At 34.0% G+C, this 72,089-nt stretch overlaps 3 protein-coding genes across 4 annotated transcripts; 2 read left to right on the forward strand and 1 right to left on the reverse strand.

Annotated features, from left to right (window-relative positions):
- The first annotated feature begins 6,486 nt into the window (after nucleotides 1-6,486).
- On the forward strand, nucleotides 6,487-12,655 carry LOC132311620 (probable protein phosphatase 2C 33). Its single transcript, XM_059809619.1, has 5 exons — nucleotides 6,487-7,770; nucleotides 9,335-9,724; nucleotides 9,816-9,933; nucleotides 11,550-11,773; nucleotides 11,868-12,655. The coding sequence occupies exons 1-5, from the start codon at nucleotides 7,525-7,527 to the stop codon at nucleotides 12,312-12,314; spliced, it is 1,425 nt and encodes a 474-aa protein (XP_059665602.1). The 5' UTR covers nucleotides 6,487-7,524; the 3' UTR covers nucleotides 12,315-12,655.
- Nucleotides 12,656-14,916: 2,261 nt separating this feature from the next.
- Nucleotides 14,917-23,447, forward strand: LOC132311621 (uncharacterized). Its single transcript, XM_059809621.1, has 5 exons — nucleotides 14,917-15,114; nucleotides 17,267-17,493; nucleotides 18,389-18,469; nucleotides 19,025-19,375; nucleotides 23,224-23,447. The coding sequence occupies exons 1-5, from the start codon at nucleotides 14,952-14,954 to the stop codon at nucleotides 23,323-23,325; spliced, it is 924 nt and encodes a 307-aa protein (XP_059665604.1). The 5' UTR covers nucleotides 14,917-14,951; the 3' UTR covers nucleotides 23,326-23,447.
- A 9,330-nt stretch (nucleotides 23,448-32,777) lies between these two features.
- LOC132311622 (aspartic proteinase 36-like) lies at nucleotides 32,778-52,933 on the reverse strand. 2 transcript variants are annotated; one of them, XM_059809622.1, is made up of 10 exons: nucleotides 52,517-52,931; nucleotides 51,662-51,791; nucleotides 50,895-51,145; nucleotides 49,648-49,872; nucleotides 45,320-45,479; nucleotides 45,161-45,234; nucleotides 44,809-44,899; nucleotides 39,791-39,872; nucleotides 38,108-38,179; nucleotides 32,778-33,345 (listed from the first exon to the last, which is right to left on the reverse strand). In XM_059809622.1, exons 1-10 carry the CDS (start codon nucleotides 52,744-52,746, stop codon nucleotides 33,197-33,199), a joined length of 1,464 nt encoding a protein of 487 aa, XP_059665605.1. In that variant the 5' UTR covers nucleotides 52,747-52,931; the 3' UTR covers nucleotides 32,778-33,196. The 2 variants fall into 2 exon arrangements, with proteins under 2 accessions (XP_059665605.1, XP_059665606.1); XM_059809623.1 differs by lacking the exon at nucleotides 32,778-33,345 and adding an exon at nucleotides 34,558-37,686 and having other exon boundaries at nucleotides 52,517-52,933.
- Between the last annotated feature and the right edge of the window lie 19,156 nt (nucleotides 52,934-72,089).

The raw sequence follows: 72,089 nt of genomic DNA on the forward strand, positions 1-72,089 counted from the left end.
ATTAATCTTTCAATGCAAATTGATTGAAAGAGCACTGTCATCAAAATTTTTGTTATAATTAAATAACAACAAAGTCAATCACTTTTCTTTAATATCCATAAAAATAATGTTATTATAAGGGCGATTCGTAAACTTCAAAAGAAATACCGTGAGTTGTCTTTGTCTATTTATCGTAATCATGTATAAATATTGAGACATGCATTAATCATTTGAGAGAGTTATATAAGAATTATACTATAATTTTATTGTTTTGCCAAAATTCATTTACAGTTAGATCACATGAATTACTAATATGTCTAGTGTCTACATTATCTTCTTCTTTTTTTCTTTTTTTTTATTTCATTTGACCAAAATAAATTAAAGTAATGTTATTAAGAGATCTCTTGTGACAAAGGTCATGAAGTCTATGTTTAATTATTGGATTGATACATTTTTTTGAGTTATTTATATATATTTTTTCTTTTTTATTTGCAATGAGATCACTTTAATATTGGTCACATGACAAGTACAATTTGTGCATTATTATTATTATTATTATTATTATGTCTAAAATGTGTTAATTTAGAAAAGAGTTCTTGAAGTTGACCTTACTAGTATTACTGAAATTGTTATCATATATAATTAACAATTATTTATGATTTCCGAGCATATATGGTCACCTTTGAAGAAAATCTAAGAGGTCTTAATTTTCTGCATTTTAATTTTAAACTGTGGATAAAATAGTTGTGCTGAAGTATAGGTTCATTTTTCTATTATATGTTGTCTAAATCAATAAGTTGCAGTATTTGATTATTTATGGCTATAGATAGACCTGACTTGAGGCTTGGGTAGTTGGGTTTGGCTTGTGAGGACCGTATATTGAATATTATGGCTTGTGTTCGACTCGCAAGCTATAGTTGAGCCCATTATGGGCTCAGAGCGAGCCGAGCTTGTTTCAACTCAATTCTTTGAGGTACCGTGTTCGGGCTTTCAAAATTACGTATCAAAATAGAGAAATAACAAAACTGGTTTACTTTATTTTTTTTTTTAAATTACTACTCTCTCCATTCCAAAATATTTATTCATCTTTTTATTTTTGAATGTCTAAAAAAATATATCACATTTGTTAGACCAATTTAAAATCTAGAATATAATAAATTCAAATTGAATCCTTCAAAATGCTCCTCTCAACAAATAAATTAAATTAACAAAAGGACAATCTTCTATATATATATATATATATATATATATATTTTAACACTTCTTGCCTTGAAAAAATAAAAATCTTGTATAATTTTTTTAAAGAAATGGTGGCGGCAGTGGAAGGCGGTGATGGTGGTGGTGGTGGTGGAAGACCAGCAATGGTGTAGGTGGTGGTGATGGAAGGTGGTGGTGGTGATGGAAGTAGTGGTGGTGGTGGAAGGCGGGAATGGCAGAGGTGGTGTTGGTGGTGATAGCAACAGTGGTGTAAGTGAAAGGCAACAATAATGGTGGAGGTACATGGTGATAATAATGGTGGCAGTGGTAGTGGTCGAAAGCAATAGAGGCATTGGTAGTGAAAAAAGATGGCGGCGGCGGTGGCGGTGGTGGTGGATGGCAGTGGTCGTGGTGGTTATTTTTTTAGACTTAGAACATGGTTGTTTTTTGGGAAGTTGATTTTTTAAGGGAGAAAAAAAAAATTAGAAATGGGATGGTCATCCAATAAGTTTAGTTGTGAAATAAAAAACATTAAAGGGTTACTTGAAATGAAATAAAATTTTAAATAACAGACATAAAATTTTAAAAAATATATTAAAAAAATATATAAAAAAATATTTATTTTTTAATTATCACTTAAAAAATTTATATTGACATTCCACAACTGACACGTGACACTCCACTTTTTAAATATAGCATTTGAAATAACTATTTTGTCTTCAATTTGTTCCATCTTTTCAAATAAATCTAGTAAACTTCATTTAAAAAATGTAAGGTAAACATGTCATTTCAATTATTAAAATTAGAAAGTGGAGTACATGTAGTCAATTGTGATGTGCCACTGTAAGCTGGGCTCTCATGTACAAATTGAAGCTCATGTGTATTAATTGACACTGTGCGCAACATTCGATGCCTTAAAACCCCTTAGACTAAATAAATGGGCTTGAGAAATAAACCTGACGTTGGATTTGGGAGCAAAATGGTGCTTTAAATTTAAAATTGAAAGAAAATTTAGTTTAAAATTTTAAATAAATTTTTTTCAATTTTAAATCTAAGTCTCCAATTCGATTATTATCTACTTATTTTTTTTGGTGATAAGAGTTTAATCCTTTTCCCTAGCATGATTTTGGTGGGATTATACTAAATCTCTAATAAAGATGTATAAAGAGTTATTTTATTTTATTTTTGGTGGCCTGGCAATGGATTAGAGGTTAAATGTTAAGGAAGGATAGATGGCTTGAACCGAGTATTACGAGTACTACGCTTACACCAATGTGTGTAATGTGAACTTGGAAATGTCCAAATCCGTTACAGAAGGCTCCCACACCAATAATAAAGCTTGTCCATAAACCGGCAACAAAGCACGCCTAATTGACACATTCCCACAATTATTTTGATTAATTTATTAATATTGATGACTTTTAGAGGTCAAGAAGGAAACAAGTAACCTACTTGGAGTAGTTGGGAAGTCACTGTGGGCTAGGCTAAGAATGAGGATTATATTCTTTGACTTGCATGTATTTAGTTACATCTTCAACATAAATGTGCTGAAATGCTGTAATGGGAAATTGTTGTGGGTTATATAGACCAAAATGTCCTTGCAATAATGAGGGTAGATGTCTTGGTATGGTTCAGTATGCCCCCACCATATATTTTTGTTTGTTGGTCTAAAAGTCGACCAAGTTTAATGTTCAATGGGGTTCATAAATTAGCTACCAAGGCACACAACAACAACGGGGTTCATAAATTAGCTAACAACAACAACAATATTTAAAATAATAATTTGTTGAATAATTTGTTTATATATTTCTAAAAGATGTGATTAGTTGAAAAACTAATCAGACTATTGTTATTGTAATTAATTTTTCAATCGATCAGGAAAGGCAAATGCCGAGTCACAACTCCGTTAGTTTTTGTCACACCCCTCGCACCTTATTAAGTCATTTTTCTGTTTTTACTTTTGAGCTTTGCTAACAACGATTGTCTGTCTCATTTAGCGATTGTCTCATTACTTTCTTCTTATTTTTTTTAATTTATTTATATTTTTATTTGTAAATTTCATGTGTTGTTTGGAAATTGGAGAGACCCACGGATGAGTCACCCACTGAGCTGGGCGACTATCTCACTAGGTAGTAGCTGCACCTATTACGCAAAGAAAAATTGTAACAGGGTCCAATTGAATGAAAATAATTCTTTTTCGAACAGGGGCTTTAAAATTGGTTATATAACACAATTATTTTGAGAATGTATTTCTTTCTCTACTTAGTTAATTGCAATATAACAAAATCTACTTTTAGCTGCAGTCAGAACCGCATGCGGTAGCTTATAACAACAGTGATAACCGTGGCTAAAAGTTATAATATACCAGCCAAAAATTACAATCAATTGTCAATTTATATCACTAACCACAAGGTTAACTTATATCATGCTGGATAGGTGATATAAGATCAAGTTATATCATGCTTGAAAGGTGACAATAACATTTTCACTTTAATATCACCAAGTGTAACTTTCCTTCTTTGTCTAATTAGAAAAAGAAAACTTAAAGCACAAAATCAATCCACCACTCATCTTATAACCTCTCTTTCTACCAAAACTACAATCAGTAGTCAATGTGAGGATACCATCTCACCAAATCAGGAGAAAGTATTAAATACTCTGGGATATGATACCTAAGTGTCATTTTAGTCCTTGAATGTGGTGAGGCCTACCACCACATTCATGATCCAGGGATTGTCATTGCCTGGGGAAACATACTCCCTGGGATATTTAACACTTTCTCACCTAACCGGGTCATTTTTTTTGATGTAAACGAGGAACTTTCTTATTTGTAAACACATTCTTTTAGATAGAACACAAAATTTCATTTTTACTAGGAAGCATAGATATGGATAAGACATAATACGGGTCTGGTGACAAGGTAAATTTCAAATAAACATAGTACGGGTAAGATGCGACAGTACAAAAATAATAAATCATATTTATATATTTAAAAAAATTAACTTTTGGTCAATTTTTAAAAATATTATGAATCCAAATACAATCATTAATATAAGATACTCTTTCGTTTCACAAAACATAATACAAGTATACCTAATCATATATTTTGAACTTCTCTTAACAATTATATTATCATATTACTGTTGAAAAAGTTACATTTTAAGCTCAAAAATTGTTTAAAATGTGTTTTGAATTATTTGAAAAGTACTTCCTCCATCCCAAGAACAGTATCAAATACGTGGTCGAAGTATATGAGAAGTATCGGTTATGTGTTAAAAATAAAAATATACTACATATAATTTAAAATTATAAATACGTTTAAAAAGTATCAGATACGTATCTGCGAGTATTCGAATAGTGTCGGTATTCGATACAAATACGATATAAGTAATCAGACTTTGTAGAAGTGTCCGTACTCCCTAACTTATTTACGAATGCAAGGATGCCAAAGGTTTTTCCAACCGATCTTAAAGTAAAAAATATAAAAAGTCCACACTTTTGAAATTACCTTTTTTTTAAAAATTAAAAAATGTTAAAAACAAATACATATTCATTATTCATTAATTATTCACTCTATGTCCCTGCTCGAACTCTTTACCTCCTCCATTTTAAAGAGGCCAGATCATATGATTAAACTAGGGGCCTTTGGTCATCTTTGGGAAAAGTTGAATTGTGCTAACTTGGCCATCTTTGACACCAATATAGATAGTAAAAACAGTTCTTTAATAGTAACTTGGAACACTTTCATTGATAATCCTAGTTGAATAGGGTCAACTAAGCATCAAACCTTTGAAGATAGTTTTCTTATCACTCGATCTAATGGTAAGGTGTGATTTGTCATTTCAATATAGAAGATGGAGGCTCTATAAAATGTTGTGTGAATTTATTGACAAATATAATTATCAATATTGAATTGTTAAAAACAATTTAAAACTGTCATGCTTTAGAGTCTTTTGAGAATGAAGCCAACGGAAATTGTGGCACAAAACATGTAATTCTTATTTAATGAAATTGTTAAGAAAATGACAAGAAATCTTGAATTTTGCATCCCAGCTGTCATTTTCAATTCACATTGAAAACTCTTTACCTAAAGTATTTACAAAATTATGACGGTATAGATTCAAGCTTGTAAACAAAAAGATAACAGCGACACATATTGACAAAAAATTAATGACATAGTATTAGGGGTTGCGAATTCGATCCGATCCAATCCAATCCAGTTTTATATGTATAAATTCAATTGTTACACAAAAATAGGTGGCGAATTGAATCAATTAAATTTGTAACTCACGGATAAGACTGTTTAAAATTCGATTCGTGATATATATATATATATATATATATATATCTATTTAAAAAATATAAATAATTAATTGATGATTATTTAATGGACTTTATAAATATATTAGTTAAATATAAAAATTAATGGTAACAAATATAAATTTTATCTATTGGGTTATGGTTAAAAAATAAATAATATTGGACTGTATAAAAAAAACTTTAGTTCGCAAATTCAATTCGATTCGATTTGTCATTTAATAGATCCGATCTGTGGGATAACATATCGATGGCGAATTTGAAACTTTTCAATCCGATATATATATATATATATATATATATATATATAAGTAAACTCTTTGCAGTGATTTTGTTGTCAGTTCTAAGATAAAAGAGAAAAATAAAAATGTATGCAGTCTTATCCATTTTCGGATTAGGTTGTTTCAAGTGCATAAGGCTCCACACACACACACACACACACACACACATATATATAAAATCCTAATTTAAGTTTTTAGACAACTTATAATTAACTGCTATCCTCTTTTGGCAATGTATTCACAATATGAATAATTCAGGATTCGATTATCTAATAATTGTCCTCTAATATATATATATATATATATATAATTTACCACACACAATTAAAATAAAAAATTATTATGAGAAAATTATAAAAGACAATTTAATTTCAAAATAAGAATTTTTTAACAAAATACTATACTCACTTTTATTTTTCAATACTATAAAAATATAAATTTGTTTTTCAAGGAAGAGCAATGTTGAAAGGGACGCAAATGGAAGAAGAGAGAGAGAACTGTGGTGAGGGTAAAGAGAGTGAAACTTACCAGAAAAGGATGAAAATGGAAGAAGAGAGAAAATAAATCAAAATCAAAAGGGACAAAAAAAGGAGTAATAGAATCACAATCATCCACACCATCAGGTCAAGTCAAGCTCAAAGCCCTTCAAAGCTACAGCCTTCTCATCCACTTCTCATACGTATATATATATACACACACACACACACACACACACTTGCATATATAATAGTATATATATTCATTTCAATCCTACGTAATTTATAGGGTTTCCTTTTTTTGTTTTCTGGTTAATCTTGCGAAGATAATAGCAATAATCTGTTAGTATTTGTTATATAGTTGTTGCTATTAGGATCTCAAATTTTGAAAGAGACGGGCATGGTCTAGGACGATTCAATTCAATTCACACAAAACAGGGAGAGAAAGAAGCTGCCTTTCTCTGCCACTTTATCTCTCTACTTTCTCTCTCTAAAAACTCCCCTGTACTCCATCGCCGCGTTTCCCTCGCTCGATCTCAGCCTTTCTTTTCTACTAGGGTATGTGCATATTTCGATACGATTGTGTGTTGTTTTGTGGATTGATTCGAGTTGGATCTGGTGCTCTGGTTTCATTTTGAAGTTTTATTTGTCGAATTTGACGAAGAATTTGGGATTTTGTGTGAGTTTGCAAATTAAGTTCGAGTGATTGATTATGCGTGCAAGCAAAGGGAGGGTTTGCTTAAAGGTTCGTTGATTCCGTGGTTTTTGAGGTTTGGTATTCTCATTTCGGTTTGCGTCCATTGAAGGGGATTTTCGCAAGTGGGAAGAGAGAGACAAAGCAATTGGATTCTGCAATTACAAAATAGAAAAGGCAGAGTTTCAATAGACATATATGTGTGTGTGTGTGTGTATGCTCTTTATGCTCTGTGTCTTTTTGACTTTATAATATCGTTGTGATTATTGAACTGAAAAGGGCAAAAAAGTTGGTGGTGATTGGAATAATTATGTAGTGTGTGTTTCAATCCTTGTCAGGCTATTAAAATTGTTCTGGGTTGAATGATTTGGGGATTGAGTTCAGGCGTGTGTAACTAGATCATTTCAGAATCTGTTTATTTGATTGAATTGGTGTTCTATTTGACAATTAGGCTGTGAAATTCAAAGGGTTTATAAAGGATTTTGTTGGCATTGTTGCGACGGCTCCCTCTACTGAAATTAGAGGGTGTGATTGTGTGGCTGGTCTGGATTGCCTACTGAATATTATCAGGGCCCTCAGGATGGGGTCCTGCTTGTCTGCTGAAGGCAGGAGTCCTCTCCCCAGTTCTCCTGCCCTGGGGCTGAAGAAGAGGAAGAGCTCAAGGAAAAGACCGGGGTCTCGAAGTTCTTCATTTGACCATAGGAGGGAAGAACAGCTGCATAGAATTCAGGGCCGATTGTTCTTGAATGGGTCTAGCGAAGTCGCGTCACTCTTTACTCAGCAAGGCAGAAAAGGGACCAATCAAGATGCTATGATTGTTTGGGAGGTTAGCTTTTTGTCACCCCTTCTTATTATGCATGATTTTATCCAAATGGTGATTCTTGATGATTGCTAGATTTACATATACTGTGCTGCTTGGGTGTGAGAGATTAAATTTTCTTTGCAATTGGTGCGGCCTACACAGAACTTGAGGGACTAACCTTGTCTAGGATTTTTATTCTTTTGTTACGAAGCATTTTAGAATTTTCCATGGTGTTAATATTACTGACCACAAAGTTTCATACCTGTCTTTACCCCAAAATTACTGTTATGTTGACTAATGGCTTGCAATTATTTGTAGCTTTTGATGTCAGTTTACTGATATTTCAAATCTAATTCAATCTCTTATCAACCTTTGCAAGTATTCAAGCAACATACTATCTTATTCTTTTATCTTTTTTTCTTATACAGTTGTATCATCAAGAATTTTTTTTTTTTTAAATTAGTTGCACTTATTGTCTTATTTTTCTTTCAGGATACTATCTATTTTTTCGAGGAATTATTACACGGCCCCGTGACCATTGATCCCGACCAATCACTAGTTTACATGCATGCAAAAAGGTGAATAAAGTTGACACAAAACTAACACATTTGCTTGCGTGTCGGCTAGTGATTGGCCCGGGACATGTAATAATTTCTCCTATTTTTTTCAGTTGTTTTGCCAAATATGCCTTCAAAGTGCAAAATTGAACTTCAATTTTGTGTCTATCCTATTTTTTTGCTCATATGTTTGTGTCTGAGCAAAGAAAGAATCGGCCCACCTTCATCATCATATAACTCAAGGTTCTATAATCACAAAGTTATTGTTGTTAATTTTTACGAGTGTTCAAAACATTCCTTTTTGTTGAGTTGCGCTGAGTTATATAATGGCACATCAACTTGGATTGTGCATTAAAGATATGTAGAAATATTGGAAGCCTTATAGATGAATAAGTTTCAAAGATGAATAATGCCCTTTTTTCTTTTCTTTTTTCTTCTTTTTTTTTTTTTTTTTTTTTTTTTTTTTTTTTTTTTGTGTGTAAAAAAACTTATAGGAATGTAGACTAAAAAGATGTAGAGTTGATTAAATTCTACTAAAGGGAAATGTCAGATAAATTATTATTATTATTATTATTATTTGTAAATCCTCAGTCTCATTAGTTTGTGCACATTTTTGAAGCTGGATGTTCACAAAAGCTGTCTTTATCTTCACAATTTCTTGGACACACAGTTAACACCAACGAAGTATTCTCTTTTCTTTTTTTAGCTGCTCTAGCTAATTGTCCTCCCTTTCCAAAGTGATTTCTATGTTATGATATTCTCCAACATATGGCCGTGCCTAAGGGCATGTAGGTTGAAGTAGATTCTTCTTTTTGATCAATCAAAACCCCTTCCCAAACTGTACAAGCTTCTTCCAAAGCATACGGCTTTCTGGATGTAGATGATGATATCTATACAGAATTACAGATGAATGTGTGCTTGTCTCACCATCTTGTCCTACTTCTTTTTTCTCCTTAGTTCCAGTATTACTATTCGCTCATCTTGCTTGCAAGATAAAGTTTTATTTTCTAATTGTGAAAATTGGATTTCAGAATTTTGGTTCAAGGACAGACAGTATCTTTTGTGGTGTTTTTGATGGCCACGGTCCCTATGGTCATATGGTTGCAAAGAGAGTGAGAGATTCTCTGCCCTTGAAATTAAGTGCACACTGGGAAGTTAATATAAAGAGCGATGATGTCCTCAAAAAGATCAACCTTAATAACACAGGTAGCATGAACTCTGAAGGTACTTCCTTTGTATCTTCTGATGCGGAATCCAAGGCCTCCATTGATGTTGAAGAAAAAGAAAAGCACCCGGAGATATTTCAGACACTGAAAGAGTCATTTCTGAAAGCTTTTAAAGTTATGGACAAGGAACTGAGAATGTACACGAATATTGATTGCTTCTGCAGTGGGACTACAGCAGTAATACTGGTGAAACAGGTATTTTGACTGATAAAAATTAAAATTTGATTCCAATATGATGTTATGATATTTTCTTCTGAACCATGAAAGTATTGACTCTGTTGTACAGGGTCAGGATGTTGTGATTGGAAATGTTGGTGACTCTAGAGCTGTATTGGGTACGAGAGATAAAGATGATTCTCTTGTGGCAGTTCAGTTGACGGTGGATCTAAAACCAAATCTTCCAGGTATCTCTCCTATCTGTATATGTATGTGTGTATATATATCACACATGTCATATTTTTCCTAGCTTCTTCTCTGGATCTTAATTATATGATGAAGTTACATTTATGCAACTTCATATTTACATATGTGAACCTAGACTTGTATGACCGGAAACACTTAGCAGCGGATGTACATTGTTGAGAATATATAAATACAAATGTACAAGCACACTGTCTAATGCATGATTATGTGCTTTCTGAAGTATGGACCGGTGTTTGCCTTGTCAAATTTTTTTATATTAGATATGAAGACCACCCAGACACCATTCTTCAAGTTATTCTTGTCATTGTTTTGCTTGCAATTTTTAGCCTTCTGAATCCAGATTAAAAAGAGAGCTCTCCTAAGATAGACTATAACAGGAAAACCATGGAATCCTTCAATTGTTTCAGGGTCTGCCTTGGCATCACCTTGGTCAGTTGCTTTGCATAACCTTGGCATATAGTCACAATTGCACTTTACTGATGAGAACAAATACCAGAAATTTTGTTTACACACTTATATTTGTATATCTTGTAGGTTCAATTTGTCATTGATTGGCAAGATTCTGAATGTTATTTTTTACTTTTTGTCCTTTCAGATATCATTAAATCTCTTTAACATTGTCCTTATCCCATTTTCATTCTGTACTATATTGTGAATGGCTTGGTGTGGAAACAGAGCTCAGTGTGGTGTAACTGAGACAAGACAACCTATCAAACTAGACTAACTAGTCAGTGGATGCTTATGTCGGCTAATATTTCTCCTGCATGTTATTTGGCATTACAAAATTTGTAAGTTGATTAAAATAATTGTAAACAACAACAGGTTAGCTGTGATTATTGAATCTGAAGTAGGAAGATTAATGAAGGCATTTAAAATTAAATATGGATGATTATATTGTAGCAGAAGGGGTGGCACGATAACAACAATTAAAATAAAGAATTAATACGATTGAAGAGTAGCTCGAGTAGGTGATAACATTAGGAAAACCATGCAATTGTGGTGAGGCTTGGCATGTTAAAGAAGTCAAAATAAAAAATCACAGAAAACCGGAGACTATATTAAGCACGTGACAGCATAAGGGAAGCCAAGTAAAATTGTTTTGGTTGTCTTGCAATATGTTCACAAGGGAAATTGTACATTGTACAGACTTCAGATTAAAACTTTGGTTTATAAACGAGGAAAAGGGCTTAGGGGGGCAATTTTGGAAATGTTGTAAGGTGATTGTATGTGTAAGGCTCATGAATTTTATAGATGATATATTTTAGTTGATTTGGACTGGAAAACAGGAGTCTTGAAGTTGGCTATAAGCAGTTGGCATGGTACTTATATGGTGCCGGTGACAATGATGACGAACATGGACAAGATTCTAGAGAAATTAGGTTATGCTGTCTTATTAAAATTAATGTCAATTATTAACTACCACAAACTGGTGCCAAATATTGCTTTAAGTGATGGTTTCTTAGTGTGAAATGTTTTTCCTTGATCCTCAATCCTAAATGAGGAATGCGAAACAAAGATTTTTGTAATCAAACTTGGGCTTGAACTTTTCTTCATACTCTATCTACTTATTAACTTCTTCCTTCTTGTAACCTTGTAGCGGAAGCGGAGAGGATCCGAAAATGTAAAGGGCGTGTTTTTTCCCTTCGGGATGAACCTGAAGTTTCTCGAATTTGGCTGCCGAACTACGACTCCCCTGGTCTTGCCATGGCCCGTGCTTTTGGAGATTTTTGTCTCAAGGATTTTGGTCTCATCTCTGTGCCTGAAATTTCTCATCGACGTATTTCGGAGAAGGATGAGTTTGTAGTCTTGGCTACAGATGGGGTAAGATACCCAACTTAAATTCTTAAACCATCTGCATTTTGAGTTGATATAGCCCTTTTCTCCTGGTCTTAAGTTTGTATTGAATTTATCACAGATTTGGGATGTGCTCTCAAACAAAGAAGTGGTAGACATTGTAGCTTCTGCCCCAGCACGTTCCAATGCGGCTAGAGCGGTGGTTGAGTCTGCTGTCCGAGCTTGGAGGTACAAATACCCAACTTCTAAAGTTGACGACTGTGCTGTGGTTTGCCTCTTCCTTGATTCGAGTCCAAACAATTTTTCTACTGCTTCCAATATGGTTTCAGTGGAACAAGTTGGCATTGGCAATGAGAAGGAAGATCCCTCTGGCCTTACTGGACTGGATTGTTCTGGAACTGTTCAAACTGATAATGGGGTCATTTCAGAACAAAGGAAAGACGAAGCCTCAAACCACGAGGAAGAAGTCCATACCGAGTCAGGGAAAGATTGGTACGCTCTTGAAGGAGTGTCTCGTATAAACACACTATTGACATTGCCGAGGTTTGTGCCTGGGAAAGAAGACTAGAATCAGTCTCGGAAATAATGAAGGGCAGATGATTTAGTTTGGCTTTGATTTGCTCATCAAAATTCCTTTTTTTTTCTTCATATTTTTGTTTAGGCTTTTGTCTCTGTTTATGATTTCTTGTCTCTACACACTGGGAAAACTATGTAGGGCCATTGATGTTTATTGTGGTCCAGGGTGGGCCCGGCTATATTAGTGTGTCTGGGAAATCATCCTCTCTATCTAGTGTGGGTAGAATTGGACTTTTGTAGAATCCAGTTGTCCATTTTTTTGGCCCCATTCTTTGTCTTAAATTTTCTTTATGATTTGCTGTTGTTTATTCTGTTGATAATATTCTGTGGTTATGAGGCTTCCTTTTTTTTCCAACTTGAAAGATTTGTTGATTTTTTTTACTCTCCCCCCTCTCTCTCACTCTCTCTAGTGGTTTTAGTTGTTTTCATTGATGATAAAACGGTAGCAAGTTGCATCATAAAGTTAAGATGCACAGTTCTCTGGTTGCTAATTTGAAAAGGAAACAGATTGATGGAGCTATCTGAAAGGCTGGGATTTGGTAAGCTAAGTAGTGGCATAGGTTGTTTGACTATATCAAGATCATGGTTCGCAGTATCGGTCGTGATTGTGGTGTAATGGATTCGGACAAAATTAGTATAGGTTGCGTATTGAATTTGAAAAAAAAAAAAATTGCGTATCGAATTATACGGCAAATCATAATTAAGATTGTTAGGATCATTTTTGTATGTGTTGTGACAGTGTGTCCAATCTTTAGAATCCTTCTCCCATTCCTGGGAGTCTCTGTAAGAGATTTTAATCAATAGGAAATATTTTATTTTCTTTTTCCTTTGTTTTGTAGGAAAATGTTCATTTCCTAGGAAATAATTACAGAAATAATTTTTCTTTCTATATGATTGTGATGAGACTCCACGAGTCAACAATTATTTGGTCAAAGGGAACATTCGGCTGAAGTGATGAGAAATTGAGAATAGTCTAATGGCATTATGTATGAATACCCAAAATTATCAATTCACTTCTTTTCGCCAATCATGTTCAATGACATGTAACACTATTTTGTTATCTATTTATTTTATCTTCTTCCTTCATATTTTCGTTATCCATTCATTATATCTTCTTTTATCAATCTTCAAATCAATTTTCTTTTCTTTGAGTCTTCATTTTTATTATCAAAAAAAGTAAAAAATAAAATAAAATTTACATTAGCCTGAGAGTCTCTGTCAGAGATTTCAATCATAGGAAATATTTTATTTTCTTTTTCCTTTGTTTTGTTTTGTAGGAAAATGTTGATTTCCTAGGAAATAATTACAGAAATATCTTTCTATATGATTGTGATGAGACTCCATGAGTCAACAATTGTTTGGTCAAAGGGAATATTCAGCTGAAGTGATGAGCAATCGGGAATAGTCTAAGGGCATTTGCTCTGAACATCCAAAATTATCTATTCACTTCTTTTCACCAATCATGTTCATGATATGTAATATTTCATGATATGTAATATCTTTCTTTATTTAGTCGTTTTATCTTATGCGAATCTTTAAGTCTATTTATTTACATTCTCAAATCGATTTTATCTTTTTAAAATTTTCATCAAAAACAAAACTTGGTTTCATCGTAATAATTTATTTCAGTGTTCAAGTTTATTTTTCCACTAAATTCATTAAACGTGAAAGATATTTTTAAAATCAATCGAAAACGACTAAAAAGGAAGGGAGGGAGGGAGAGAAAGGCCGAGGAACTCATACAAAAAAAAGAAAAAGAAAAAGAAAAAGGCAACACCTTTTAGCATTCTCTTGTATACATGAAAAACTTCTTAAAAAAATATATATATCTACAGGATCACACATATGTTGGTTTAGTTCCATTAAATTAGTTTAAACTCAAAACATAAACTTTTAACTCAATAGTTAGAAAATAGTTGTTCATAAAACCTCTTAAAACAACAAATTCTCAAATTATTTTATACACAAAATACATTATACCTTAGAAAACTAAGAAAATGACCCCCGCGAAATCTCAAAAACAAGTTTGAATTTAATGTGACCCAATGGATTTCGAAATAAAATAAAATGAAAGGTTGAAATTTTAAAATTTATTAAGTTTTTTTGTTTGTTTGGTGGTAGAGTCCAATCTTCCTTTTAATACAATAATATTATTATACTTTTATCGGCTCATTTTCTTAATTCAATGGTCTGAATTGAATTGAACTATCAAAAGTTAGTGGTGTAATATTATACAATAATTTCAAATTTTTTAAAATAAATTTAATAAAATTGCTCATGAATAAAAATAATTAATAAAAATATTAAAATGAATTGAACTAGTGCAGTAATTTTGAGTTTCTTAAAATAAATTTGATGAAATTTCGCATGCACAAAAATGATTAAATAAAAATATTAAAATGGGAGTGTTTTATTAATTTTACCGATTGGGATTTGCCATGACATCGTCCTCCAAACAGGTGATAGCGGGTCCCACTTGACATGGAAGGATCTAGTCCAGCAAACACACCACATGGCACAAATCCAAAACGAAAAAACCTTATCCAAGAGTTAGAGAGGAGAGAGGAGAGAGGGGAAATGAAAAGAGGGGTGAGCTCAATCCAAACGTTTGGCATAATGGGGGTAAGAGATGAGCGTTTCAGCTGCCACTGCTTCCTCTGCTCTGGCCACTGCTTCAGCCTCCCCCATTGCCACCGTCAATCTCCGCCGTAGTAGGAGGAGGAGGACCAGCAGACTCTTTGGCCGCTTCACTTCTTCCTCCTCTCCCCATTACCGCTCATCTTCATTACGAGGTTTCTCTTTTTCCACTTAATTTTCAAGTATTCCTCTTTATTGGGTTTTCCTGACTGAGAACTGACACAGCTCACTACCCTTTTCCCTATGATTTCTAATCAAAATGTGCCTTACATATATATATATAAAAAAAAAATTCCTCTTCAGCCATATATATGAACGCTTCATCTGCTAATCATCTTTGTCAATCATTACTGAACAATGTAACGTAATATATTATTTACATGGTAGCAGCCAATTGGTGTAGTATGTATGTGTGTGTATATATATATGTATAACGAAGCACAATCAATTCATCATGCTAGAAGACTTGGACGTGCCATGAAAATTGACAATCAGTGTAGCATTTGGGAGCATCTTTGATTCCAATTCCAAGGTGCCGATTGGGTGCTCCCAAAACATAGCTTCAATGTTTTTCAAAGTGAATTCATTTGCTTTCTCAATAATATTTGAGGGTGCCGGTCCTGCCGGATGTTACATGACTCTGTTGCATTTAACTGAATGTATCAATCTACGAAAGAGGCCATTGTTTGGTGATACTTGGGCTGCCAAGTGTGGTAATGTTCGTTCAACTATGAAAACATCCTAATGTTAAATAATGCCATAGGTATTGCTTGTATCGGGCTCAAGTGTGGGTATTGATTGCATATATGAGAGTCAATTTATAAATTCCATGACATCAGTGATAACTATGAAGTGTATTTCTCCTTTCATTTGGGGTGAGGACTGCCTTCCTTTTTTCTTTTTGTATTGTGGCCTCATATATGGCATTAAAATTTTAGGTTCAATTTCATCGTAAACAAAATGGAACCATTCAATTGCATGGCATAACCATACGTCACGAAAATGAGCCGATTCCTCTTCCCTGTTCCTTGTTTAAACAACAGAACTTCAGAGAAAAATAAATGTTTAAATGTATCAGTAATTGTGGTACTATGGGTTGTGAAGAAGAATGAGGTTGAAGATATTCTGTTAGGAGCCAATTTGAACAATGAATTTCTTAGCAATTAGATTGTAGCAGGTGTATAATGCTATTATAAAGCTGTAAGACTCAAAAGTGATGGTATTAAGTATATAAGAATAACCAATGAAGGCAATGATCTACTGGTCAAGGACTCAAGTGGTATGGGGGTTAAGCTACTAGACTTTAGCTGAAAAGGGTCGGGAGTCCAAGATTCCTCATAGCGCGAAGGGGTTTGGTTGCAATATAAAAAATAAAATGTTTTTGTTAGGATCCTTGGGTCCTTAATCCACTTGTTTATGTTCTTCTGTATTTCTTCCTTTCTCACGTTTGGCTTGTTGTACTTGGATGTTTTCTCCTTTTGAACACTCTTTAGTACATCTTTACCTATCAAAAAAAATAAAATACAATATTTTATCGTATAAATAACTGAATAAGTATGCTTGATTATATCTTCTCCTTAATTCTCTTTTTCTACGTCACTTTTTAGTAAGATTTTGAACAAATTGACGAAAGAAATACCTAAAAGTCATTGGCAGTGTTAGTCCTACCAATATGGGGGTGTTGAGAAAGGTGGACTGGCTATTGACTTAAATTTAGTAATGTTTTCATGTAGTGGCTGTTTTTTTTTACTCAGACCCATGTTTCTCAATCTTGAAAAGCCAAGCTATAAATTTAATTTCTACTTAGTATGCCAAATGCAATGATGATGTCCAAAGCATTTGCCTCTTGTTTCAAGATTCCAAATTTTCTAATACCTGGAGGATTTATAACTTGGTAGCTTTTCAGTTGACACCTCTTGCAATGAACTAAAAGATTCTTTTCATTGCTTTGCAGCCTCCATATTTCATTGCAAGGTTTACATTCAATGATTCCTTCTTTTTTATTTAATTTTTCAAGTTATTTTATTGATCACTTCTAAGAAAGGAGAGAACCAAATGAGGAAAGCCCCTTATACTCTCTATTGGTTCAAATTTGATTTGGAAAATACCACCGGTCCGAGTGGAATTACTTATCCTTCCCACGGGGAAGGCGAGGGTTCAAAACCTAATATGGAGGATGGAATAACAAGTATATTGATACTATTGATGTGTATATTCTCTTGGACCATATTGATTCTTTTGATTGATTGATCATCGAACTTATCGTCATAATAACATTTAATTGATTTGCAACCAATACATTTGCAGTTACCAATGATTCTAATAGGAGTGAGTTGCGTCCTGATCCCACCACTGAAAGATCAGAGGCTGATAAGATTGTTGACAGTCTGGATTTTGGTGAGCTTTGCAATGAGTTTGAATGCATTAGCAGCCCGTCTGTAGAAGCTACAGCGAGGCAACTTGCACGGGACATCCTAGAGCTTCGGGAAGGGAATCGTGCCCTTGGAACCTTTGCTGTTTCTGTCAAGTACAAGGTATTTATGCATATTTTTTCTTAAGCTTACTAAACAATATCTTTATGATGTTGGTTTACGAATGTTGATGACTAAAATTGAGCAGTGACCTCACTGCTTTGTGCATGGAATGCTTTAAGTTAGCTTTCTGAATTTTTTTCTTATTAATATATATATATATATATTTGAATTATGTTTTACTGGTACAAGGTCATAGGGATAAGTGAGATTAACTTTGGTGGGCACTCTCTTGGAAGTCAAGGCCAGATTGGTTCTAGGGGCATTTAAAGAGTTTAAACATTGCATTCTCTTTGTTAGGCCATCTATTTAAATGTTGGTTATAAGGGAATCATTTTAGCTCTCCTGAACTTAGGAAATTTCTGCAATGGTTCTTCATCATTGTCCAAATACTAGTGATTCAGATATTGTGGTGGTTGGACGAGTCTTGATTTGTAGAATCTGGGTGCCAGAGACACTTAACAGAGATATTTGAATGGGCACAGATTTGTGAAATGGGTAACAAATAAGATTCTTCATGTCAAATTAATGGACCTGGGCTCTAAAGCCACTTGGTTAGACAAATATTTGACTTCCTGTTTTTTCCTCTTTTTCCCTTTTCCTTCTATTTTTAGTGTTATGTCAAGATGAGTTTGTCTTCTATACATGTGGTGAAAAAGCTTAACTTTCAGTGCAATGTTTATTTTTGTTGACATCCTTGATATGATTAAAAGGGAACCTTTTGTTAGCATTAATTGGCCTAAATTTTGTTTAGATGTGTACCAATGACAAGAAAAAAGTTTTGGTAAACTTAATTTGCATCCCATTGATATTGTTGGCTGCTAGTTTGCTTATACTGTTTTTTTGGAATTTAAGTCCTCATTTGCTGTTATCATTTCTGTCACGGTACTAATTGCAGGATCCAGTTAGAAGATTTACTGGTCGTGAGAAGTACAAGAGACAATTATGGGCAACTGTTGCTCTTGAAAAACCCACCGTGGTGAGGAATCTATATTTACTTCATCCTTTTCTTTTCATTGCAATTTTCAATTTTTTTTTTTTTTTTTTTTTTTTTAATGTTAACTACAACTGTGCCGTGTATCCATTCTTCTTTTTCTTCACATCCGCAACAACAGTATTCAAGATTTGCATGTGTGTGTTTGCTGCAGTGGTAGGCAGCAGGCATAGGCCGCTTTGCTTTTTCTATTTGAACTGATCCACATACTGTCAACAAATTTTTACAAGTCTTGAAATGAGTAGAGGACACCAGTTTACAGTTTATTTTATATCCATCTTATTTCCAATCTGAGGGGAACCCCTTCGTGCCATAAAAGATTTGTGAGGTTAAATCTATGTCCAGTCTTTCATCTCTCCTATCACCTCGAATTGGGGGATTATCATAAAGAAGTTTTCTTTTCTTTTCTGTTCTTTTCTTTTTTGAAAATTATGTCTTTGACTCCATTATTCTTTCATCTATAGTGATCATTCCCGTAAATTTAGCTATCTCACATCAAAATTCAATATCTAAAGTTTATTTTAATTTTCTGGTTAACAGAGTGTGCAGGAAATGGTGATGTTGTCAACCAGTTTGCTGAGTATCAAGTGGACAATGAAAGGGAAGCCTAAATCTTTTCTTGCTAGTATAGGAGGAGATTTGATAGTTAAAGTTAATTCTCAATTCACCCTCAACCAAATTAGTGGCCAAGTGATTGAGCATGAAGAGTTTTGGGATTTATCGGCATCATCAGCCATTGCTCAGGCTTATTTCTGGACATCACGCCGCCTATTTGCTACAATTCAGGCTGGAAAAGACGTTGCTGACTTTGTTAAGAACATGACAAGCCGTCTTTCAACGGAAAAAGAGAACATGGAGATTTATCCTGACCCTTCTGGTGATCCAACAAAGGTAACTTTTTTTTGTTTCTTTTCTTTTTCTTCACCCTTTCCTTCTTTCTTCTTGTACAACATATTTGGTGATTGTTTTTGTTGAAATGATATAGAAATCTATCTATTAGGTTCTTCTTTCAAGTCTTCCGGAAATAAATAAATAAATAGCTGTGTTAATAAAGGCGACATTTACATGTGGGCAATCTAAAATATAAATGGGGTCTTAGAATCTTAGGTTGGAAACTCTCTTCCGAATGCAAGAAAGTGTTGGAAAGTAATTTTGAAAAATTAACGTTCCATAGAGTGTGATATCATCATGATCATCACCTTTATCCCATATGGATCCATTTGGGCACATGAATTCTCTTTCTCCATTCTTTACTACTATACACTATGTCTCATCTAATATTTAAACTTTTTAAAAATCATTCATCATCTTCCAACCGGTGTGTCTTCAAATCTATGTTGTATATGACTATACCACTTAAGTCTAATTTTATCATTAATACGTGTTATTCCTAGTTTTTTGCTTGCTTACTAATCTTATCTCTTCTAATCTCTTCTATCATCCATTGGAGCATCCTCATTTCCACTACATGATTGCGTCATTCTTGATTCTTTGTCAGTACTTAATGTTGAAAGATTTAAATATTTAAGTTACACCATCCTTAACTGCTAGACTTTTAGAGTAGATGGTTGTTCACATGGTATCAAAGAATGGTAGGTCTTGTGTTCGAACCTCACTGTCACCCTGATTTAAAGTTGAAACACGTGTTACATCAAAAGAAGGCCACATGTGAGGGGGCGTGTTGAAGGATTTAGTAATTTAAGTTACACCCTCTCTAACTCTTAAGCTTTTATAGTATATGGTTGTTAACACTTAACACTCTACTCCTAAATATAGTTAGCCTAATAACCGTCTTATAGAATTTTCCTTTTAATTTATTTGATATTCATTTGTCACGTAAGATACAATTAGCTTACCTCCACTTTATCCACTTTGCTCCAATCCTACTTACTAATCACCATCAATCTTACCATCTTTTTGTAATAACCCTAAATAACGAAATTAGTTTTTTGAGCAACTCTTTAGTTTTGAATTGTAATTTTTGTACAATCTTCTGCTACTTGATCAAACTTATATTTTATATATTCTGTTCTGGTTTTACTGTTTTTTCTGGCCTTTTGCTTCTAAAGTCTCTCTATGTTTCGAACTTTGTCGCAAAGGCTTCCTTAGAAGTATCTAATAAAACTATGTCATCAGTAAACATACACCATGGAATGTTATCTAAGATATCTAGTGCTTGGGATCCTAGGAGTCATGTATTTTCATTTTTTTCCCTAGTTTGACCGTCACAAGTGGTGTCCTACAGCATCCATAAAAGGTTGTACCGTTAGCCTTTTTAGGTAAGCCTTGTAAGGGCTATTTGTGAGGGGGTGAAAAACATAGAGACTAGAACCTCCTCCGGAAAGAATCCAACAGAGATTAAAAAAGACCAGTGTACTTCCACCTCTCCTCCATAATTTTAGTTCAATTTTATGAGATAATCTACATGTGACAGAGAAGCAGAAGCCAGCAATTGGCTTGTAAAAGAGCAACAGGAAAAAAGACAGTGAGAGAGATAAGTTAGAAAATGTTAAAAATTTGGTAGCTAGCAAGTGCTACATCTGCATATTGGAGTTCTAAAACTTATATCTACCATTGTTTGGCATATCAAAAGGAATTCAAGATAAGAAGATAGAACAAGTAATGAAGTAATCAAAGAAATCTGTACATCAAGAAGTATGGAAGCAATTGAAGTTTTAAAATCTCTAAGTCGGTTATTGGAAGAAAAAAAAATGAATTTATTTAGTCCATATCCATTGGATATTGGATAGAAACTTGTAATGAAGATGAGATTTCAGAAGAAAAACCTTTTGAAAATGAAAAGGAATAAGAGAGAAATATTAGAAAAAGCAAATGGTGAATTGAAGAGGCAAAAGTGAAAAGTAGTTGAAGAAAAATTAGAAAAAGAAAAGATATTGAAAGTAATGAGGAAAAGGTTAAAAATGTTAAATTTGGTGAACACGTCGAAAGACCATTTGGGGCTGGCTACCTCCACCCTAAAATCGTATTGAAAGTAACGAGGAAAAGGTTTAAAATGCTAAATTTGGTGAACATGTTGAAAGATCAAAACTTGATGAAGACAGCAAATCTGAAATTTCAATTTGGCATACAGTTCCAGTGAGGACCTGGAGGCTGTGAAAAATTGAACTTTTTTATATCATGAAGGAAACTCTCAAATGAATTATACACATTTAGTTGCATGATATTGAAATGAAGGAAAATTTATAATTTTCATGCACAGTCACTTGTGAAGAATTATACTGTTGGCATAGTATGTTCACCATGGAAATATTTTTTAAGCCGTTAGGACAAGTGAAAAGAAAACTAAGAAAACATGCAAAGTTCAAGAAATATGAAAACCTATCAGAAGCTCGTGTAAACAGGAATTAGAAAGCACTTAGAAGAATGCAAAGGCCTACAAACAATGGAGATGGTGATGGAAATTTTTGCAACTGAGAGATTGGAGAAATTTCTGCCTGAAAATTGTTTGGCAAGATTGAGGAGCAACTTGCTGCCATAAAAAAATTCTTCTTTTTTTTTTTTATTTTCAAAGTCAAGGGATAGTATTGAAATTATTTTAAAATTCTAGAATGCTTTAATTATAGGAATGATACAAGTGTTATAAATATGTAAAGCCTAGAATAAGTGGTGAAGTCTAGATTCATCCTACATCGTCTATGAAAGGTTGTATACTTGGTCCTTTATAAAGCCTAACTTTTGGAATGGATCCAGTAGAGATCTAAAAAATAAAGCAATTTATTTTCACCCCTCCCCCATTATAAACATTCAATTTATCTACTTAGCACTTCCTCTTAAGAGCCATTTCATATTCAGATTCAAATTTTTAGAAGTGACTGAATTATTGCATTGTGACGATTGATTGGAGTTGTTTTCTGGTGATTGATTTTGTTTACATATTCTCTTAATACATACTTAGGAAGTCATCATTTGGTGCAATGGTAAAAACTTGTGTTGACAACTGTGAGAATGTGTGTTCCTGTATAAAAGCTTTGTAGAAGACATTGCCAAAGGTTGGCCTGTCTCATACACATTTAGGTTTGATCTTCTGCCATCATGGTCCTCAAGGACCTTGCATCTAAGGGGCCCAAGCACGAATTATTAACCAACTGGGAGTGCTTTAAGGAGTGACAGACATTTTATACCAGGTTTGTACCATCTCAGTTGAAAGAATATCTCAGAAGCTTGATGAATAAGCGAACAGAGCACTTTTGATTGAGGGAGGTTGGACATCAGGGTATAGGGTGATTATCAGCAGAAGGGTAGGCGGGTGATGAACAAACTCACACTAAATTACTAATGCTATGACTTGTCCTGCACAAGCAAGAGCTGTTTCCTTGACATGCTTTGTTCACATGATTCGAAATGAAGATGTTTAAATATTGAATATGTTCGAAAAAAGAAGCATTGCAGCATCATAACAGATTCTTGCATGTTTATTTAACATCATTCAAATTAAAGAAGGGTAAATATTAAACATTGTTAGAAAAGAAGCATTGCAGCATCATAACAGATTCTTGCATGTTTATTTAACATCATTCAAATTAAAGAAGGGTAAATATTAAACATTGTTAGAAAAGAAGCATCACAGCATCACAATGGATCCTTGCATATTTTTGGGGTTATAAAATGTTTCCGAAGAGTAATTTTTTAATGTCCTTCCATTTGGAGAATTTCTGTTGTTTGTAGAAGGGTTATTTTCTTCTTTTTAGTGATGTGCCAAGTCGTGTTCTGTGATTCAGTTCTTTCAAAGAGATGACGGCTTCCAAAGAGACGCATACCAAATTGCACTGTTTCTGGCAATTCTCTATTTTGTTGTACAGTTTTTGAGGACAACTTTGTAAACCTGCCTTGCTACATTCCACATTTATATGTATACTTGTAAATTCTGGTGTTGTGTATTGTTACAAAACCTGACCTGTCTTACATTCTGCATCATTATAACACTGAAGTTTTATTCCTAAAACTTTCCCCCTTATAATTGTAATTATTTGTATTGTATAAAACCTAACCTCCTCCTTTGCATTTTGCTTTATTATAATAGAAGATTTATGTGTAACCTCTGTTTGGTCCTCCAGGCTTTTTCCCTCTATTGCATTACCATTGATGAGACATGGATTACATATTTTGCTTGTGTTTGCACTAGCATGGATACATGAATTTGTTGGAGTCCCATGTATTTTAATGGGGAAGTCGAATATGATTGGCAAGAGTAGATTTAACTCGAAGAAAACTTTTTATCACATTTCAATTTGATGATTTAGGTTGCATCCAATATGTCATCAAAGTAAAGCCCGGAGACTTTATGTATTAAGCCCTAGGAAGTACATATACAAATACGGGATACGAATATGACACGGCAATATGGCAAATTTCAAAAAAATAGGATACGGCTATGGTAGGATATGGCAATAAAAAATTAAAATTTTTTGTTTATATATATATATATATATATAAATTAATTTTTGGTCAATTTTTTAAAAATATTATGAATCTAAATGCAATCATTAATTTAATATAGAAATTCAGTTCACAATGCATAAAATAAGCATCTTTAGCCGTCATTTAATAAAATTTAAACTTTTTTTTTTTTTAACAATTATATTATGTTATTATTGTTGAAAAAGTTGCATTTCAATGTTCAAACTTGTTAAAAATGTGTTATGAAGTATCCTAGAAGTGTCGGATACGCACGGATACTTGTAAAAGAGCAACGTACCTGTATAGAATACGCGTCGGGTATCAATTAAAAAAATTTTTTTGCAATTAATTTCATAATAATGAAGAATACGAAATACTGAAGGATCGGCGAAGGGAGAGGCTGGTCGTCGCCGATCGTTGCAGGGAGTAACAAAAAAGAAGAACGTCGCCGGTCGTGGCAGAGAGTGACAAGAAGAAGAATGAAAATCGAGAGGCAGAATGGGGCTGTGCTGCCGCTGCGTATCGTTGCAGAGAATGATATATATAAGACTAGGGTTTGTTATGTGATAAAATTAATGGGTATGTTAGTTGAACTTGGGACTTTAAAATGAAATATGGGCCATTTTGTCTTTGGGCTTTTCATTTAGATAATAGGGATGTATTATTATAAAAATGGGTATGTTGTTCAATGGATCAAAGTTGTTGGGCTGGATCAATACCTTATATATTACGAGCCTAACAAAATAAAAGATTATTCACAGATCGAACAAAGATGATGACAAAAATCTGATTTGACAAGGGAAAATAGAAAAAAAAGAAAAAGAAAAGAAGAAGCAAAGTTGAAAAATATCGAATGTCGGGCTCTCGAACTCCTCTCTTCTCTTCTCTTCTCTTCTCTCTTTCCACAATATATTTTTCTCATCATTTTCAGAATGTCAAAACTACTCATTTTTACATTCTGATTTCTCATCTTTGATTGGTATGATAAAACAAGGTGGACTGGTTTCTTCTTCGCATAGGGGAAGAGAATAGAGAACTCGGTTTGGATCATTAAGGCAGTGTTTGCCATGGTAATTGGTATTGTTTCCCTTTTTTTTTTTCATTTAACTGAAACGCTGACGTTTTATAGTTCTTGCCAGCTACTTTTCTGTTCAATAAATCCTTCTTCAAAAAATATACATATATTATTTTTTACTAGAGATAATTTTAGCCCAACTCAAAAAAATAATAAAAAAAATTAGTAGTACTAGCCCCTCCATTATGCAATTCTGGATCCTCCCTTGTCCTTCTCATACGTGTATTTGTATGAGAGAACCTTAAACAATTTTATGAAGAGAATAACAGGAGTAGTGGGTGGATTGGATGACCTAGCCTCGCGATCATGGGAGCACGAGTACCTATGTGAGCTAGAAAATGATTGGAGCAAACCTCAGAACAGTTTCATCGAGTTTCGAGATATCCTTGAACTTTTCAGTAGCAAACTCTAAAATTTCACCGAATAGTTCCGGTGATTGCAACCAACTTCACTGGTGAGCATGCGCAACAGCGACGGCGGTGCGACACTCCACTGCTACAATATAGTTGCCACGGTGGTGCAGCACTCCACGGCCATGAAGAAGGCTTCAATCTCACGAACTCAGCTTTGGTCAATGTAGAACCGTGAATGTCTTGGAACTTTGTTGTGTCATCGTCACCTTCACCGTCATTTCAGTTGTAGGAGCTCGTTGTTGGGTTTTTGCAATGGTGGGCCGAGGTAGCATGGACATGCACATTGTCGAACTGAAGTGGGTTTCACGGAAAAGAAATGCACCAAAATGAAATGGGTTTTCCACAGTGGTGGTTGTTTGGGGGGTGGAGAGTAAGGTTTGGTATGTGCATTTTTTTAAGAGTAAAAAGGTAAAATGAGCATTGTAACATTAGTTTATGTTAGATTTCTAATTAAGGAATGTTTTCGCACAATATGAAAAAAATAATTGTGTTTTTTTTTTTAACACTTCTTTAAATAAGGAGTAAAAGTGTTACAAAAAGTATACTTTACGAGTGTTTTTTTGTACTTCATCCATATATATATGTATGTATGTATGTATGTATTTATATTAGTAAAAAAAAGGCTATTTATTTCCATTTGATGTTTATGTCATTGTCATAAAAAAAAAATAGATATATTTATTTCTTGGAAATTTTTCCCAAGAAACAATTTCCATCAAGAGAAAATCACAGCATATGGTACCAACACAAAAAATAAAAAAAGTGAGTAGGAGCTCATGATAATCATGTGCTCTTCTCCCCGTTAGTTTCACCTAAAGAACTACTGTCAAAGGAAGCCAGGTAATTTTGACGGTATAGCACGCGTATGAAGATATGGTCCAAAATGAACTGATATACATATTTTTACAATATAATTCAATAAAAATAAATTCGTAGGAATTTTAATAATTTTTATTCAATTTCATAAGATTCATTTAATACAAGTAATAATAACATATTTATAATTTTAAGTTGCGATATAATTATATTTTTAACAAATTAACGAAAAAAATAAATTTAATTTTTAATAAATGAATATTTATAACATACGTTGAGTGTCCCCATTTAAAAATGATTTTTTTTATTGCATTCTAGTGATTTTTAAAGAACATGGAAACATATAAATTATAACGATTTATTTATGAATTTGAAGTCGTGATTTAATTATTTTGACAAAATTAATAAATAAAACTAAACTTAATTATAAGATAAATGGAATTCATACCATATGTAATACATGAGTACTTAAAAATAAAAATAATATATATAGTATTTTTTTTACATATAAAATAATTATATTTAAATTAATTTAATTTTTATTCTTGTTCTTTAACTTCTTGCACGTGTCAAGCTAATTAAATACCAGTAGTATTATAGTAGCTGGGATAATATCATAATAGTAAAGGTTAGTAGCTGATGTTTGGCAAGACTTGGACTCAGTCCGGTTCACTGTTGATACAGTTGGTCTAGTCCATTTTTGGCTACCGTTTTATCTTTTTCTTGGCTACTGTTTTGTCACGTAGTCCCTTCTAAACCATAGTTTATGTTTGAGTTTTTTTCTTTGACCCAATTGTACGCGGCAATCTGGCGCGGTAGGTCGGACTTGGATTCAGTCTAGTTTACTGTTGACTCAGTTGGTCCAATTCAGATTTTCATGGTCACCGTTTTGTCACGTCGCACTCCAAGATTAAGTTAACAAACCCATGCAGCAGTAACGTTTTAGCCGAAAATTAAAAATTTCACCGAATACTTTTCAAACCCATTTCCAAAAACTTTTCAAACTCTCTCACCCTCAGTCCTACTTCCAAAACAATTCTAAAAATCGATTTAAATTGAAAATCCATTACAGTTACTGTTCATATACTCTCACAAAATTAGGGTTGCAAGTTGGGCGGGTTAGCCCAGCTTAGCCCAACCCTAACCCAAAAATTTTAAAATTTGGACACGCAATTTACAAATCGGGTTTATACTCGGGTTGGGTTTTGTCAAAACCCAGACAATTCGGGTTGGGCTCGGGTTCAACCCGAACCCAACCAAAAATCCAAAATTTAAATTTTTTTTTTTTTTTTTTCTCTTTTCTCTCTCCTCACCGAAATTTTTTTTCTCTCTCCTCTCTTTTCTTTCTCTTTCTTCTTTCTTCTTTCTGCCCAAATTTTTTTTTTTTCTCCTCTCTCTTCTTTCCCTTTCTTCTTTCTTCTTTCTGCCCAAATTTTTTTTTTCTCTCTCTCTCCTCTCTCTTCTTTCTCTTTCTCTCTCTAAATTAATTTTTTTTTTTTTTTTTTTTTTTTTTTCTCTTTCTCTCTCTCCTCAGCCGATCCACCGCCGCCGCCGTCACTTCCAAAAATAAAAACAAAACCCATACATACAAGTTAGCAGTTGCAGAGAGAGGGGGGCAAGCTTGAGACGGCTGAAGCTTGCGAACGGCAAGAACTAGAACAGCCGGCGATGGAAACTGAAACATATGGGTTTTGATTTTTTGAACAATCTGAAATGATCTGAAATATATGGATTTTGAACTTTTGATTCTTGCAGACAGATCTGAAATATATGGATTTTGAACTTCTGATTCTTGTAGATTTTGTAGTTTAAAGTTGGAGAGAGAGAGAGAGAGAGAGAGAGAGAGAGTGAGTTGAGAATGAGACAGGGGAGGCTGAAATGATTTGCCCTAAATTTTTTTTTGTTTTTTAATAATATATATATATATATATCTATATAATATATATATTTTCCAAACAAAAATATAAATAATTTTTAAAAACTCACCCCGCTAACCCGACCCGATCAGTCTAACAATATTCAGGCTGGGTTTTGACTATAATCCATGTTCAGTATAATTCGGGTTGGCCCAACCCAACCCGATTCGGGTTGAGGTTGGGTTGGGACTGGGCTGGGTTGAACCCGCCCAACTTGCAGCCAAAATTCATTTGAAACTCCACAAAACAAAGCTTCCAACACCACCACTAGAATCTCTGCGCATTGTCCTCTCACACACACTAATCCCTAGACCTGAAAACCATGTTACTTGGAAGAGTTGAAAGAGGGTATTATTTATTTATTTATTTATTTTATAAATTTTATAGGAATAGAAGGAAAATTGAAGAGCTCTAAGAAATGAAGAATGGTGGGGAGGAATTTACCTAAAAAAAAAAAAATGAATAGTGGGGAGGAGAAGAATAAGAAAGTAAGAATAAAGGAAAGTGGAAGAGTGGTATAGATATATATATATAGATATAGATATAGCAGGATGAAAAAGTCTATCTTGTACATACATACACTATGCATTAGCTAGATTGGGGTAGAGTTTACATTTAAAGAAAAGTTTTCTAAAATGAAAATAAATAGCAAATCGTACTAAAAAAGAAAAGATATAATTCATAAAATGTCTATAAGAAATACCTTAAAAAATAATAATAAAATTAAAAAAACGTACAATAAACATTAGAGAAATTTATAGCACGCTTCAAAATTAAAATTTCTATGATTGTCAGCCAAATATATAAAATTTCTATGTATTGAAACTTAAAATTGGTATGCATAATTGGCTACAAAACTACCTAAATAACTAAATTAGACAAAATTCTACCAGTAGAAATGACTCAGTCAATTTCTTGAAACTACTACTTTACTAACAAGTCAATTTCTGATTTTCACTTTTCTTTTTACCTTTCTTTTCTCTCTCTCTTGCTGAGCAAACGAGAGAAAATATATTATCATTCATATAATTTCGCAATCACAACCAAACTAAACAATTTAATAGATAAGAGTAATGATAGGGAATCGAAAAAGAATCATCGAATTAGTATGGAATTTGACGTGATTGGTCATGTTAAATAATTATTTTTGGAAACTGTTTAAGTAGATGAGGTGGACAAAAATACGTCAGATTCGATATTTATTCGGCATTAATTCATCGGTCTCCCTATCATTATTCAATAAATAATATTCAAAAAAAAAAATTTGGTCAACAAAAATTAATGTATCTAAACATACGCAAAAGAGACTAAACTTTTCAAGCTCTTTGCAAAAGATTCTCGTAATTTTTGTATTGCTTTCATGATCGATAGTCTCTTGTAAAATTGAGTCTCTCCAATATATATATATATATATATATATATATATATATATCTGAATGACTTTCATTCCTAGCTTCGAAAGCTCATGTATCAGCTTTGGCTTGCTCTGTAAATTTCAACAACGAATCAAGTAATTTGAAATATAACACTAATACACATACATCATTGAAGTCGTCTTCAACATTTGAATCCAAGAACTCATCGACAATGTTGCTATGTGATTCGATGTCATCAAAATTGGTATTGTCACAGTAGTAATCAACCATGTGTACTCTAGGTCGTCGTTCTGAAACTGCACCATTATCTCACTAAAAAAAAAAAAAAAAAATTTAAATTTCAGATAAATCTGTGAATTTAAATACAATCACCAAATGAATTAATTTCTCAAATATAACTTAAATTTGGATAGTAAAGTAACAATTAGTATAATGATTAAAAAGTCGCCGTATCATCTTTAAAAAAGAGTAATACTATAGCGGGGCGTTCTCATAGCAGTACCCACTAGCTCTTCTTTTGCAACCATAGGATAAAAATTTCCTTTAGATTCACAAAAGGCAAACAAACAGTGTTTGTGCACAACTCTCTCACAAGCCCAGAACCAAAAGCCAGCATGCCGCTGTACCATTCTCTGTGCTCACCAGGGCTCTGTATTGTGTACCAACGGACAGGGGCGGAGCTAGGATTTGAAAGTAGAGCGGGCTAAAGAAAATTTTCAAACAGAGAATTTACTAGAAAAAAAAAAATTTCAAGCAAAGAAAGGTTTGAATTAGAAACATATAGAGCCACTTTTTCACTTTAAAATTGTATTCAAAAGAGTAAAGTTTAACTATCTATCTTACTTGATACCAAATTTAGCTTTGCCGTACAATTTAAGGAAACTTTAATTGTTTATAAGTTTGAACATTCAAATTGTTCACAGAGTTATGTAGATTGAGAAAAAGAGAGTTCAAGGTAATAATGTGTTTGGATTTGCAACAATGTGTTTGGATTGGATTTGGTTGGGCTAAATGTTTTATTATGTATGCGTTGAATGGCTGATAGGAAAATGAAGAGTAGTACATGGGCTTAGTAGTACTAATTTTTTTTTTTTTAATTGGACCTGGGCTATAGCCCAGGTTAGCCCATTCATGGCTCCGCCCCTGCCAACGGAGTATGTCGATGCCATCCTCGCGAAGCAAAAAGCTTGGCATGCTCAAAACTGGACCTATAGTCTTGCCGTCCTTGGACTCTCGCCGTTTATTGCCACTTCCAGCTAGCATTCCAAGGCCCTTCGACTTCCTCGGTGCCGGTTGGTAACTCAGGATGGTCGGAATCTTTTGCTCCGGCGAAGTGGGTGTGTGGCACTCGGCCTCTTGTCGCTCTTTGTATTTGATTATGTTTGAATTATGCAGCACGTGATGTCCCAAATTTTTTGGTATTTTTCGACCATTTTTCTTTTATTTTAGTTGTGCATGGGAATGCGTGCCGCAGTGTTCCGGGAGTTGTATGGATGTTTATTCGGGTTTAGAACCCTTAGAAAGTCATTTGGGTTAGTTTAAAATTTTGTGCGCCGGAGATGCGGGGTGGGCCCTGCGGTAGATTTAAGTGTTCGGGAAATTTCTTGACACCATTATAATCTTCGTTTATGTTATTATTATCCGTTTTGCACTGCGTTGTGTCGTTGGCAAGTGTTCGGAGTTCAAACAGATTGTTTTAAACATTTAAATGGAAGGTGGGACCCACAAGTTTGACCTTAAGTATAAAAAGGGGCCTGGAATTAATTTAAACCACGAGCCAACGAGCTACCTATTATGTGAATGGTTCAGTGTCAAAAGTTAATGTTTTCATACATGAGGGTCTAAATTTCAAATCGGAAGAATAGTAAGAACAAAATAGTTACCAAATGTCTCAAAAAGACCCAAAAGATTTGTAAGGATAATTCTGTCAAAAATAATGAGTTCAAGATGCACGTAACTAGTTTAACGACAATAGTTTGACGTCCATTAATTAAAGAGGGTAAATTGCAATAACTAGTAAATAAAAGTTGTTTGCTGCCACAAGAAAAAGATGAGGGGGTATTGTGCAGCGTTTTGAAACTAGAGGGGGTTTTAGTGCACTAAGGTCTAAAATTTAAATCAATAAAATAATGAAGGACAATTTTAACTTTTCACATCTTCTAATGGACTGTGTGGATCCAATTTCTAATAAGGAGTGTCATTGTTAAAAAAAAAGACCCAACTTATATATGATTGTCATTATGACATATCTCAGAGAATATTATTATAATTTATCCTAAAATAAAATTACAAAAGAGTACTTGCACTACATTACATTTATTTCTTGTATTTTTAATATCATAATTACACTTCTTTATTAAGCAAGGGACTTTTCAAATCCTTTTTAACCCGTGTAAGAATTCCAATCCATTTGAGTTTCATGTCACCTTTTAACCCCTCTCTCGAACTCTTTGAGAATTTATTTACGTTTTGTCTTATTCTCTTTATAGCTTTTTCCCATAATAATAATATAGATTATGGAAAAAGCTAGAAAGAGAATATAATAATAGAAATAAATTAGATAAAAAGAGAAAAAAGAAAATGCAAATCCAATAGATAGTTCGTTCTCTTTCAAAAAACCCACCGAATGGAAATCATAGGGTTCCAATCTTGTTTTTCTATTCATTTTTTTCCTCTTCTTAGCAACCAAACAGAACATAAATAAAATTTGAGTATATTATCCTGACCTCTCTTAAAATTTAGTCTTATTACTCGTAAGTTAAACTTTTAAAAAAATTACTCTGACACCCCCAAATTAGAGTTAGAATTTTTAACACTTCAAAATCTTTTCAAAAGTACAAAAATACCCTCATTAATTTATATTTGTTTAACTGATGCAAGCAAAAAATCATAAATTTTTTAATAAACGTGTATTACTGCACTATATACTCCACGATACCCACCGCAGATCTTCACATAAGTCTTTAGGTTTGAATGGCTAATTGGACAGGAACATCAAGGAAAATCAATGATTTACAATAGTCTCATTGCACATCATGCGATAATTTTAAAATTTTTGACACATGTATCGACCCAACAACATACGCACTATTCAAGTCAAGAGTGCGATTCCAAAGCGAGACTTCAAAAATTTACCTTTCGGATCCCTACCAACGCCGCTATGCCCCTGGGGCATGAACTGGTTTCTTAGTTGGCTCTACTAACAAGAAGGAAAATGAGAAATTTGGATGCACTCATTTTATCACTGTAATGTAATGCAGTCATGACAAAAAAGGAAAACGAGAAACGCAAAGTTTTGAAATCCATCATAATACATAGTAAAATTCTCTGAAAAAAATAATGGCCTCACTATGAATGTTAATGAACTATTTGATTATCAGGGAACCCTCTTTTTCTACATTTCTCTGCTCTTCTATATTTTAAAATGAGATTAGTGAACTATTTCATCGTCACGAAGTGCCAAAAGAGCACTATTTTACCCTCTTGTTCTACATTTTTTTTTCTTCTCTCTTCTATAATTTAATACAAGTACCTCCCAGGAACAAAGTCAGTAGATTGCAATGACACTGAGAGTAACCTTTCTGAAGCCACTTGGTTTAAGTTGGGTGTTGTAAATTATAGCACAGTAGACAATGTTAACAAATAGAAGAATCAGATCGAGCAAATCAATGGGTGCCTTTCTACTAAATTGCAATGACTCAATGTATGAAATTGAGAAGGATAACCAATAAGATCAACAATGTCAAACTCCTTCCTGCATACAAACTGCAAGCGGAATTGATATTATGGGCGCCTACAAGATACTCGGCTTTAGTCTGTTCATCCTTCACTTTGATGCCCGAAGAGCCTGAAATCAACCATAAACGATTATTGTTTTTATTCAAAAGAAAGCTGTTCTTATATAAACTCACTAAAATTTCTTTCACATACTAGCACCTTGTCATCCAACAATTTTCTTTAAACAAACACAAAAGCACCACATTTCAATTTTAGTGTTGGGTTTCCCAATCATAAAATGAATCCCGGATAGCATGCAATGGAAATAAAGAACCTAGAATATTCACCTGTGATAATTAATATTTAATCTAAACACAGAAAGTCCATTCAAATTTATGCACCTTATATTCCAAGGTTACATCTTTTCTCTTAATTGAAAGAGAAACATCTTATGTTATTGTTGGTGTCTTACTTTCCTGTTCAAAAATCCTACCAAATTAGTGAATGGCTTGGTAACTCATGAAGGGTTGACGAAAGGTTGAGCAAGAAACAATGTAAGGGAGCTCCCAGTGCATGGCAGAAAGATACAACTCCTCGTACACAATTACAAGAATCAACTGGTGGACCACGTACACACCAGGATGAATTCACCACAAGTTTAATGCTGCTTGTCAATTCAACTGTAGTTTATTTTCCCATTAATTCTGAAGGGACTTTAATCACCGAAATCATATGGCAACGGTTTCAAAACATTTGAGCCAGCCAAGTAATATCCATTAAGCATATATGATGCCAATAAGAAGCTCAACAACAGATTTGACGAACCTGTGTAACATAATTGTTTTTCAACACAAAAGATGATATTTATTGTCTGTATTTGAACCCACCGGTCCACTTGTTCCCAAATATAATATGTTGGCCTAAAGGCTCTCCGAGCAAGCTTAACTGGGAAGTTTCGATGATTCTAATCTATTAATGCGTGAGCTAACTATCTACTTGAGTGTGTTTCATTTCATATATACATTTATACTCAAGTACATAGGAAGGTTCATAGTGTCCATTCTCACAGCCAAGGAACTCAACTACAATGAATATCAGAGTTCAAGAACTTAGGCATGTGAGTTGATCCATGAAGCTAAAGCTCAAATCTCTTCATAAAGCACAAAGATGAAATCTAAAGACAGCAATGGCAGGACTGCTGGCCGACTCAAGTATTGAGATGATCAACCAAAAAGCTGGAAAGCTCATCTGATGATCAAGACTTGGGTAGGTTAGGATTGGGGGAATGTTAGATTAAAATGTAAAGTTATGTTGAGTAACTTCATTTTAAAAGCTCAGTCCCTTAACCAATGTGTCATAAGCCTTCATGCATTTAGGTCTTTAGGAATTAACACATGAACTGGAGTACTCACTCCTTCAGTGCAACTTCAATGAAATCTTCTTGAAGAAGATTTAATCCTTTATTCTTATAGGTCCTTAGGAGCAAATTTGCCTAACTGACTCAAAGATTATTTATATAAGTAATCTTCCAAGCTCCTGAACAAAGCTTCACGAACATAGGCATCTTATAGAGAAAGTCTCATCCTCTCTTTCATGACCCTAGACATCTTCATGAGACTTTAAATCTCTTTCTCAGATACACGAAAAGCCACATGGATATCTCCTTATGAGATTCCTCTTCTATGAGTTCGAGACTAGTTCACACCTATTTCACAACTGACCAAAGCTTTCAAGAGAAGCTTTCCTTGCATCTTCCTAAGGTCGGCTGGTCTGACTTCTCCACATGAGTCAGATAGTTGTCCTTCAACTCACTTCACACTTATTGCGCCAAACACACACTGATACAAAAACATTTGTGATGATGACTCCAACAGCTATATATTTGAATCAAGTTGAAGTATCAGCTTATTTGAATCGAGTTGGAAGTTTGAAAAAGAGTCAAAACACAGGTCAAAGGCTCAACGACACACAAAATGCCATACACATCACACAAGACGCCTCTCATAGTCGTCTTACAAGTACAATTCATTACACACCTTACACGAACAGCCTCTTTATTCTTCCTTCATCTTCCCCAAATAATTTTTTTTTTTAAGTCGGCTATAAATACGGTTCTGTCCCAATGTCTCAAACTTGAGAGTAGTAATTATACTAACCTCCACCTTAGATGCAGAGTGTGGGTGATACAGTGTACAGAAACCAGTACACTGGTGTAAGCTTGAGTGTGAGTACCGAGTATAGAGAGTCAGAGACCAATACTTGAGTGAGGAAAGAGTGGAACTGAGAGTGGAGTTCTTATACCATACTCTAGGTGAGTTGATTATGAGAGAAACAACACAATCACCAGCACTTCTGTATGTGAGAGAGCGTGTGGGTGAGACAGAGCACCTAAACAAGTGCTTCTGTGTGAGTGAAACAGAACACTTGAACCAGTGCTTCTGCAAGTAAAACAGAGCATTTGAACCAGTGCTTCTGTATAGTGAAACAGAGCACACGCCTGTGCATCTGTGTGTGAGTTCTTGAGCGAGTGTACAGAGACCTATACACATGTGAGTGAGTGAATTGAGTGAGAAAGAGTACAAAACCAGTACTCTATTCTGAGTGAGTGAATGCGAGTTAAACTCGCCGTTATGCATCTTCACTATACAACCTAAGTTGAGCTTTTACTTTGAAATACTTATGACTCTAGGTTGAGAGCTTTATTGTTATAACCATCCATTAAAGGGATATTCACGTAGATGGTTACCTCAAATCTTCTACCAAATTTTTGAGAGAATTCCAAGTGATTCACTTGGCAACTGAACTACTTGTGGACCATTGTAAAGGTTAAGTCTGAGCCTGCAAAAGAGGAGATGACCCTTGGCATCTCAAAAACAAGGAGGTTTGTGCTCTTTAGCCTCAAAAGGAGTGAATTACTCTTCAGCTCGTAAAAAGGGGGGTTTGCTTGTCACCCGAAGATTAGCAGCTAATGGAATCCTCAAGAATTCTCAAGGCATGGATGTAGGTTACCATGGTTGGTGGTGAACCATGTAAAAACCTGTGTGTCATATGGTTTGCATATATCTTAACTCCTACTTTTACTTGGCTAATTCATTGATATGCATGATACAATATTCTGTTTTTCTTCTACCTGCATAACTGTGTTATACAAAAGTATCTCATGAGCTATGTATGTTTGTTTTGAGAGGGAGTAATAAAGAAGAATGCACATATGCTTAGGATAGCTAGTCTTCTTAGTTACCTTCTCCTTTCAGATAGTAATCTAAGGAGTATTGATGTATTGACTACAAACATAGGCATATCAGATTGAAAAATAATAAATGCACAAACCCTGCAAGTAAATTGAATGTCTTCAGTTTAATCCAAGTTTTCCAAGTAATAATACAATTAAGAGGATTACTGTGAAACATTTAAGAAAATACATCAAAAGCACAAAAAATGTATCTAAGCATTGAAGAGCTATGCACATAGGAGTCTTGTGTTTCGAATGGTTAATGAGATAACATAAGAAGTTTAAGAACTGATCTATCCCCCCCCCCCACCCAAAAACACACGCGCCCCACACACAGGGTCCTTGTCTGGGCAGCATAATAGCTGTGGTGTTGTGGCCCGAATTTTGTCGAAAAATAGGAAATTTTTTGACCCGGTTTTCTCTTGTAGGTTGTGGACATTGTTTAGTACTCTCTTGTAGCCCGGTATATAAGGGTGTTAGGGTTTGGTGTGGGGAACGAGAGAAAACTTAAAACTGCAAGAGAGAGAGAGAGAGAACTGGGTTTGGGGTCGAAACTTGTAATCTCCTGATTTTTGCATAGTGAAATGTTTCGCCAGATCTTCAACGTGGACATATGCTTTTCTGAACTATGTTAATCTTTGTGTTCTTTGTGTATGGCGTGTTTACTTTTCTGATGTGATTCTTGATTTGTTCTTGGTTCGCAGCATTTTGTCGTAACAATAGTCTACATGGAACTTTCAGCTAGCCACATGGCATATCCACTTGACCTCGCATCACTCCTGCATCTTGCAGTGTACCACTCTCCAATTTCTGGTTGACGCGTGGACATGGCTCCTGATGACACGTGATACGCTCAAGACATGACACACGTCAGCTCTTCATGAAACTCCACAATTGTCAAGTATCATGGCCAGCCACTGCTAGCAGCTTTGACTGCGGAGGATGAACAAAGAAGCAAGGCTCTTTCCACCACTGCACCGCCTATGTCAAAACCAACATTTTTGTAGGCTCCACAGTTCATTCTCCTAATTAACTCCAACCGTACTTTGTATGATTGAGCCAACATTTTCCAGTTGTGTGGCACACCATCTATACAAGATTTGACTCTACAGCTCTCCAATCAATGCAGTCAATCTTTCATAGAGACAACCTCTTCAAATTTCAATAAAGGTTCCAGCATGCAATGCACCCCTGATACACATTGTGAACTACCTGATCAAAAGCAGGACCAAGGAGCTCCTGCAGTTCAGTGTTGGAAATGGACTTGAGATGGCTCTTTTATATGTATTTTGATATGTTCAAAATGCGATTTGATACTATATGCGGTTAAGTCAAAAAATTTGTTCCGTTGGAATGGAATAATGTACCTATAACAGCTTAAGCTTTTATATTAGATGGTTATTAACAACTACCTAAGATCTACTTCAATTTAAATAGTAAAACAGCGAACCTACAGAATTGTTATTAACTTGTTGCACAAATGAAACAGATCCTACCTCTCAAGATATATTTGAGAAAAGGGGAGAAAAAAATCATAAAACATGGCTGTCTGGAAGTGTGAACTAAACAAAATGACATTTAATAATAATTTTATTTAAAAGGAGTAAGCTATAAAACCATCCAGCATCACAGAAGAAATGGGACGAGAAATTATACTCACAGTTGTGTTCAGCCCATCCAATAGTGTTTTTTTCAAGATCATACACAAATACTTTATTTGATAGAACAATATCTGCATTTGAAAGCAACGTAATTAAAGTTAGATGAATGGACATATAAAATTCATCACTATTTTTTAAAAAAAAAAAAAGCCACCATCAATCGTGACCAATCTTTGCTCATATTTTAAGTATGATGACTCAATCCAGGAAATAGGATTGCAACAGTGTAAACCAAAGAGTATCAGAAAAAGAAAAGGATTTTTAACATTCTAGCAAATAAAATCAGAATCTACTTGTGATGGACCACAGCTTCAATATAGAAGCATATTAACATAATTTATAGATATAGGCTAGCATATCAGAAAGCATAGTAGATTTTATCACATCAGAAGAAGGGACATGATAGCATGTGGCTTAACTGAGGCTATGGCCTTAGATAAAGCGGAATGAAAACATAGGATTCATGTAGCCAATCCCAAATAATTGGGAAAAAGGCTTGGTGGTGGTTGTTGTAATGAATATTGATTACTTTTCAGAAAACCAAAAGACAGCCTAATACACCATCTTAAAACAGACACAACTTACATGGTACACTCTAGGAGGTGAAGTGGCTAAGAAAATAAGGCAGCTCCTCATATCAATGGGCTTTTCTATCCTTGTCTATTACCTTCCAGGTTTAGGGGATTTCTGAAAAGTCAATTGTTTGGTCTCAAGAGTTTAAACGATGCCTAATATAGTATGTATCCAAACAAGTGCAACTGGTACCGGCCAATAAATTTGGCATAGATATATACAGAGGTGACATGAAATTCAGAACCAATCAGAAATATAACCCTTAAGTATGCAAATAACAGAGGCAGCAGACCATGCACTATGCACCCCAAGAAAGTGAAATCAGTAGATGTGACCAATAGGAACTAGAAAGGACCAGAATGAGTATTTTACTGTTAGGAAAACATATAAATCAGTTTTCTAAACAATCAAAGAAGAGTAACATAGTAAGAAAGTCTGATAGAGTACTTAAGAGACTGGATCTCTCTATAATACGCAAGTATAGCAAAGACGAGGATGATCAGATGGAGGAGTGCATGATAAAAAAACATCAAGTGATGGGCAGAAGTATAATTTGTGCGGTATCTTTAGCTGGGGGAATATGTAGGTTTCATATCTTAATTAAGAGACGGATGTACATGTCATAACCCCCCACCCCAAAACAAAAAATAAAATATATAAATAAATAATAAAAAAGAATTATGGATAGCACCATGGACAGATTCCAAGAGGGAAAAAAAGTTTGAAATGGTTCGTTCATAAATGCCATTGACTAGGGTTTACATGGTTCAAACTGCAGGACAGGACAAAAAGGTCAGAATGATGTGGGTAAATGAAATGGCATAAAACAATATGGCCTATAACTAACAGAATACATCGTTAAATATTAAAAGGATTGCAGGTGATGATATACACTGGTTGTCAACTAAAACCAACCGTCATTATAGGGCTCTGGTTAAACATCAACTGATTGGTAAGGCGGTTAGGATAGCTCATAGACAAGATACTTGATCTAACACATCTGGGACATAACTTGACCAAAATGCAAAAAGTTGGGAGTTAAGATTCTCAAAAGCTGCTAAAGTTTATGTGACATTGATCCAAAAGTAAAAAATAAAATTGAACCAAACCTCCCAAAAGAATCAATTCCTTTCCATTCTTTGATTTCACCCCGCTCCCACTGTTCTGCCAGCCAATACACCACTCATCACCCTGCAAACATGACATCAGGGAGGTCATTAAGTGAAAGAATAATAGGTGATATGAGAACCAAAAGTAAGAAACCAAGTATTATAAAAATACTAACAAAACAATATAAACCATATTGAGTGCCATAGCACTTAAAACTATGAAGTGCCATAGCAATGTCTGCCACCACGAACATACCTTCTCCAATAAGCTTCATGTATGGATGTAGATTTCGATTAAAAAATAAAAACATACTGTTGGGGAAATAAACAATTACCCACAACAAATAACCCAACCATTCACAGAAACAAATCACGTGGGAAACAAAACACAGGAGATATATGTGGTTCACCCAAAAGCAGGACTACGTCCACAGAGAACAAGCTTTCCACTCAAGATTGTAAACTGCACAAGATAGAGGATTACACAGAGATTTCACTCTACACCCCCAACCCTCACGTACCCAATCACTCACAAAGAAAATCTAAAATCTCTTCTCACAGTTCTTCACACGAAGTGTCCTTTTAAATACAATGAAAGTAATCCTCTCTAACAATCTCCCACATGAGCTAATCACAGAAGATACGAGTTTATCATTGCCTTCATGTTACATATGTTATAACGTGGGTGGACCCCAACAATCTCCCCCTCCACCCACGAGGAAGAGAAATCATCGAGCACACCTGTACAACGCATGAGACTTCTACTTGCAAATCCACAAGTAGTCCATTGGCCTTTCTGTATACCAGCTACACATAACTGAACCAAATTCAAACTCCACCTTGATTCCATGGCTAATGCATACATGTAGTTGAACCAAGTCAACACGATCAAGTGACTCTGAAAGAGGACCTCGATGAGACCACTTCACAAGCAAGAATTTCTAACTCATCATCATTTGTCTGGAAACGCGTCACCTCCATCTCTATTGCATTTACCAATGAGACCTGTCGCAAGATCTTGCTTTCACATGCCCGTTTCCAATCAGCAATCGAAGTCCAAGTACCATTGGTACCCCTCACCAAATGATAGAATCCACCACTCTTTTCTCCTTGCATTAACACCATGCAATCCTTCGTAATTTTCATGACTCCTTCTGCAATGGAGCACTTGCAGTCTATGGAATTCAAACAGCTCAATGATATCAAATTACACCACAACTTTGGTACGCAGGCAATGTCCCTCTAAGTGCGTACCACTCCATCAAACATATTGATTTTTACCGTTCCCACACCATTCACAGTACACTTATCACCATTGGGCATAAAGAACTATTCTCAAGTCCTTCAAACGAATCAAAATATTTTTTCACGGAGCAAATATGGTTCGTAGAACCCAAATTTAATATCTAGTCATGTTGAGTAAGAGTGTTACCTTTGGAAATTATGAGAGCATCTCCAAAGTCTTTGTTTGGAGCACATGCGATAGATGCATTATTCTTGCCGCCATCTTCCATTCCCTTTCCAAGTGGACAGTCCTTTCTGATGTGGCCCCATTCACGACATCCATAGCACTGCTTGCCCTTTCCTCCCGTTAATCTAGACCTATTGTTGTTAGATTTATGGGAATACTGCCTTCCCCTATTCTGACCATAAGCAACCATGGCTGAGTCATGGCTCATATCACCAGCGTCCCTCCTCTTATCATTAGACAAGAGAGTAGACTCAACATCCTCCATCTTCAATGTTTCCTTTCCATATAAGATGGTAGTCAAAATGGTCTCATACGAATCCGGAAGTGACGTAATAAGTAATAAGGTCTTGTCTTCTTCCTTAATTTTAACATCAACTTTTACAAGTTGATCAATGATACCATGAAATACATTCATGTGTTCCAAGAGATTTCCGCCTTCCTCTATCTTCAGCTTATACAGATCACGCTTTATATTGGCTTTTGTGTGAGACCCTTTGCTAAATACAACTTCTCAAGCTTCTCCCACAATTTTGGTGCCGAATTCTCTCCATTAACATTGTTAATGATATTATCTCCGATACAGAGCTGAATAGTACTGAGACATCGCAACTCTACATCTTCCTACTCATGATCTGCCATCTTTTCCGGCTTTCCATCATTTCCCTTTAAAGCTCGATGTAAGCCTTGTTAAACTAGGATGTCCTTCACTCTACTTTGCCAAAGAGTGAACCTACCCTTGCCATCAAATCTCTCCGCCTTAAATTGTGAAGCAATATATATATATATATATATATATATATATATATATATAAGTAAGTTTAAATTGTGAAGCAATATTACCAGCCATGATTATCATAAGTGCCTAAGACAAACAACACCAGTGTTATGACAAAAAATCTAGATCAAAAACTTTTTAATCAAATAGCTTGTGTGTAAGCCTATGGCTCTTATACCAATTGTTGGGGAAATAAACAATTACCCATAACAAATAAACCAACCATCCACAGAAACAAATCACGTGGAAAACAAAACACGGGAGATAAACGTAATTCACCCAAAAACAGGGCTACGTCCACGGACAAGATTTCCACTCAAGATTGTAAATTGTATAAGATAGAGGATTACACAGAAATTTCACTCTACACCCTTAACCCTCACGTACCCAATCACTAAAGGAAAATCTAAAATCTCCTCACAATTCTCCACACGAACCACATGAAGTGTCCTTTTAAATACAATAAAGGTAGTCCTTTAAAACAAGAGTTATAACCCTTTCAAGATACAATGAAAGTAATCCTCTCTAACAATCTCCTGCGTGAGATAATCACAGAAGATAAGAGTATATCATCGCCTTGACATTACGTTATAATGTGGGTGGACCCCAACACACACAATATCAGAAACTCTCACCCAAACACAAAGATATGTGATACCTAAATTTTGTTGTGCTCTATCACTATCCTCATTCCTCACTTATGTTCGTCATTCTATATTCTCCAGTGCGAAAATTTTATTCTCTAGAAGTCGATGTGTTTAAATGGATAGTGTGTTGTGCCCTGAGTTCTACTAACCTTTGTTAACACGTAGTCCATGATACCACAAAGTCTTGCTCAGGGGATTGTATAGGTTAGCAATTTTTGAACTTGACAAGCCCTTATCTCTTGACAATCTGGGGCGACTTACAAGCTTACAACAATCCTTTTGACATTAAGGTCTACCCTTTGTCCTAGTTGCACCTTTAGCATCAATCAGATCGCTCCCTCTTAAAGCTGTAATCATGGTCTTCATTGGACATGACCATACCATATTACAAAACTTTTTCCCGGAATCATTTTTTTTAATTAAAAAAGAAAAAAAAAAAAAAAAAATCTTGTGGCTACATTTAAACTTTTCATGGATTTTTGTGGTCACTTTTAACATTTCAATGACTTCTTTTTAATTTTGTGGCCCTTTAACTTTTCATGAATGCATTTGTTGCTCAATCTCTCTTTTTCTATATCATCCATCCCAACATCATGTAATCATCTAAAGTCACTACATAGGCACTTTGTCTCTCGACTCTCAGCATTATACACCACAATATATGGCTAACCTCAAGTCTCAAATTCTTAGCATTCTCTAGCATAAAACGATTTTGGTCTTATATGCTAACAGTATATAAAAAGCAAATTCCAATCCAACTAATCAAGGCCTTGAATTCCAATCCAAACTAATCAATGTCGACCGGATAAATTCTTCTTCATCATTCAACACTACAGTCTATCATACCATTCTCACCTTTTGGCAAATACAAGTAGAATTGAATCGCTCCTCTGTACAAGAGTATTCATCTGTTATTGTCGCAGATGACAGATCAGCCACAAACAACTTCAACAGATTTTAGCATCAATCCGTGCCATCTTTTAACAATTCGATGATGCAACCTCAGTGTCTCCATTTTAAGAAGACCCCTTTCTTGACAACAAGATAAAGATTCTAATGTCTACCACAAACACGATGTACCATAAAGCATAAAGGGCCTCAAAACTATCTCAAAAATTTTCTACTTAGGACTTGTTGCACAACACTCCAAAAACAATTACCACTCATACATCTCTCTAATTATAGGGAAACGTTCCTAATATTGAAGTAGCTACTCCAAATGCATACTAAAAGGAGAAAAGGGGGTAAAAGTCACAAGCCAACTAGTGAACCAACTGTACCAGCCATTTCACCTCTCATTAGAAACATCATATTTTTTCTTTAAGTAGGGATATGTTAGTAATTTTCAAGATTAGGGATAACTAGTACAGTTATATTTGTTGGTCTCTAGGTTACTAGGTGTTTGATATGGGTTTTGGACTAGTCCTTTTCTTTTTTGAAATTACTTGAATTTTACTTTTAGAATCATTTGTCTACTGGGAGTTTTTGATATCGAGTGTTAACTACAGTTTTGGGTGAACAAATCTTGTAGAGACAATTCAAAAAGATTCGATAAATAAAAAATTTCACTCCAGAATTTTGAAGACTTATAATGATGGATCTTCTTTAATCTCTCCTATGTCTATATCTTCTCTTTCTTATTGTTCTTTGTTTTAACATTGTTGTGCACATCTCAATAGCTCCAATCGTATCCCCAAATCTCCAACCCCTTTCCATAAGCTCTGCCCAAAAGTAGCGTTGGATTCACCCACTGTATGAGTCCAACTGTCTAAGACTCCTCATCTCATGCTGCACATACTATAACATTTTTACCAGTTCAGTTTATATATTTCAGTTCAGTACCCATCACCATATATATATTAAATCGAGAAGTAAGAAATTAAATACAGTACAAAAGCAAAACCAAAAACAAAATATTGCATTATGAACTATAGATACCACGGGTAGAACCCAGTCTTTGATAGAAACGTGACCTTGTTTCCTTAGAATATTTGTCCAAGGATTGAAATGAGATGGCATGATTTTAATATGAAAACGCCATTACAATTCCAAGCACCTCAGACTGAGTTATTGATTTAGAGAAACAGATGAGGTATTCTGAAGTTCTGAAACACATTATACTTACATTTAATTGGAACAAATAATCACGAGGATAAATTTTCAAAGAAAGAGAATTCTCGAAACGAAAAGTGACGGCTGGAAATCCATCGTCCACTCTGCAAGAGCAAAGAAAAGGAAAACATAAGAGGGATCTTCACATCATCGCTGCACCAACTGGATTAAATCGCTTTCAAACAGAACTTGTGTTCAACACAAATAAATTCAATAATAATATATTTTGGGAAAACCAATAGATGAAATTCTTGATGCTAACCTGTTTCAATATTGCAAGGAAAAAAAGAACTTCAGACATCATATATATAACATTTCCTGAAACGGAAACAACAGTAAAAGAAGCATGTGGTACGGGTCCTTACTTTCCGGTGTATTTAAAGCATTTGAACTGTTCTTCAACAGTACGAAAATTCAATTTAGGTTGCCGAGCCACAATCTAATTTAAAAAGGAAAAAAAAAAAATTATGTAAGTACTCTGGAGGCAAACTTCAAATGGATAAGCATTGAAAATTTTCACATACCTTTTTTATTAGAGGGTCAAACACACTCTGTGGAAGATAAGCCAAGGTTGTGCCACTGTCAATTACTGTCTTTCTCCCAGATGCAATGTCTGCATCTTTGGGAAGTTGTAGAACATCACTACCCACCTCAATTGCCTTCATAATAATATTGTAGTGTGCCCTAGGATTACAAAAAATAATAATAATAATTAAATAAAATTCAGACAAGATTCTAGTAAAGATTAAGGAAAGAAAAGCAAGAACTTCAGAAGGAAAAAAACGTCATGCAATAGCACATTTATTATGTTGAAGGATTTTAATATTTAAGTTACACCCTCTCTAACAGCTTAAGTTTTTGGAGTAGATGGTTGTTAACATGGTATCAGAGCAAGGTAGGTCTTGTGTTCAAACCTCACCGTCACCCTGATTTAAAAATTGAAACTTATGTGTTGGACCAAAAGAAGGCCACACATGAGGGGGCATGTTGAAGGATTTAAATATTTAAGTTACACCCTCTTTAACAGCTTAAGCTTTTGGAGTACTATATCATTAATTGATTTACCATTATTCAAAATATGTATCTAAATACTGAACTAGAGTTCACGCTACATGCAGTGAGATTACAGATTTTCATGTACATGTGGGGTTGCACCAAGAGTCTACATTGTCCATATTTATATTTACATTAATTTTAGATGAGACCATAAAAGATTTTTACCATAAAACATTCATTGGTGCATGTTGTTTGCCTATGACATGTAGTATTGGACACTTCTAAAGAAAACTTAGCAACTAAATTAGAAAGGTGGAGAAACACATTAGAATCAAAAGGGTTAAGGGTTAGTAAAACTAAAAATGAATATATGGAATGCAAATTTAATAAAGAGTCAGATATTAATGAGTTAATGAACACTTTCGGTATTTAGGGACATTTATACAAAAGGATGGTGAGATAGATGGTGATATAACTGGTAGAATTTTTGCAGGTTGGTCAAAATGGAGACAAGCTAGTGGCATTTTGTGTGATAAATGATTGCCATATAAATTAAAAGGAAAAATTTATAGAACAGTTATTAGGCAAACTATTTTATATGGTGCAGACTGTTGGGCTAAAAAAAAAGGGCAAGAACAACAAGTTTATGGAGTGATAATGAAGTTGTTAAGATGGATGATAAGAGTGACTAGAGAAGATATACAAACCAAAAAATTGAGAGAGAAAATAAGTTTGGCACCTATTAGTGATAAGATTAGAGAGACTAGACTTAGGTGGTATGGACATTGTTGGCCCCAAGGTTTCAAGCCATTAAAAGGGTATGGCTGTGCACAAAGACCAATGATTGCATCAGTGAGAGTGACGTGGTACATATAGGTGATGCTAAGGAAAGGGGAAGACCAAAACTAATGTGGGTTGAGATAATAAGAAAGGATATTGTAACATGTAGTTTAACTGAGAGAATGGCAACAACATTCATGTAGTTGATCCCAAATAGTCTGGAATAAAAAATAAAAAAACCTTAGTTGAGTTGTTCAACCATTTCATGAATGTAATCATTTAAAATTTATCATTTCTTTTTCTACATCCCTATCTTAACATTTGCATTTCGACTAAGGTAACTCAGGCAAGTTGGGAGATTGAGGAGACAACCCTGGCTCAACCCCAGGTATAAAACCTTTAACCCAAGTCCAACCCAACCCGACCTTCAACCCAAGATCCCCAACCTGAGCCCAACCCACAATCCAATGTTTAAGCTTGGGTTAAAAAATCGAACTGAAAATTGGTTGACTTGAGTTAGTCTGGGGTTTGGGTACTCCTACGTATAAAAAAAAAAACAAAAAAAAATTTGAATGTAAATATATAAAAAATAAAAATAAAATAAAAACGTAAACAAATTCTCAAGAAACTCATTTTCTAAGGAAAATATACATCAAATCAAGATCCAAAGAAAAGAGAAAGTTGAAAGAAGGTTGATCATGATTGTAAAAATATATATTATATTTAAAATTATAATTATAAATATATAAAAGTCATGTTACAATTCCAGTTTAGGTTGGATATGGGTTGTTGACAACTCAACCCAAGCCCAACCCTAATTAAGTTCAGGTTAAAAAAATTCAGCCCAAGCCATAATTGTAAAAATGGTTGTTTGAGTCAGAAAAATATGGTTGAACACAAGTTGGGTTTTGGTTAGCTCACCCAGTTGCAAACCTAATTTCAACCACATTTATTTAAAAAATGTTGGTTATTAAAGTTTTCAGAGGAAAGGGAGCATCCCTAGAGAAAAGATGAGCAGGCGAAAAATGTAATAGTGGAGTGCAGTAAACCTTGTCGCAAGAAAATAACCGACAAAAATTCCATCATCATACATGTTTACAAGTGGCAATAGTAAAAAAATGCCACATTAGACAACAAGGGATGTCAATTAGTGACAACCAAGACTAGATCAACATGATTATACTATAATATATCTCCAAGAGTATAGCTGCATAAGTAAAGTTAAGCATATAATGCACTTTGACCAACACTTGCAATATAGGATTTCTTCTAGTTCTTGCATATGGATGTGAGAAAGTTGAGACTCACACATCTCATGAATCATTGTGAACAGCAGAAGGTAATTTGGCCATTACCATTAGCTAGTTAAAGAAATGGCCTGTGGTCACTCTTAGTTCTTTGGTGTCAATAGAAGAATTTGACCACGCAAGTAAAATAACTATTTAGCTTCACAATCTCATAAATCTGCACCCAAATGCCAAATGTCAAAGAGTAGATCTACATCAAGGGACTATAGAAGGAATTTATATGGCTATGGCACGGGGATTCTCTCAACTTCTTTTTCTACTTTTTATTGTTATTTTACTGTTCTTTATTTTGTCACCCATGCCTCCTTTCAAAATATGATCTTGCAAAGAGGGGAAACATTGGAGGAGAAAGTACCTTCGCTTTTCTGACAAGAATTTTTTCATTTTTATGGCTTTCCTACTTGTTAAAGATTTACTGGAGGAATCAATGGAGGAAAATCCTTCAGTATTGATGTTCTTTCCTATTATTGAAGATTTACCGTTACTAGAGGAATCAGTGGAGAAAAATCCTCTAGTATTGATGTTGCTTCATATTTTCTATTTTTTTTTTTTTTTTCTTCCTAGTTGGTACTCACACAAACTTGTCTCTTCTGAAACTTGAACCCATGACCTCCTTTTGGAAAGTAAGAGGTTGATACGGCTAGGCCACTGGCCCGTTGGTTGCTTCCTATTTTCTAACTATTTCCATTCTCATAATTTCTTCTCCTGTATAGAGGAGTCTCCGCCATTGTATTGTGAATAAAAATAGAGTTCATAATAAAAGTGATGTAGCCCTTTGGGCTTTATGTGTCGTAAATGTAACCCCTAGTGGCTGAACTATGTTATATTCGCGTGTTGTTCTATCATTACTTCTCTCTTCAATCTTTCATATATATATTTTAACACTACTCTTCTTCATTCTTTGGCGTATCTCAATTCTTTCACTATATTCTTCTTTAAATTGTTTTCTTTTTAGTAGAAAAAGGAGAGGCCTCTTAGCATCTTCTTCTACTTTGCAACTACAAGGCTTCTTGAGCACTTACGCTCTAGAATGAAAGTCAAATGTTGAACATTTGGACAATCTTCTAATGTGTTTGCACAGAGTTGACTTCTTGAAATGTAAAAAGAAAAATTAAACACTCACATTCAGGAAAAAAATAAAAATTTAAACACTCCTGTCCAGAAATGAAGCACGTTATTTAGACTTGTTGCTCAGGTAACCACAAATCATAACAGAAGTAATATAACCAAATAACAGTATTGCTATGGAAGATTACCATAAATCATAGCAAAAGTAATATAATAAAATAATAATATTGCTACCAAAAGAACATAAAAAATCTAACTTAGAGCTATTGATGGAATTCCTCAAAAAATTACCAAACATGAAGCAGCATGGTTGATTGGCCATAGGTAAGAATAGATGAACCATTATATATACATGTTCCAAACATACCACAAAATTTGATGCATGTAGAAGTGGGCACCGGTAGTAATTCAAAGCATATGAAAGAAAAGAAAACCACATTTAAACCTTAATTCACAACAATGAAAGAATGATTTAAATTGAGAGAGAGAGAGAGGAAAAGGATGACTACATCACAGAAGAGGAAACCACTATGTCCACTTTATATGCTAACTTTCACACAGATTGTCAGTGCTGAACTAAACAGCCAGGTTGTCTAAACAGATGCAAAGACAATTGGACATTTAATTGTAATGAAAACAAACCATATCCAACTTGTGAAGGAAACGCTATTAAATGAAAAGTCAAAATATATATGACGTACTGATTTGGGACTATTGGAGTTGATTTTATTTTTGGCTGCACCACTTCTCCAAGAGCAAAAACTCCACCTCCTTTCTTACCATCCAAGCAATGTGCAAATATTTTTTTCACCTTTCCAGCTGATGCTAGCTGCGAGATCATGGAAGAATTTGCTTGACCAAAACCCAATATTCCATCAACCGCTTCTGAAGATGAACCTAGCTCCCCAGATTGTTTTGATCCACACCTATTTTATACCACAAAAATATCTAAATCCTAGAAGCAGCATAGCAAAAGCAAATGTGCTAACAAAATGGATCATATTTCAAAAAAAGATTAGGCCTGCGAAGGAACCACAAATCAAGAACTAGAGTTAAACATTTAAAATATCTAGGAACAAATGACTGAAAGAACTAGAGATGCAGGGGGGAGAAAATATCAAAGGACATATAGAAAATCCACCAGTTTAAACTCATCCAGCACATGGCCTTCAACATAGAGTAAAATAACTTGAAAGAAGCATCTACACAAGTATCACAAAACTAACTTGGAAGGAAGGTAAAAATCTTGCTACTAGTGATATATATGACCTTATATTGACCTTCATGAAAAAAAAAAAAAAAAAAAGGTACAATTCTAACATTGAAAAAATTGATACATTCCATTGATCATTAGGTCGATCATGCATTGTTATTGCTATTGCTAAAATATTTTTCTTTTCTTTTCTTTTCTTCTAAGTAATCGCTAATGTTTACCGGCTAAATAGCAACTTCACTACTTGGATATCACTTGTAGCAATGTGCATTAAAAGAAGGAGCAAGTAATGTGGTATTGTTAGGCTAACTATGATATACCTAAGAAGCATGATGAAGTACACAGTCAACGGATCATCACATCATTTCTCGAGGTTCTTAAACGAAGGAGCAAGTAATGTGGTATAACAACACTTTCTACAGCCCAGCAGTGTGATTTATAGAATGACAAGTGAACAGCATCATGATTAATAATAGTTTTTATTCCAAATTAGATTATGCATTCCTACTTGCTACTAGATGCATATCAAGCTAGCAACAAATGGAAGACAACCTGCAAGAAAAGGTAAGGCTTGTTGAGTTGTTACCATGAGGCAGATAGATCATGAGCAAAACAGTTAAGCCATGTGTTTGATTATTTCATGTATATACCAGTTCCAAAAGGTACTGGCAAGTACATATGGAAATTTATTTATTGATATGACACTACATTCTTGAAGTAGAATTGTGAACTCACCCAAAGGCAATAGTACCATTCATGGATGTCGTTTGAAGATTTCCAGATACTCTATTCATTTGTAAATTATCTTGAACAAAGAATCCTTCAGTACCGCTCCCATCTGCATAAGTAACAATATATTGACAACGTGCTCCAGCCCTGCAACCAGCAATTGGAACTTTTTCCAGTGCAGTAGTGCAAAAATCTTGATCACAAGCAATCATTTTTGCTGTTTTGGAGCCCTTTGGGTCGTACGGTCTCAGTTGTATCTGTAATAGAATAAGTTAATAACCATGGTAATAAATTTATCTTTCGAGACTCATTTATTTGGAAACCATGACAAAGTCTATAACCTATGTTACATGGACCCTTCAAAAGTAGTAAAGTACCCGTGTCAGACACATATTGCTTGGACATAGGTATGGAATATGTGTCCAACACTATTGGTTGGACATGTAGTTAAAAAGTATATCCAATCATTCAATTTTATTGTATTATTACTTGAAATGAGTTAAAATCCTATATTGAACACTATATTAGATAAAAACATTAATCTACTCTAGAATATTAAACTAATTAAATAAAATAAATATTTAGCAGTGTTTGTTTGTCATCTTGTTTAGAGATTTGACACGTCTGACACACGGATAAATACTCGTACCCGACACACGTGCCTGAGTCTATCATGTAACATAGTATATAACAGAACTCTTCTAGTCAATATATGCAAATGCTCTAAACGTGGTCATTGGATAAAAGTGATTCAGATGATAAAGAGGGCATACCCCAAGGTTACTTTTCGTAGGACATTTTTCGCAGCCAGCACAATTTACCCATAGAATATTACTTCCCGTATCGACCTGCACATGATAGTCGTTCGAAGGAGTCCCAAGTCCAATCTTAGCGAAATAGAGCCTGATTCATCAACCATATACAACAAATAAACATATAGAAATCAACGTACAATTGCATACATACATACATATATATATAAACAACTAATACATGTATTTAAAACCGCAATCAAATACCCAAAAAAAAAATTTTGAAATTCAAAATAACACATGTATTATATTATTCTCTTGTCCTAATGTCCCATAAATCAAAGGGAGTCACAAAAGGTTAAGGGCTAGCCCAATGCACGAGGCTCCCGTCATTGCTTGCAGTTGTTTCCTTGATTCAAACCCATGACCTCCAAGTCACAATGAAGAGTCACAAAAGGTATCAAAAATAATAATAAAATAAAAAGAAACATGAAGATTGTATTTTCCTGATAACACAGGGCGTCCCCACTCTCTTTCAAAGTATGAGTTTCCCTCCGGATACATGCAACCACCCAGAGCCACATGCATCAAGGAAGTCCCGGAGGAGTTGGACTCTAGCCATCTTCATTATCACCCAGAGACTCTAGCTACTTCAACGGTATAAAAAGTTTAAGGAAATCAAATTGGCACTGCGTTTATTCATCTAAAAATCAAACAAAAGCATCTACACAATCAATAGAATAATTACACATTAATAACAATAACAACAACAATTAATACCATCTATAAAATGCAAATGAAATTTACAATAAAACCCATATAATTCTAGAAGGAAGAAAATAATAATAATTGAAGTAAAGAAGGAAAACAACTAACCCTGCAGTGTTGGGATTGGCATTGCCACCCATGGGAAGATCAACTCCGGCGAGAACCCTACCATGCCGGCGGATATCATGGGCCTTGTATGCACTCAAAGACCTCTCACGCCCCGCAAATTTGTGCTGCACATTGAACACAAAATTGGCTGATACCAAACACAATTGAAGCACAAAAACAATCAACACCACCAATCTTCCTCTTCTGAATTCCATCACAGAAATAGACATGTGTATATATATAATTGAAAACAACACTAAGTGTAATTATCAATGAAATAAATTTGATTCTTGATTTTAGGTTTTGAAGATTTGATAGAACATTGTAATGTAGAAGGAGAGAAAATTGGAGGCTGCCTCGTTTCGGGGGTTGCGAGGAGGCGACAACCAAATGGAAGCGATTCGGAGGTGAAAAACATAGAGAGAGAAAGAGGAGAGAGAAACAGAGAGAGAGTCGGGGGCTTACGAGATTTTCGCGGCAACCAGACAGTTGTGCTCTGGAATTCAACAGAGAGGATCGGTGAAGCGAAGATTTTGGTAAGGCTGTCTGAGCGAGCACTATATTAGTTTTAGTTAGTTAGTTAGCCATGTGTATTTTTAACTGGGCACCACACAGTGGTATGACTCTTTATCTAATATAAAGTTGACCTTAATATATGTTTTTATATATTTCAACTTTATACATTTAATATTTGTTACCCTTGTATTTTATCTCATTTTTGGAGTATATCTTTAATTACTAAATTAGAAATTATAAAGATAAATAGTTAGGGGTATTCTACTTTGACCTTTTTTAAATTTTATAATTAAAAAAGAGGTGTCCATTTGTCATTTTTCAAAAGTCTTCTAATTGGAAAACATCTTACTTGACACGGGTGAAATTTAAGTCGAAGACTTGCGCAGCGAAGGAGATTCGAACCTGTACTTGGTACACTGGATATTGAATTTAAGTCGAAGACTTGCGCAGCGGAGAGGATTCGAACCTGTACTTGATACACTAGATACTGTTCATCTACACACCGAAAGACTATCCTACCATCCAACTAAGTATACCACATAAATGATAAAAATGGAGTATTTCCTCACCTGTGAGATTTAAGTATTGTCCATTACAATTATGTTAATTCAATTAGCTTATATAATTAATCTTACCATGTTAGATTTTGGGAATAAAACTCGTTTTAACTCTATTTGTCTATTAGTCCGATTAGCTTAAGATTATTTTGTGACATGTTTCAACCTTTGTAACAAATAATTAATGTAATATTACAGTGAAACACTTCCCAGTTTGGTTGGGAAAAAAAAAAAATTTGGAGATATGATTTTTTATGTTTGGAATAAAATATTGGGAGGAAATGAAAGGATTTAGATCAATACATTAAAATTTGGTGAGTCAATTTTGTTGTCTTTTCTATGTGTCAGGAAAAAATAAAAAATATTGTTGTTTTTTCAAAAATGGGTGAAAATGCTAACATTTTCAATGAAACATTATTAACATCAAATTTGTCAACTAAACACCGATAAGTATTTAACACTATTATCTCATTTTATTTTTTTTCTTTTGTAATTAATGGTATCGTTTCTTTTCTTTTTCACCATACGAAACGTTTGCTTAGTTAATTGTGTGTTTTATAAGGCTTAATGGTATTTAATCACTCTTTAGTGTCATTTTGTGGCACATAACCCCTTATGCTGCATTTGGCGGAAAAGAAAAAAAAATAGAATGGAAGAAAAAAAGAAGAGATTGTTATGTATATATTATTGTATGGGGCCCACAACATTAAGTCATCCGTGGCTTATGGAGGAAGCACAATTTTGCTAATACTAAAAGCTTTATAATGGCTTGTTTAGGAAGCTAAAATATGAGCCTATATATATGGCCATGTGTATTTGCTATTGGAGGACATACTTGAATAAAGTTTTCATTTCTCTCTTTTTTGTTCTCCGTCTCTCTGTCTCTCTCTGAAAGCTTTGCTTTATATATATACATAATTTATTATACGTTATTAGCACGAGCTCTATAGAAGAAAAAGCTTTCTCTCCCTCTTTCTATCCCAACTATATATCTATTTTATGATATTAGTTTTAATAGATTGTTTGGTTGGTTTGCTTTATTAAAGAAAATAGTATTGCTAATTCCAAAGGGTAAGAAAATTATAATTAAAGATTATTATTCATAAAATAAATTTGTTCACTTAAATAATATACGTGCTTATACTATGGTCGGTTCTACCACCTTTATTATTTACTGATCCACTAATTATGGTCGATCTTACCACCTTTATTATTTAATGTTTTATGGCTAGTTTTATTGCCTTTATTATTTAATAATTTATTCCCTATGCCTGGTTTTACCACCTTTATTATTTAAATAATTCATATTATGTTATTATTTCATTTCATTCCATTTATTTATATACTATGCTAAATTATATTTTTATATTGTTGTCACATCTAATTATTCTGAAAATATCAAATCTGACAAAGCTGGAATTCGTGGCCCTGGATATTTTTGGCAAAAATTATTTATCTTGGATTCTGGATTCTCAGATCCATTTGGATGCCATGGGCCTTTGAGACACAATCAAAGAAAAAAAATGATGCATCATTGCAAGATAAAGCAAATGCCATGATTTTCCTCCGACGCCATATTAGTGAGGAACTAAAAACTGAATACCTCACTGAAAGAGATCCATTTTGTTTGTGGAATAATTTGAAAAAAAAGATATGATCATAAAAAAACAGTAATCCTCCCAAAGGCCAGGGCTGATTGGCTGCAACTGAGGTTGCAAGATTTTAAAACTGTGGCTGAATATAACTTTGCTCTATTCAAAATCAGCTCTACATTGAAATTATGTGGTGATACTGTTACTGATGAACTTTTGCTAGAAAAAACATTCACCACATTTCACGCCTTGAATGTACTTTTGCAACAACAATATCGAGAGCGTAGATTTAAAAAATATTCAGAGCTGATATCATGTTTACTTGTGGCAGAGCAAAATAATGAGCTTTTGTTGAGAAACCACCAGTCCCGTCCAACTAGATTAACACCGATTGCTGAAACATATGTTGCCTCATCCCGTGATCTTGGACGCGGACGTGGACGTGGACGTGGTCGTGGTGGTAGAAATGAATATGATCGTGGTAAAAATAACTACCACAATAATGAATATGGTCGTGGTAGAAATCATTCTTATTATCGTGAAGAATATCAATCCTCACATTTTCGCAATTAGAGATCTACACCAAATCCTCAAAGGAGAGATCATCATGAAATGAAACAGGGAAAAGGGAAGGATGTGGCTCAACCTTCCAAGGCACACGATAATACTTGTTATTGGTGTGGCATGACAGGGCATTGGCAAAGTATTTGTCGTACACCTAAGCATCTGGCTGAACTTTACCAAGCCTCAATGAAAGAAAAGGGAAAATTAAAGGAAATGAATTTCCTTGATCATGATGAGCCAGTTGACATCACAAATCTAGAAATGAATTTCATTGATCATAATGAGCCAGTTAACATCACAAATTTGGATGTATTTGATTTCTTTGAGGACCGTGATGAAAAAATAGACTTCCTAATTAGTGATGGAAATGTCCACACCAATTAATCTTATTTTCTTTTCATATTCTGTATACTATGTTTTTATTTTCCTTGTATTTTTCTTGTATTAAAGTTTTTATTTTCTAGTTTGTATTAAAGTTTTTTTTGTTATAAAAGTTTCTTTTCTGATAAAGAAATTTGCATGAATAGGAATGGATCTAACTAGTTCCAAAATAAATGGTGAAGACATATGTCTTGCAGATAGTGGAGCAACGCATACAATCCTTCGAGATCAAAAATATTTTTCCCACTTAACTCTGACAGACGCTAGTGTTAGTACTATATCAGGTCCCACCGACTTGATTGAAGGCTCCAGACGAGCCAACATCATTTTACCACATGGAACAAAATTACAAATCAATGATGCCTTATATTCTGCAAGATTTCAGAGAAATCTGTTGAGTTTTAAAGACTTGCGCCGTAATGGGTATCATATTAAGACTGCAAATGAAAGAAATGTGGAATATCTCTACATTACTTCCATTACTTCAGGCAAGAAACTGATATTAGAAAAACTCTATGTTTTCTCTTCTGGGTTATACTATACAACCATTAGAACAATTGAGTCAAATGCTGTGATCCATAAAAAATCTTGTGACCCAAAACTTTTTATGCTTTGGCATGATCGACTTGGTCACCTATGGAGTATAATGATGCATCGAATTATTGAAAATTCACATGGTTATCCACTAAAGGATCAAAAAATCATCTTACCAAATAATCATCTATGCATCGCCTGCTCACAAGGTAAGTTGATTATCAGACCATCCCTTTCAAAAGTCATTGTTGAGTCTCCCCAACGAATTCACGGGGATATATGTGGGCCAATTCATCCACTATGTGGACCATTTCGCTATTTTATGGTCTTAATTGATGCCTCAACACGATGGTCATATGTTTGTCTACTTTCTACTCATAATGTTGCATTTGCTAGACTCCTTGCTCAAATCATCAAATTACGGGCACACTTTCCTGATTACCCAATTAAGACAATTCGTCTTGATAATGCCGCTGAATTTTCTTCTCAAGCTTTTGATGATTATTGTATGTCAGTTGGAATTAATGTTGAACACCCTATTGCACACACTCATACTCAAAATGGTATGGCTGAATCTTTTATTAAAAGACTTCAGTTAATTGGTCGTCCTTTGCTTATGCGAACAAAATTACCTGTTTCTGCCTAGGGTCATGCCATATTGCATGCTGCATCATTAGTTCATATACGACCAACTGCTTATCATAAGTACTCACCATTGCAACTTGTTTTTGGTCAACAACCAAATATTTCTCACATACGAGTTTTTGGTTGTGCTGTATATGTTCCAATTACACCACCCCAACGCACTAAAATGGGTCATCGACGTAGACTTGGAATTGATATTGGTTTTGATTCTCCATTTATTATTAGATATCTTGAACCCCTGACAGGTGATGTCTTTAAAGCACGATTTGCTGACTGTCATTTTGATAAGACTGTTTTCCCACCATTAGGGGGAGAAAAGGCACAACAACAACATGATCTTACTTGGAATGCCCTGAAATTGTCTCATTTTGACCCTCGCACAAATCAATGTGAACGAGAAGTTCAGAGGATCATTCACTTGTAAAATGTTGCAAATCAATTACCTGATGCATTTACTGATACAAAGAAAGTGATAAAATCACATATACCAGCTGCAAATGTGCCAGCACGAATTGCTATCCCTGAGGGACCTTCTGTCAGTAATGTAGCAAATGCATCTAAAACACGCCTGAAGCGTGGTAGACCAGTTGGGGCAAAAGATATTGTTCCTCGTAAGAGGAAATCACAAAGAAAAGTTGGCACTCCTGAAGAGGCCACAAAAGGAGTAACAGATATTATTGATCAATATGAGATAATAGCCTTTGATAAGGCAGAGGTTCTTGATAAATCTCAGGTACCTAAAAATGATGAAATAATAAATATTGATGAGGCAAGAGCAACAGATGATGATATGGCCCTTGATGAGGCACATGTCCTTGATGAGGCAAAGGTACCTGAAAATGATGAGATCTCATTAAATTATGAAACGAGATGGAATAGAAATGAAATTGTTGTTGACAACATATTCTCATATCTCGTTGCTCTTGATTTTGATAATGAGGATCCGGAACCTCAAAAAGTCGAAAAATGTCGACGAAGAAATGATTGGCCAAAATGGAAAGAAGCGATACAAACAGAGCTAAATTCATTAGCTAAACGTGAAGTATTTGGACCAGTAGTCCAGACACCTAAGGGTGTTAATCCTATTGGGTACAAATGGGTGTTTGTACGAAAGCGTAATGAGAAAAATGAAATCGTGAGATACAAAACCCGACTGGTAGCTCAAGGTTTCTCATAAAGACCTGTTATTGATTATGACGAAACATATTCTCCTGTGATTGATGCACCCACTTTTAGATTCATAATACATTTGGCAGTCACAGAAAGATTGCATATGCATCTAATGGACGTGGTTACAATATATTTATATGGATCACTAGATACTGATATTTATATGAAAATCCTAGAAGGATTTAAAATGCCTGAAACAAAACTACGTAGTATGTACTCGATAAAATTACAACGATCCTTATATGGATTGAAACAATCTGGACGAATGTGGTATAATTGCCTTAGCGATTACTTACTCAAAGAAGGGTATGTAAACAATCATATTTGTCCATGCATTTTTATTAACAAATCAGAATCTGGTATTGTTATTGTTGCAGTATATGTTGATGATTTGAATCTTATGGGAACATTGGACGAGATCGAAAAGACGGCCAATTATTTAAAGAAAGAATTCGAAATGAAAGATCTCGGAAAGACAAAATTCTGCCTTGGGTTGCAGGTTGAACATTTTTCGAGCAGTATTCTCATCCATCAATCAACATATACAGAAAAGATTCTGAAACGTTTTCATATGGATAAAGCCTATCCATTGAGCTCTCCAATGGTTGTCCGATCACTTGACATCAAGAAAGATCATTTTCGTCCTCGAGAGGATAATGAAGAACTCCTTGGTCCTGAAGTGCCCTATCTCAGTGCGATTGGTGCTCTTTTGTATCTTGCAAATTGCACAAAATCTGATATAATTTTTTCAATCAATTTATTAGCACGGTACAGTTCTGCACCAACTCGCAGACATTGGCATGGAATCAAACACATATTGTGATATCTTTGTGGTACAACTGATATGGGCTTGTTTTATTCAAAGGCACCAAATTCTCCATTAATTGGATATGCAGATGCTGGCTATCTCTCTGAAACAGGATATGTGTTTACTTGTGGTGACACAGCTATATCATGGCGATCTATGAAACAGACAATGATTGCCACTTCTTCAAATCGTTTTGAGATACTCGCAATTCATGAGGCAAGCAGGGAATGCTTTTGGTTGAGGTTAATGATCCAACATATTCGAACAACATGTGGTCTCTCATCAATAAAAGATAGCCCAACAGTATTATATGAAGATAATGCGGCATGCATTGTACAGATGAAAGAAGGATATATTAAAAGTGACAGGACCAACCACATCTCACCAAAATTCTTTTATGCACATGAACTCCAGAAAAAAGGGTGACATTGATATTCAGAAGATACGTTCATGTGAAAATCTAGCAGATTTATTCACTAAAACGCTTCCAACTACAATATTCAAGAAGCTGGTGCACAACATTGGAATGCGTCAACTAAAGGATCTTCAGGGTTGATCTAATGAGGGGGAGTAATTGATCGAAGAGGTATTGGCATACTGTACTCTTTTTCCTTCGTCCAGGTTTTGTTCCATTGGGTTTTCCTGACAAGGTTTTAATGAGTCAATTTTAACCTATGCAATACCATTTTCAATTACACAAGAATACTGTACTCTTTTTCCTTCGCTAGGGTTTTGTCCTACTCGGTTTTCCTTAGCAAGGTTTTAACGAGGCATATTCTTAGTGTAGTATTGTGGACCCCAAGGGGGAGTGTTATGTATATATTATTGTATGGGGCCCATAACATTAAGTCATTCATGGCTTATGGAGGAAACACAATTTTGCTTATACTAAAAGCCTTATAATGGCTTGTTTAGGAAGCTAAAATATGAGCTTATATATATAGCCATGTGTATGTACTGTTGGAGGATATACTTGAATAAAGTTTTCATTTCCCTCTTTTTCGTTCTCTGTCTCTCTCTGAAAGCTTTGCTTTATATATATACATAATTTATTATAGAGATGATGAAGACATCACTGATAATAATAACGGAGGGTACCTGTGTGATTGGGAGCTTAGTAGGCTGTGTCTTGAAAATTCGAAGAAAAATTAGTTACAGTTTTAACTAAATTTCAGATATTTTATTAAAATATATTTATAAAATGTAAGAAAATTTAATGGATCGGTACACACGGTCCGATTTAGTATGAATCTTTATGGAACTGAAACTGAAATTGTTCCCAACAGTTCCTAAAAATTGGAATTAGAATCAGAATCGTTGGGACATAAAACCAAACCGATTATACGGTTTTGGTTCCAGTTGGGTTCCGGTTCCTTCCATTTTTTTTTTTTTTTTTTTTTTTTTTCAGCAATAACTTGAGAAAGGCAATACCTTAGGCCACAACAAGCATCAATATATATATATATTCAGTAAACATAGGTATATATATATATTTTGGGTAAATATAGGCATATATATCAGTAATTATATAATTAAAAAATAATATATATAATTATTAGTACATTTTGGATTCCTAACGGTTTGATCGGTCAATTATATAATTATTAGTACGGTTTCGGTCACGGACAGATCTAGGAATTCATACGAGGGGGACAAATTTATATAGAGGGTTTATTTTTATTTTATTTTTATAATTTCAGTGGGAGTAATTTCAAAATTTTATGAGTATAAATGCAAAAATAAATAAATTTAAAAGTGTAAAATGCAATAATTAAAATTTTCAGTGGGTGCGAATGCCCCCACTGAGCCCTTAACAAATCCGTGCCTGATTTCGGTTTCTAATGGTTCGATTCTCTGTGCACCCTTAGTTACTGTGGGCCAACAGCCTCCTTGAATCTTTAAAATTAATAAGAGTGTGTGTTGTTGAAATCATTTTTGCTTGCAATTGTTTCCTTGATTCTATATGAACCGGGTATACTGCATAAATTTTTTTTTTCCATCATTTATTATATTTAACTTTTTAAATTATTTTTAATAACTTTCTCATACGTTAATTTTGGTTGTTAATCTTTCTCTTCTTACTATTTAGTGTTTGTGTACTTACTACGTACACACACATTCTAAGTTAAACAAATTTCCTAAAATTAACAAAATGTGATACATTTTGCTAAGTAATTTATAAATCTTTTTTTAGAAAAGGTAATGTTTAATATAGGGTAATTTACACAGACCTCCTCTATAGTTTGCCCTAATTACAGGGAGTACCCTTTCTGTTTCAGAAATTACGCGGACCTCCCATACTTTTGAAAATATCCTACACGGACTTCCTTTCTATTAGAGTCAACGGCAGTCAACGACGAAAAATGATGACATCAGCTACTATTTTTCATAAAATGCCAAAAATACCCTTGTCCCTACCAATTGATATATATATGATATTATATATATATATATATATATATATATATATATATATATATATCTTTGCTAGCACCATGATCTTTATGGGTTTGTCCGTTTCATGGTAATGGATTATCAATCATCTTCATTTGGTATACACACACACACACACACACACGCAGTCCACATCACCAAAGAGGTCTGTAATGATTTGTCCGGCGATATTTCTATACGTTTCCTCTGCTCGAAGCGCTATCCGATATTTGACGATAGGGTCCCCAAAATTGATTACAGACTAGGGTTAAACACAAACCCAAAATTGATTTTTCAAGGTATGAAGAGAAGTGGTTTATGGGCATATTGGTTTAAATGATTTGATTATTTATGGCCATCCTTTATTTTTGCTCGCTAAGAAAACCAGACCCTCACCGCCAGTAAGAAACAAAAAAAAAAGACCCATAATTCTCTGTATGACTTAGATCATTCAAAGCAGATCTCGTTATAGCCCTAACCTTAATTAGGTTTCGATTACGACTTAGAATCTGAATCGAGCGAGACTAAACACGAATCGGGAAGAAGATTCAGATAGAGAGAGGTGAAGAGGTCAATGTGGATGTCCTTGGTGGCGACACCGTCGGTAAAGGAAGGGTTAACAAGACCCAGAATCACCAAGCTTCCTCATCTTATCCAGAATCACCAAGCTTCCTCGTCGTCATACCTCTGCTTTCTCATCGTCATTATCGCCAAGCTTCCTCGTCGTCATCATCACCAAGCTTCATCGCCATCTTCATTTTTGCTCTCCGACTTCGAATTCAAATCTCCATTACTATAACTATAACAATACAGTACTAGTACATATACAATATCACTCCTCGAATTAAATCAAATTATGCCAATCAATTAATTTGATCATTTTAAAACCCTAGATTTACACACACACACACACACACACACACACACATAAAGATAGATTAATAATCAGAGATATGAATGAATAGATGTAATACCCCTAATTTTAAAAAGGATAGTCTCGGTATTTACTTATTATTTTTATTATATTTTTTGCTTGATTATTTGGTTTAATTATTTTTATTTATTAATTTTATGTGACATGTATTTAGTTGGCATTTATTGTTTAAGTGTTTTAATTGTTTAATTATGAATTTTATTTTCGTTAATTGTTTCTTATTTTCTTTAATTGGGTTGTGTATTTAGTTATATGTGTATTTTCTGTAATTGGATTAGTTGGTCATTCTAATGTGTAAATTGGTTTATTTAAATATTTTAATTAGACTAAATTATAGTTTAAATTAGTATCAGTTACTGTATTAAAATAAATTACTAACTGGTTTAATTTTAAACAGTAGGGTTCCCTAAGAGCTTATGCGTATGTAGCGCGAGTATCTTATAACCTAGATTGCTATATGGGCTGACTGACTAGAGTTTTACATTAGTGCTCTGGCTTTAATTAAACAAAGCTTAGGGTTTAGGATTTTTACGCCTATTTATACATAGTTGTATCTGTATTAAGGGTTGGAAAACCCCTACTCACGTAACATAGAGACAGAAAGTTACAGAGTGAGGCTTTGAGAGAGCAGAGCAAGTTTATGAGGTTTCCAACCGAGGCTTCAAGATTTGGCTTAGGAAAAGGGAAGAACAGAAGTAATAGGAGGCTAGACAGTGTTGCAGTGGTTGCCGGAAGTTAGGATGACGGCGACAAGTTTTGAGTCTAAAACTACAGGCAAGTTCTTCTCTTCCTCCTTCCATCTGGCTTGTGTTCTGTGCACCTAGATAATCTCTAGGGTTTAATTAATTATTAAATTAGAACTTAAATGCTTACCATATAATATATTGATGATCTTTGCGTGTAAAAATCAATTCTGTTTAATGCTTGCAAGTCTTGTTTCAGTTATCTGTTTTAAGCATGTTTTGTTGTTAGCAATTTTAGTTTCTGTAATTGTTTTTAACCTCTGTAAATAAATCACGGGGATGATTATGGGGTGTTATAGGACTCTTAAGATCCATAGTGAAGAGGAACAGAGGGGTTGAACTAGAACTGCTATTGCAAAGTTTCAGATTTGTTCCTAACGCGTGTTAGTTCGGTAGCAAATTTAACCTCTATAATTGTTTCTAATGGTTGTTATCAAACCTTTGGGATGCTCCTGGGTGTTAATAAGATGCTTAATATCTACTTTAGAAACCAACAGAGTGGTAGGAATTGATCAGAGAGGGAGCAGACGGACTGAAACGAAGCAACGGGGACAGAGGCTCTCAAAGGATGTGAGAGCCGACTCCATGGATGTGGGAGCCGGCTCCCACAACAAGTAGAGCCGGCTCTAAGGACTCCTAGAGCCGGCTCTAGGCTGAAAGAGCTTGCTCCCAAAATTTGGAGCAGGCTCCCTTTTGCAATATATGATTAATTTTGTTTTTTTTTTTTAGTTTTAAGGCACTGTTTGGTAATTTGGACACTGTTTGAGCCTTGGGATGTTTTTGATGGATTGTGGGGACTTTCCAGAGGATCTAATTACTTGATTCTAAGTGTGATTAAACTAGTTGATGCATGGTTTAAGTCTCTAAGATAAAGGATAAAACAGTATAAAAGCGTATGACTTAGTTCACTGTTATCGGATGGGACGAAATAAATTGTTTAGGCTAATTTAGCAATTTGTTGGACTATAATAGGATTATAGAATTTGTTCTAAATGCATGATAGAGTCATTGATATATTGGATTGGGTCTATGCATGCTTTGGATGCTGGTTGTGTAAACTATTAAACTGTTTCCTGTAATTACATGGTTTAATTCTGGGATTTAAATTGCTAAAATTTTAAATATTTTTCTGCAATTATTTGGATAGTGGTTTTGGACTGTAAATTACTTGTTCATTATGTATACATTAAAATTTACCCGGATATGGAGGATTGTATGCACTGGTATGGGACGGTGACATACTGGTGACGGTTTAGCTCCAAACACCTAAACCTAACCTAATGGATTTAAGGAATGGATTTATAAATGTTGAATCCTAATTTTGGTTAAGACATGTCAACTGCAACTAAGTTGAGTGGCTTCTTGGATTAATGGACGGAGGTTAAGTCACATCAACTGAATAAGTTGAGTGACTAACCAGTTGGTTTGTTGTATGTCAGTTTATTAAATATTTGAACTACATACCCTGGATTTGGATGGATGTTATATATATGTTTATGGTACCATGAGCTGAGCTTGAGTCTTAGACTCGTTGGTTAGGGTGCGTATATATGGTGGATGCGTAGCTAGTTATAATAGGTTGAGGTGTACCCTGTTAGGTCTAGGTACTCATGCCCACCTTTGGGTGCGTATTCGCATGTTGCCTTCTATTCAGGTTGAGACCCCTATTATAAACTAGTGAATGTCCCTTTGTGTGGATATATTTATACGTATGGACTAGATAGATATTCTGAGGTGTCTACGGTGTATCTGCGTATCGGGTCATTATATGGATTGCAGTTAGATTAGAACTTACTCGTGGGTCTAACCCACTCCTTTATTATTCTTTTCAGGTACAGGACGGTTCCAGCCTTAGAGCTTGATCGTGCTTGTCAAGGACAGTCTCACATTCATCTGATTACGTAGGATTTTCTCGATGTTTCTAGCATTTTCTATTTTAAATTTTCAGTTTCAGTTGAACTTTTGGTTAAGGGTCCACCAGTGGATTCCCAAGTTATAACCTTGAAGTTTTGGGAGGATTGGAGTTTTATTATTTCAGTTATGCATGGAGGGTTTTATAATTAATGTTTCTTTCAGTTTTATTCTATCTTTATTACTTCATTTTGTCATCTGTGTTCGCTTTAAAATACTTTAATTGTTTGATCTTCCCTCGGGTTTGGGCCTGGGCCTTATCAACTCGTGTCTCAGATCCGAGGGGTATCACAATAGAAGAGAGAGAGATCGAGAGAACCATGTGAGATTAGGGTTGGTGATTAGGCAATGTCTGAGCCGAAAGTGACCAATTGTTTTAGAGATTCTTTTGATCATCCCTTTAAAGAAGAAGCTTTTCCTTTGGGCTTGGTTTGCCAAGATTGTCTTTGTGTTGGTAGTGACGGCGATGGTGGTGGAAGGAGGTGGCAGAAGAAGTCGCCGGCGGTGGGAGGAGATGGAGATGGAAGAAGTCATCGGCGGTGGGAGGAGATGGCGGTGGAAAGAGATTAAGCAGAATATTTATTTTTTTAATTAAAAGCTAATAAGTAGTTTAGTAATTTCAGATGCCAAGGAAAGGGTATTTCAGTAATTTTGATAGGACCGGTAAAGTATTTAACGGTTCGTCACACATAAGGGAGGTCCGTGTAGGATATTTTCAAAAGTAGAGGAGGTCCGAGTAATTTTTCAAACAGGAGGGGAGGTCCCTGTAATTAGGGCAAACCATAGGGGAGGTTTGTGTAAATTACCCTTTAATATATTATAGTGCATAGTACTAGAATATGCGGGCTATGGGGTATGTGGTGCATTGTGCTCTTTATAGGCGACTTGGCACTTAAAGGCATAATTAAATGTCATAATTAATCACATTTATTATGATAGTTATTTTTTATTTTATTTTTTTTACAAGGCAAAAAATGTTATAAGTTATTTTAATCGATACAGAGAGTCGAAACCTGGTACTCTAAAGTCCACAAGAGACACTAACCTAGCTATTATGATAGCAATTTTTTAATTTAACTGACTTTCATATAAATTCTCTTTTCTTCTCTCATGAGTCGATCCAGCTCTCATCCAACTCACTCATGCTTTGTGAGTTCAACTCACTCATGAAAATGGTCCATGAGTTATTTGATTATTACTATTCTTCCTCATCAAACTCTTTCACAAGAGGCCTTCAGGCATAACAGCGTTGTCAGAGATTCGGGAGATAAATTATTGAGATCTAACTTTCAAATTGCACTCCTAACTTAAATGGTGCGTGTGTTGTGGGGCCGATACACGTTTTCAAAAACGAAAAAAAATATTCTTTTACAAGAGTGTTTCGAGAAATAATTGAAAATTATTAATGGCATAATTTTAGTGATTTTATTTTATTTTGAAAGTGTTTTGGCAACACTTCTTTTGAAAATGCAATTTTACACCTAAGTAATTTAAAACTTTTATAATGATTCTAAAGGCTTTGTTTGGTACATAGAAGAGAAAAAGACAAGAAAATATAGTACTAGTTATGAGAGAAAAGAAAAAAGATAACAATAATCTCTATTTATGTTTAAATAGATAGAAAAAAAAGAAAAGAAAATGATATCAATATTTATGTTTGGATAGATAGAAGATAAAAATAAAATAAATGATAGTATTCTTGTTTGGAGGAGAAATGATAACAACCAAATTACAATTATGTCCTTTTAAATAGATGGGATATGAGTGAAATAATAATTTTATCCTTTTAATTGTTGAGAGTAGTTTCGGGATTATAAAAATACTACTCAAACAATATTTTTCTCTCCCTATCTTCTCATATTTTGATAGATAGAAAATGATTGATAAGGTCCATATCTCAACCTATCATTTATTCTCTTTCATTTTTAACCAACTAAATACCCTCTCACTATCCTTTTTTTTCTTTTCTTTATCCCTCCAAATCTACTATATCCAAACTTTCTTCTCTCTGTCTATATTTGGAGAGATGAAATTTTGTAGAGGTTGAAGACCATTTCTATTTATCATTATCTTATCTAATCTACAGAAAGAAGTTTTTTTTTCATTTGTATATTTCCTTCATCGTTCTTCCTATGGAATGAAGGATAAGCTACTGCATGGAGAGGCAGAGCCGATTAAGGACCAGAGGGGGCATCGGCCCTTGCCCCGCCTCACCCACTATATCTACTACCCTAATTTTATTATTTAAAGTTTCTTAATTTTTCTTTCTTTCCACTTTTACTTTCCAAATCTCTTTGATTTCCTATATAAAAAAATCCTTTATTCAATTAAACTCTTTTTTTTTTTTTTTTCTTTTTGTTTTTTTTCTTCAAAGGTCTCTCATTTTTCTATTTCGTTTGTTTGTTTCTTTCCATTTCTTAAAGTTCTTCTTGTTCTTTTTATTTCTCTTCTTATTATTTAAATCAATATATGTAATTTCAAGTATAGCTTCAAAACAAGAATACAAGTCAGTGACAATTACAATTGTATTTAATGAAAATATTATCCATCAATATTTTGGATTCTATATTTGTTAAATTTATTATTTTTACACTACTTTTTTTAGCATATTATTTTGTAATGACTTTTTTTTTCCCCTCGTTTGCCTTTTGATTTAAATAATTTATATTTATCATGTTAGCATTTTTTTTTTCTTTATCAAGTGCATTGCGCCCTAAAATGAAATCCTGACTGCATGGTCCTTAAAAATATTTGAAAATTAAGTAAGCTTTGTTTAGTTCAAATGTTCAAAGAAATATTATAAGACTGAGATTATTATTATTATTTTTTATTTATTATTTTATTTTTTTTGCATCACACAAGCACATAGTTTTGCATAACCCCTGGGCTTTTTGATGAGCAAGAGCCTGCCGGGGGTTACATGGTCAACATCAGTTCCAAAATCGAGAAAAGATCATTAGTGAGCAATTTTTGTCATTAAGTATAAATTGTCAGGGATAAAAAAAATATTGTCACCGGTATATAAGAGATTGAATGAAGAGGTATCGTTTTTTCATTCTGAATAAAAAAGTTAGGCTCAGTTTGGCACAATGGAAATGAGAGAAAAGAAAAGAAAGGAAAGGAAATGGAAGAAAATAAAAAATTATGTTTGGTATAAAATGTTGGATGAAAAAAGGAGGGAATGGAGGGGTTTGGAAGGAAAGACCAAAGTATAAACAATAATTTTTGTCATCCTCCCAAAAATAGAATGAAATGGAAGGAAAGGTAATATTTTTAAATGAAATTTTGTTAATACCAAATTTGTCCATATATCTATAAGAGAAAAATTCTATAAAAAAGGGTATAGTTGTAAATTCATTACATTAGTTTCCTTCCTTTTATTTTCCCAAACATGATTACTATCATTTATTTTTTTTTCCTTTATTAGTCAACCAAACACAACAAGTAACTAATACTATCCTCTCATTTCATTTCTTTTCCCTCATAACTAATGTTATAATTTCTTTTATTTTTCACTATACCAAACATACCCTTAAGGAGTCAAGTGTCTTTTTAATATGCATTTTGTTTTTGGTATTTTTATTTTTGTCGGGAATTATAAAAGTGAATAGTGAAAAAAATGTTTTTGGTAATTTTTTATTTATTTTGTATAGTGTCAAAACGTTTGGTGAATAGTGACCAAAAATCGAAACACCAAATTGGTGTTTTTATATGTTTTTTCACTGTAGCGTTTGGTATCGTATAACAATAAACAATATATATATATATATAGTTTGATATCGTAGTTTATTGTTATATACGATACCAAACTGTATATATATATATATATATACGTAGTTTATTGTTATATACGATACCAAACTATATATATATATATATATATATATATATATATATATATATATTGAAAAAATATTTAAATGACATTTTTAAACTAATCATTATATTTTTTAAACTAGCAACACTTTTTACCAAATATGTTTTTATATTTTTGCTGTCAAAAATCTTGCAATAAATGGATGTTACCAAACATGTTTTTATTATGAAAATTTCACATATTTTATAGATAAACACAAAGGACAATAAAATAATTTATTCATACTCAATGGATTAAAACAATGAATAATTTCATTACTGAATAACTTTGAATAATACATCAAATTCACATTGCAATTTTTTTCAACAAAATGAATTATACAACAATATGGATATAAAGATCTGCAAGAATTTAACAATATAAATATTTCAACGAAAAAATATAGAATTGAACATTCAATAATCTCAATAATGAAATACTAACATATAATAATATAGAGTAAAATAGTAAAACGATAATATTAAAATAAGTAAGAAAGTGTTGGTATGATTGTTGAGGCATGTGTAAACACATTGACCTAAAGTTGACAGTCTTTCTCTTCGTGCGGGTATTGACGAAATTAGTCAGCTCCAAAATACAACACATTTAGCTCGTAACTCGCCTCCATTTGCATGACTATAGGAAGACTAGGTCCAATTTTATATGTGTCTCACTCACAGTTGTATTTATATCTCCACACTTAGATGTTTAGAATAATAAATATGTAACATTTTTATAATGTAAAAGAGTATAAAATGTTATAACAACATAAATAGAGAAATTAAATATAATTATTTCATCAATATAAATATAATAAACCATTATATTAAATAAATATTTAATATAATGTAACTTAACTTAATATATTTATTTAATTTTAAAATATTACTCAACAGTTTTTAATTACTATTCAAAACATTCTATACCAAAACACTTGTTAATCTTGCAACAAATGAATGTTATCAAATATACTTTCGATTACTATTCAAAACACTTTGAATCAAAATACTTGCTTTGTTTCTGGTTAAAACAAAATGTCAAAAATAAAACACATACCAAACAGGCTCCAAGTTTCTACTACTAGGATAAATGATTACGTGTGTAGTTAATCAACTCAGGATCCCATAATCGATAGATCAAATTAGGATCCTATAATCAGAGTTGCTCAATCATAAAGCAATTAATACAATTGCTTAGGTCCCTAATGGGAAAACAAATATGTAATTATATTAGTTACTCCCCTGTTCTATAAAATTTGTCCACTTTAGGAGCTGTGACTCACCGTTCTCAAAATGGACAAATTTTATGGAACAGAGAAAATATATGTATTATGATACAAAGTTTGAGAGTCGAACATATTCGACTACATTTGAGTGAAGGATGATATCATCAAGACTTAAACAATTTATTTAAAATTTAAAAACTATTGCAATAAAAGATAAGTTTGAATTATCCCTTATCCCATCACTTGGGAGTTGGGAGTACCTGGTTTCGACTTTCTGTACCTATTAATCTAATTTTTAACAATTCTTGCCTTGTAAAAAAAAAATAATAATAATAAATAAATACGTAGTAATCACTTGGAAAACTTGTGTCTTAAAATTTTCAGCATCATAATACCTATTCATTTAGAATTCTCTCGTAGCATTATTATTATCATTATTACTATTATTATTTCACTCATTAATGATAGGAGCCCTTGTTTTGTTACACATAATCAATAATCTCTCATGTTTCAAGTGAGTCATGATAGAGAAAGAGTCACACAAATAAATAAAAGAAATATACATTTTATATAAATATATCCACACACAAGCACAAATTACTTCAATATTTCAATTATCACAACTATTTTGTGATGAAAAATCACGTGGTTACGCTCCTGATTTATTTTAAATGCTTACTAACGTGTGAGATCTTGTAAGGTCAATACCACGGTATCTTGGGTGGCTAATGTTGGAGCTCTAGGAATTCAAATGCTCAACATGGAATCCACACTCATTATACGAGTTGGAATATCCCCTTGATATAATTTAATAAGTTTGATCACTAGAACCTGGCTAGGGTATTTTAGTAAAATGTTTACTAACTTATTTTTCTATTATTTATTTAGAAAAATTCTTTTATAAAAGAAATTCAGTGATCATAAGAATTAAATTGGTTACTCAAGGAATATAAGAAGTAAGCATGCCTTAGGTGGGACAATATTTATTTTCCTTGGGGCTACTTATAGATATTCGGTAGTGGAGGGACTTATATATAGTTATTTAGTATGACAGGGTCTTGTCGTAATTTTTAAATCCTAGAGTGCAATTACAATACTATTTGTGGTGTTTATTGTAATTAATTGGATAGGATAGAGTATATCCAATTAGAGCTAGGATAAGGAAGCCCTCTTAGATCATCATCTCTAGCCCGGGACTTTTTAAACGAATTCTCTCAGGTCATATATTCTATGAGATAGCAATACAAAAGATTGTATCGTACACTATCCAAAATACAGTGGGTGAGAGAGAAGGTCAGGGTTCCACAAAAACCTATATTGGGGGTCATAGAGGTGAAGACTCATTGGTATGTGTTGGCACCAAAACTTGGCAGCCATCTTAGCGATGACGTGGACCAATGAAAAGCTGATAAGTATTTTTAACATGGCGTCAAGGGAATCAGCCAGTTAAGAAATATCAGGAGCAAGTATTGGAGAAAGTTACTCAGCCACTTCATTAACAAGGCAGTTGCTAAAATATAGCAACAAACATTTGACTTTATTCAAGTTGGGTTATCAACAGGAAAGGAAAGACTAAAGTTTTAAGGAAATCAGACAACTGAATTCCTATTTTATAGGAATTCTAGTTGGATGGAACAAGGAAAAAATACAAAAGGCAGCCGCGTCATGAATATAAAAGCGATAAATGGCTTTTGGGCAATTTAA

Source organism: Cornus florida, unplaced genomic scaffold (genome assembly GCF_030987335.1).
Source record: "Cornus florida cultivar Cherokee Brave unplaced genomic scaffold, ASM3098733v1 CherokeeBrave_3.0.0_Hap2_Chr06, whole genome shotgun sequence".
Classification (NCBI taxonomy): domain Eukaryota; kingdom Viridiplantae; phylum Streptophyta; class Magnoliopsida; order Cornales; family Cornaceae; genus Cornus; species Cornus florida.

Excerpts from the sequence above, each read along its gene's own strand:
- LOC132311620 (XM_059809619.1), top strand. The coding sequence starts at position 7,525 with ATGGGGTCCTGCTTGTCTGCTGAAGGCAGGAGTCCTCTCCCCAGTTCT. Across the intron at positions 7,771-9,334 it reads ATGCTATGATTGTTTGGGAG|AATTTTGGTTCAAGGACAGA; the intron begins GTTAGCTTTTTG and ends ATTGGATTTCAG. Across the intron at positions 9,725-9,815 it reads CAGTAATACTGGTGAAACAG|GGTCAGGATGTTGTGATTGG; the intron begins GTATTTTGACTG and ends TCTGTTGTACAG.
- LOC132311621 (XM_059809621.1), top strand. The coding sequence starts at position 14,952 with ATGAGCGTTTCAGCTGCCACTGCTTCCTCTGCTCTGGCCACTGCTTCA. Across the intron at positions 15,115-17,266 it reads CCGCTCATCTTCATTACGAG|TTACCAATGATTCTAATAGG; the intron begins GTTTCTCTTTTT and ends ATACATTTGCAG. Across the intron at positions 17,494-18,388 it reads CTGTTTCTGTCAAGTACAAG|GATCCAGTTAGAAGATTTAC; the intron begins GTATTTATGCAT and ends TACTAATTGCAG.
- LOC132311622 (XM_059809622.1), bottom strand. The coding sequence starts at position 52,746 with ATGTCTATTTCTGTGATGGAATTCAGAAGAGGAAGATTGGTGGTGTTG. Across the intron at positions 49,873-50,894 it reads AATGGTACTATTGCCTTTGG|GTGTGGATCAAAACAATCTG; the intron begins GTGAGTTCACAA and ends GGTATAAAATAG. Across the intron at positions 39,873-44,808 it reads ATTATTTGTTCCAATTAAAT|GGTGATGAGTGGTGTATTGG; the intron begins GTAAGTATAATG and ends TCATGTTTGCAG.